Source organism: Macaca thibetana, chromosome 14 (genome assembly GCF_024542745.1).
Source record: "Macaca thibetana thibetana isolate TM-01 chromosome 14, ASM2454274v1, whole genome shotgun sequence".
In the NCBI taxonomy this organism is placed as follows: domain Eukaryota; kingdom Metazoa; phylum Chordata; class Mammalia; order Primates; family Cercopithecidae; genus Macaca; species Macaca thibetana.
In genome coordinates, this window is record NC_065591.1 from 57819362 (window position 1) to 57891450 (window position 72089).

The 72089-nt window shown below is 37.7% G+C and overlaps 2 protein-coding genes and 1 pseudogene across 2 annotated transcripts in view; 2 read left to right on the plus strand and 1 right to left on the minus strand.

Annotated features, from left to right (window-relative positions):
• The window catches only part of RPL27A (ribosomal protein L27a), a 1008958-nt gene extending 1000816 nt beyond the window's left edge, over positions 1–8142 (minus strand). Inside the window, exon 1 of the mRNA XM_050756501.1 lies at positions 8137–8142. The gene's annotated coding sequence lies outside the window, so the exon portion shown is untranslated. The remainder of the gene's footprint in view (positions 1–8136) is intronic.
• Positions 8143–31738: 23596 nt separating this feature from the next.
• On the plus strand, positions 31739–32673 carry LOC126935183 (olfactory receptor 502-like; annotated as a pseudogene).
• A 30856-nt stretch (positions 32674–63529) lies between these two features.
• Positions 63530–72089, plus strand: part of OVCH2 (ovochymase 2) — a 17021-nt gene continuing 8461 nt past the window's right edge. The window contains exons 1-8 of the mRNA XM_050756218.1: positions 63530–63617; positions 65247–65356; positions 66133–66224; positions 67907–68079; positions 68426–68521; positions 68762–68913; positions 69727–69916; positions 71376–71399. Of these exons, the coding sequence (XP_050612175.1) occupies positions 63530–63617; positions 65247–65356; positions 66133–66224; positions 67907–68079; positions 68426–68521; positions 68762–68913; positions 69727–69916; positions 71376–71399 (925 nt within the window). The remainder of the gene's footprint in view (positions 63618–65246; positions 65357–66132; positions 66225–67906; positions 68080–68425; positions 68522–68761; positions 68914–69726; positions 69917–71375; positions 71400–72089) is intronic.

Genomic DNA, 72089 nt, shown 5'->3' on the forward strand with positions numbered 1-72089 from the left:
ATGTATTTAAAATTGTTATATCTTCCTGATACATTGGACCTTTTATTATTATATAAGGACCTCCTTTGACTCTTGTAACAGTTTCTGACCCAAAGTCCGATATAAGTATGGTCAACCCTGCTCTCTTTTTAAAAAATTTTTCAATTTATTTTAGATTCATGGGGTACATGTGCAGGTTTATTACCTAGGTATATTGCGTAATGGTGAAGTTTGGGCTTCTAGGGAACCCATCACTCGACAGTGAACACTGTATCCAATAGATAATTTTTTTAGACCTAATACCTTTTGGAGTCCCCAGTATCTGTTATTTCCATGTTTATGCCTATATGTACCCATTGTTTAGCTCCTACTTATAAATAAGGATATGCATTATTTGATTTTCTATTTCTGAGGTATTTCACTTAAAATAATGTCCTCCAGCTTCATCCTTGTTGCTGCAAAAGACATGCTTTCATATATTTTATGGCTGGGTAGTATTCTATGCTGTGTGTGTATATATATATATAAATTATATATAATATATATATATATATATATATATATATATAAATTATATATATAATATATATAAATTATATATATATAATATATATAAATTATATATATAATATATATAAATTATATATATATATATATATATATATATATATATATATCACATTTTCTTTATCCAATCAACTGTTGATAGACACTTGGGTTAATTCCATGACTTTGCTATTGTGAATAGTGCTGCAATAAACAAACAAGCTCAGTGGTCTTTTGTTATAATGATTTCTTTTCCTTTAGGTAGATGCTCAGTCATGGGATTGCTGGGCCAAATGGTAATTCTGTTTTTATTTCTTTGAGAAATCTCCCTACTGTTTCCCTTAGCAGTTGTATAATTTACATTCTCATCAATGGTGTATAAGCATTCTCTTTTTCTCTGCATCCTCATCAACATCTGTTATGTTTTGACTTTTTAATTACAGCCATTCTAACTGGAGTGAGATGGTATCTCATTGTATTTTTGATTTGCATTTCTTTAATGATTAATGATGTCGAGCATTTTTTCATATGCTTGTTGGCCATGTGCGTGTCTTCTTTTTAGAAATGTCTGCTCATGTCCTTCACCCACTTTTCAATGAGGCTACCTCTTTTTTTGTTGTTGATTTGAGTTCCTTACAGATTCTGGATATTTGTCCTTTGTTAGATGCATAGTTCGCAAATATTTTCTCCCATCCCGAGGTTGTCTGTTTACCCTGTTGATTATTTATTTTGCTGTACAGAAGCCCTTTAATTAAGTCCCATTTGTCTATTTTTGTTTTTGTTGCATTTGCTTTTGTGGTCTTAGTTACAAATTATTTGCCAAGGCCAATATCCAGAAGAGTTTTTCCTAGGTTTTCTTCTAGAGTTTTTATAGCTTCATGTCTTACGTTTAAGTATTTAATCCATCTTGAGTTAATTTTTGTATATGGTGAGAAATAGGGGTCTAGTTTCATCTTTCTGCAGATGGCTGGCCATTTTTCCCAGCACCATTTATTAATTAAGGTATACTTTTCCCATTGTTAATTTTTGTTGACTTTGTCGAAGATCAGTTAGTTGTATGTGTGTGATTTTATTTCTGGATTCTCTATTTTGTTTCGTTGATCTATGGGTCTATTTTTGTACCATGATGATTTGGTTATTATAGCCTTGTAGTATACTTTGAAGTGAGGTAATGGGATACTTCCAGCTATATTACTACTTTGCTTAGGATTGCTTTGGCTATTTGGGCTTTTTTTTTTTTTTTTTTCTCATATGAATTTTAGCATTGTTTTTTTCTAATTCTGTGAAATACTACACTGACAATTTCATAAAAATTACATTGAACCTGAGGATTGCTTTGGGCAACATGGTCATTTTAATGATGTTGGGTCTTCCAATCCATGAGTATGGGATTTTTTTTTTTTATTTGTTTGTGTCACCTACAATTTCCTTCATCGGCGTTTTGTAGTTCTCCTCGTAGAGGTCTTTTGCCTCCTTGGTTAGGTGTATTGTTAGGTATTTTAATCTTTTGTGGCTGTTGTAAATGAGATTGAGTTCTTGATTTGGTTCTAAGCTTAAGTGTCATTGGTATATAGAAATTCAACTGATTTTTGTACATCAGTTTGTATTGAAACTTTACTGAAGTTGTTTATCAAGTCTAGGGTCTTTTGGAGGAATCTTTAGGGTTTTCTATGTATAAGATCATGTAATCAGTAAACAGAGATAGTTTAAACCTGACAAAATCCTGAACAGACCCATAGCTGATTTCATACTTAATGGCCAAAGACTAGATGCTTTTCCCAGGTATGAGGAACAAGACAAGAATGTCTGTTCTTGCCACTTCTAGTCAACATTGCAGTGGAGGAAGCAAGGCAATTAGCAATAACAAGAAATAAAAGGCATCCAGATTGAAAAAGTGGAAGTAAAACTGTATTTGCAGATGACATGATTTCATAGAAAACGTAAATATATAGAAAACATAAACATATATAAAAATATAGAAACCCATTAAAATTATAGGGATGAATAAATGAGTCCAGACAACTTGTAGGATATAGGATAAATACAACAAGTCAGTGGTATTTCCTTGCATTAGTAATGCAAAATATAAAAATGAAATTAAGAACACAATTCCATTTACAGTAATATCAATTTTTTAATGCTGATAGGAATGAAATAAAACCTAATGAGTGAAAAAGGCTTATGCTCATTAATTGGAAGTCTTAATATTATTAAGATGGAAATACTCCCCAAATTTATCTGCAGATTAGACAAAATCCCTATCAAAGTCCCAGATGGTTTCTTTATAGAAATTGACAAGATTATAAAATGTATATAGAAATGCAAGTGACCGAAAATAGCCAAAAGAATCTTGAAAAACAAGAACAAACTTGGAGAATTCACACTTCCCAATTAGTATAAAGCAATACTAATCAGGGCCAGGCATGGTGGCTCATGCCTGTAATCCCAGCCCTTTGGGAGGCCAAGGTGAGTGTTTCACTTGAGATCAGGAGTTCAAGACCAGCCTGGCCAACATAGTGAAACCCCATCTTGACTAAAAACACAAAAATTAGCCGGGCGTCGTAGCGGGTGCCTGTAATCCCAGCTACTCAGGAGGCTGTGGCAGGAGAATTGTTTGAACCCGAGAGGCAGATGTTGCAGTGACCCATTGTGCCACTGCACTCCAGTCTGGGCAATGGAGTGAGACCCTGTTTCAAAAACACACAGCAACAACAAACAACACCAATCAAGACAGTGTTTACTGGCAAAAGGAAAGACATATAGATCAATGGAATAGCATTGAGGTCAGAAATAAACCCATGTGTCTATGGTTAACAGATTGTCTATAAGGGTGCCAAGAATATTCAGTGGGGTAATGAATAATCCTTTCAATAAATGGTGCTGGGTCATTTGAATATCCACATGTAAAAGAATAAAGTTGGACCCTTATCTTAACCCACATACAAAAGTTAATTCAAACGGACTGAAGACCTAAATGTAAGATTTAATACTACAAAACTCTTAGAAGAAAGAGGAGAAAGTCTTCATGATCTTGGATTAAGCAATAGATTCTTAGCTATGACATCAAAAGCATGATCCAAAAAAAAAAAAAAGAAAGATAAATTCCACCACATTAGAGTTAAAAACTGTTTTGCTTCAAAGGAAACTATAAAGAAAGGGAAGAAACAACCTACAGAATGGAAGGAAATATTTGCACATAGTATGTCTGATCAAGGATGTTATCTAGAATCATTTAAACAATCTAAATTCAATACAAATACCCCAATTAAAAGTGGACAGAGAATTTGAATATTTCTCTGAATTAGACATATAAGTGATTAATAAGTATTTAAAAGATCCTTGATGTCATTTGTCATTAGGAAAATATAATTCAAATCAAGAATAATATTTTACTTCACACTCCCTATAACCATGTGAACAATGTAACCTCAAAATTCCTTCACCAGCATACATCATCTAATCTTCCACACTCCACTTCAGAACTTCCCTACCAGGGCCATGATCTGTCAGCAGTAATAACACTTCCCACCACTGAGGTTCATAAATTAGAAGCTGTGTATTTTTATGCTCTAAATCAATTTAAATAACATTTGAATTATTTGTTCCTTGAGAATTTAAACAAATTAATTATTAAACTATCTGCTCTAATGCTTTGTGGGAGAGAATAGGAAAACATCTCTTTGACAGATTTCTCAAAAATTTCCATGGAAATTGGTATGTCAAAAAATGTCTATTGCTTTTGGGGTCACTTTATAAGCTTATTTTTTCCATAAATGCATTCATGATTTTTTTTCTAATTTTCAAATTTGTTTGATTAAATTTGAACCAAGTATTCTCTTACATTGCTTTTAATTTTCTCTATTTTAATCACATCCTATTTTCAATTTCAACTTTTCGTGTTTGTACTTTCTCCCTCTTTTTGGGTTAATTATACTAGTCAACTCCATTTTTTTCTTTTTCTTCCTCCCTTCCTCCTTTCCTCCCTTCCTCCCCTCCTCCCTTCCTTCCTCCCTTCCTTCCTCCCTTCCTCCCTCCCTTCCTTACATTCTTTCTTTCTTCCTTGCTGTCCTTCTTTCTTTAGTATCATAATTTTTTTCTTCCCAAAAAGCAACTGCTATCATTAAAATACAGTGTTCCAAAGCAATACGTTCCCTGAATGAATATGTGTACATACACACACACTCACACACACACAAACACACACAACATTTAAAAATATTTTAAAACTGTACCCTCTCTGTAGTAGGAAAACGGTGAGACCAAGACATATTAGGCAGTTAGACAATACTTTAACCAGTTTGTGCACAAAGTGATATTAATTGGAAGTACTCCACTTTTCCCACCTTTATTTATCAAGGCTATGTAATTTTTTTAAATGGTCAGGGCTCATTTTTTGTCTTCTGAGGGAAAACCCCAATTACATTGCCTAGTGTTTTTCTTAGGGCTATCTGCATTTCTTTGTTTCTCAGACCATACACGATGGGGTTAAGCAGAGGCGTCAGTATTGTGTATGTCACGGCCGTCAGCATGTCTTCATGGAAGGAGTTGCTGTTCTTGGGCCTCAAATAGACAAAGCAAGCAAATCCATAGTGTATGGACACAACAGTGAGGTGGGAGGAGCAAGCTGAGAAGGCCTTAAACCTCCTCTTTGCAGAGGGCATCTTTGTGACTATGAACACAATGAAGACATAGGAAATCATAATTAAAATAAAGCTGCCCATCAACACACAGGCAGAGAGTACAAAAATAGCCATTTCATAATCGGAAGTGTAATTACAAGCAAGGGAGACCACTGGTGAGAAATAGTGCTGGATAGTGTTCAAGTCGCAAAAAGACAAGTTGAATACAGTGATGGTGATGCACAGAGAAAGCAGGAACCCAACCATCCAAGAAGCCATCATCTTCTGCAAGCAGATCTTTCTTGTCATAAGGGGGTGGTACTGCAGTGGGTTGTGGATGGCCGTGTAGTGGACATAGGACATAGCGGCCATGATGAAAGAGTTGTTGGATGCAAAGCCCAGAAAGAAAAACATCTGTGTGGCACACTCAGGAAGAGAAATGGTCTTGCTCTCTGACAGCAAGTCCACCAACATGCGAGGCATGACTACCACAGTGGTACAGGTTTCTGAAAAGGACAGGCCACAGAGGAAAAAGTACATGGGAGTGTGAAGGTTGTGGCTGAACTTGATGGCCCCCATTATGGACACATTTGCAGTTAGGATGGTCATATGGGAGAAGAGAATCACCACAAAAAGTAGACTCTGCAGGTCTGAAAAACTGGAAAATCCCCACAGAATGAATATGCTCACTGCAGTGTGATTGCCCATCCTCCTGGTGGGCACGACCACTGTCTATCAATGGTGCAGAGGGGCTGTTGGTCACAAGTCTGAGATCACTGTATAAAGCTCCTTATGCACTGATTTACCTTTATTTTATTCAGGGGACCTGAGCAAGTGTCAGGCAACTCTTAGAGAACCCAAGGAAAGGGAGTTAAATGCACCTGGAAAGAGGTCAAGGTCAGGAGCCTGAGTTAAGAGAAGAATGATTCTAATATGATAATCTGTGTAGATGAGTGGGCCCAAATACCTATACCTGGATTTTACCCCAAAAGCACTGTTTATCTCTCTTTTCTCCATTCTGGATCTGCAAGGAAGACACAAAATAATGAATGAAAGTTTTTTGATCTCACTTACTGGATTTTGAGATGTTATATTTGTCAAATGCTTTTTGTGATTTAGTGGTACCCCAGCACTCAGGGGTGCTTAAAATAAACTGTTGATTGAATGAATAAAATAATTCCATCATTTAAAATTACTAAAACACTTAGAAAATTCTGAGAGATCAGTGAATATTTCCAAAATAACATTCACATTTCTTTCAATGCAATCCTATCTTCATCAGTGCTCTCCACAGAGTAGTGGTTCTGAGGGTGACATTTGTGTCAACAACTAGAGCAGACAAATCAATTTAACATGTTGCATATTCTGGGTTTCTATATGTGGTAACAATTAAAGGTTGAGACATACAACATCAATTTTTCTTATTACAAAGTTCTTAAGACATATCATTAATTTTTAAGTTCTTAATGTCTCTTTGAAGTTCTTTGAACATCTTTTTGAAGTGTCTAATATAATAAAATGGACTAATTTAAATTTAATATAATTTTGAAGATACTGGCTCATTCCGGAATGGTGTATTCTGATCAATTTTTGTGTTTTTAGCAGAACCTCCAGAACACCTGCCAGCTAATGTACTTAGGTAGTTTGCTTTGCAACAAGCCTGAAAAGAATTAAATCAAGTTCCTCAGATAAATTTTGCCAGTAATATTTCTATTTTGATTGTTCAACATACAATCTGCTTAGGACATGAGGGCAGAAAAATGATATGAAGACTCTTCATAGAATTTTCATTTTAATTTCAGTCATGGTTAAAGGTGGAGGGAAAGAAATGAGGAAGCAGGTATGAGAATGAAGGGCTGGGAGAGAAAAAAGAAATACTGGCTGAAATTATTTTGAAAGATTCATCAAGACTAATGACAAAATAAGACAAAAGACAAAACAATTATATTGTTAGTGAGGAGTTACTGTCTTCTATGTGCATTGCATTTGTAGGTAAGGAATACAAGAAGAGTCAGAGCAGGTAACCAGCACCTACTCAATACCAATAATGTATTATACAATATGCTAGCATTAGACAGAACTGTCTCATGTAATTCTTACAAGGCTATGTGTAGAATTTTTATTTTCATTTTACAAAATGTGAAAGTAAGGTATGGAGTGGTAACACGACTATCAAAGTCCATGAATTTATTCCATATATACTGACTAGATGCCAATTATGTGTCCAGCAATTGTATGCATAGGAAGCACAACATGGAACCAGACATGTAGGATCTCTGTGATGTGAGAGTGCATAAGTACTGTCGTTTGTGGAATTAGAAAGCCCTCTCTGAGGAGGTGATGCACTTAAATGGAGAATAGAATGACAATATGTAAACTATGTGATGATCAGGGGGAGAATACTGCAGGTACAAGGCACAGATAACACAAAGACCCTTAGGTAGAAAACAAATATACCCAAGCATTCTTCAATCAAGACTCATATCGTTTATTTTTTAGTCTACTCCCCAACAGACTCTTTCCTCTGAAGGTTTCTCAGATGATTTACCTCTAAAGGAAAGTCTTCCCTATTTCTATTGTTTCAGAACCACCCACTTTGTATGAGTCTCCAATTTCAGCCTCTATCAAAAAAGGATCTCCAATTTCTTCTGGGACATCTCCAATTCCAGAATGTCCTTCAAGTATTGAATACAGATGTTTAGAGCAAAATTGGCCATATTCCCTTACATATTGGGTTTCCTTCCTGTATTTCCTCTCTGAGGTATTTACAGACATTGTAGAGTTACCATTAGGCTGCATTTCTTTTTCTTTTTTTTTTTTAATTATTTTTTATTATTATACTTTAAGTTCTAGGGTACATGTGCATAACGTGCAGGTTTGTTACATATGTATACTTGTGCCATGTTGCTGTGCTGCACCCATCAACTCGTCAGCACCCATCAACTCGTCCTTTACATCAGGTATAACTCCCAGTGCAATCCCTCCCCCCCTCCCCCCCCCCTCCCCATGATAGGCCCCGGTGTGTGATGTTCCCCTTCCCGAGTCCAAGTGATCTCATTGTTCAGTTCCGACCTATGTGTGAGAACATGCAGTGTTTGGTTTTCTGTTCTTGAGATAGTTTGCTGAGAATGATGGTTTCCAGCTGCATCCATTTCCCTACAAAGGACACAAACTCATCCTTTTTTGTGGCTGCATAGTATTCCATGGTGTATATGTGCCACATTTTCTTCATCCAGTCTGTCACTGATGGACATTTGGGTTGATTCCAAGTCTTTGCTATTGTGAATAGTGCCGCAATAAATATACGTGTGCAGGTGTCTTTAGAGCAGCATGATTTATAATCCTTTGGGTATATACCCAGTAATGGGATGGCTGGGTCATATGGTACATCTAGTTCTAGATCCTTGAGGAATCGCCATACTGTTTTCCATAATGGTTGCACTAGTTTACAATCCCACCAACAGTGTAAAAGTGTTCCTATTTCTCCGCATCCTCTCCAGCACCTGTTGTTTCCTGACTTTTTAATGATTGCCATTCTAACTGGTGTGAGATGGTATCTCATTGTGGTTTTGATGTGCATTTCTCTGATGGCCAGTGATGATGAGCATTTTTTCATGTGTCTGTTGGCTGTACGAATGTCTTCTTTTGAGAAATGTCTGTTCATATCCTTTGCCCACTTTTTGATGGGGTTGTTTGTTTTTTTCTTGTAAATTTGTTTGAGTTCTTTGTAGGTTCTGGATATTAGCCCTTTGTCAGATGAGTAGATTGCAAAAATTTTCTCCCATTCTGTAGGTTACCTGTTCGTATAAGGAGTAAGGAAAGGATCCAGTTTCAGCTTTCTACTTATGGCTAGCCAATTTTCCCAGCACCATTTATTAAATAGGGAATCCTTTCCCCATTTCTGGTTTCTCTCAGGTTTGTCAAAGATCAGATGGCTGTAGATGTGTGGTATTATTTCTGAGGACTCTGTTCTGTTCCATTGGTCTATATCTCTGTTTTGGTACCAGTACCATGCTGTTTTGGTTACTGTAGCCTTGTAGTATAGTTTGAAGTCAGGTAGCGTGATGCCTCCAGCTTTGTTCTTTTGACTTAGGATTGTCTTGAGATGCGGGCTCTTTTTTGGTTCCATATGAACTCTAAAGCAGTTTTTTCCAATTCTGTGAAGAAACTCGTTGGTAGCTTGATGGGGATGGCACTGAATCTATAAATAATCTTGGGCAGTATGGCCATTTTCACGATATTGAGTCTTCCTATCCATGAGCATGGAATGTTCTTCCATTTGTTTGTGTCCTCTTTTATTTCACTGAGCAGTGGTTTGTAGTTCTCCTTGAAGAGGTCCTTTACATCCCTTGTAAGTTGAATTCCTAGGTATTTTATTCTCTTTGAAGCAATTGTGAATGGAAGTTCATTCATGATTTGGCTCTCTGTTTGTCTGTTACTGGTGTGTAAGAATGCTTGTGATTTTTGCACATTAATTTTGTATCCTGAGACTTTGCTGAAGTTGCTCATCAGCTTAAGGAGATTTTGGGCTGAGACAACGGGATTTTCTAAATATACAATCATGTCATCTGCAAACAGGGACAATTTGACTTCTTCTTTTCCTAACTGAATACCCTTGATTTCTTTCTCTTGCCTGATTGCCCTAGCCAGAACTTCCAACACTATGTTGAATAGGAGTGGTGAAAGAGGGCATCCCTGTCTTGTGCCAGTTTTCAAAGGGAATTTTTCCAGTTTTTGCCCATTCAGTATGATATTGGCTATGGGTTTGTCATAAATAGCTCTTATTACTTTGAGGTACATTCCATCAATACCGAATTTATTGAGCGTTTTTAGCATGAAGGGCTGTTTAATTTTGTCAAAAGCCTTTTCTGCATCTATTGAGATAATCATGTGGTTCTTGTCTTTGGTGCTGTTTATATGCTGGATTATGTTTATTGATTTGCGAATGTTGAACCAGCCTTGCATCCCAGGGATGAAGCCCACTTGATCGTGGTGGATAAGCTTTTTGATGTGCTGCTGGATCCGGTTTGCCAGTATTTTATTGAGGATTTTTGCATCGATGTTCATCAGGGATATTGGTCTAAAATTCTCTTTTTTTGTTGTGTCTCTGCCAGGCTTTGGTATCAGGATGATGTTGGCCTCATAAAATGAGTTAGGGAGGATTCCCTCTTTTTCTATTGATTGGAATAGTTTCAGAAGGAATGGTACCAGCTCCTCCTTGTACCTCTGGTAGAATTCAGCTGTGAATCCATCTGGTCCTGGACTTTTTTTGGTTGGTAGGCTATTAATTATTGCCTCAATTTCAGAGCCTGATATTGGTCTATTCAGGGATGCAGCTTCTTCCTGGTTTAGTGTTGGAAGAGTGTACGTGTCCAGGAAATTATCCATTTCTTCTAGATTTTCTAGTTTATTTGCATAGAGGTGTTTATAGTATTCTCTGATGGTAGTTTGTATTTCTGTGGGGTCGGTAGTGATATCCCGTTTACCATTTTTTATTGCGTCTATTTGATTCTTCTCTCTTTTCTTCTTTATTAGTCTTGCTAGCAGTCTATCAATTTTGTTGATCTTTTCAAAAAACCAACTCCTGGATTCATTGATTTTTTGGAGGGTTTTTTGTGTCTCTATCTCCTTCAGTTCTGCTCTGATCTTAGTTATTTCTTGCCTTCTGCTAGCTTTTGAATGCGTTTGCTCTTGCTTTTCTAGTTCTTTTAATTGTGATGGTAGAGTGTCAATTTTAGATCTTTCCAGCTTTCTCTTGTGGGCATTTAGTGCTATAAATTTCCCTCTACACACTGCTTTAAATGTGTCCCAGAGATTCTGGTATGTTGTATCTTTGTTCTCATTGGTTTCAAAGAACATCTTTATTTCTGCCTTCATTTCGTTATGTACCCAGTAGTCATTCAGGAGCAGGTTGTTCAGTTTCCATGTAGTTAAGCGGTTTTGATTGATTTTCTTAGTCTTGAGTTCTGGTTTGATTTCACTGTGGTCTGAGAGACAGTTTGTTATAATTTCTGTTCTTGTACATTTGCTGAGGAGTGCTTTACTTCCAATTATGTGGTCAATTTTGGAATAAGTGCGATGTGGTGCTGAGAAGAATGTATATTCTGTTGATTTGGGGTGGAGAGTTCTATAGATGTCTATTAGGTCTGCTTGCTGCAGAGATGAGTTCAATTCCTGGATATCCTTGTTAACTTTCTGTCTCGTTGATCTGTCTAAGGTTGACAGTGGAGTGTTGAAGTCTCCCATTATTATTGTATGGGAGTCTAAGTCTCTTTGTAAGTCTCTAAGGACTTGCTTTATGAATCTGGGTGCTCCCGTATTGGGTGCATATATATTTAGGATAGTTAGCTCTTCCTGTTGAATTGATCCTTTTACCATTATGTAATGGCCTTCTTTATCTCTTTTGATCTTTGATGGTTTAAAGTCTGTTTTATCAGAGACTAGTATTACAACCCCTGCTTTTTTTTGTTCTCCATTTGCTTGGTAAATCTTCCTCCATCCCTTTATTTTGAGCCTATGTATGTCTCTGTGTATGAGATGGGTCTCCTGAATACAGCAGACTGATGGGTCTTGACTCGTTATCCAGTTTGCCAGTCTGTGTCTTTTAATTGGAGCATTTAGTCCATTTACATTTAAGGTTAATATTGTTATGTGTGAACTTGATCCTGCCATTATGATATTAACTGGTTATTTTGCTCGTTAGTTGATGCAGTTTCTTCCTAGCATCGATGGTCTTTACATTTTGGCATGTTTTTGCAATGGCTGGTACCTGTTGTTCCTTTCCATGTTTAGTGCTTCCTTCAGGGTCTCTTGTTTTATTTATTTATTTATTTATTTTTTATTTTTATTTTTATTTTTTTTTTTGAGACTGAGTCTGGCTCTGTCGCCCAGGCTGGAGTGCAGTGGCCGGATCTCAGCTCACTGCAAGCTCCGCCTCCCGGGTTTATGCCATTCTCCTGCCTCAGCCTCCAGAGTAGCTGGGACCACAGGCGCCCGCCACCTCGCCCGGCTAGTTTTTTTGTATTTTTTAGTAGAGACGGGGTTTCACCATGTTAGCCAGGATGGTCTCAATCGCCTGACCTTGTGATCCGCCCGTCTCAGCCTCCCAAAGTGCTGGGATTACAGGCTTGAGCCACCGCGCCCGGCTACCCTTCAGGGTCTCTTGTAAGGCAGGCCTAGTGGTGACAAAATCTCTAAGCATTTGCTTATCTGTAAAGGATTTTATTTCTCCTTCACTGATGAAACTTAGTTTGGCTGGATATGAAATTCTGGGTTGAAAATTCTTTTCTTTAAGAATGTTGAATATTGGCCCCCACTCTCTTCTGGCTTGTAGAGTTTCTACCAAGAGATCTGCTGTTAGTCTGATGGGCTTCCCTTTGTGGGTAACCTCACCTTTCTCTCTGGCTGCCCTTAAGATTTTTTCCTTCATTTCAACTTTGGTGAATCTGGCAATTATGTGTCTTGGAGTTGCTCTTCTCGAGGAGTATCTTTGTGGCGTTCTCTGTATTTCCTGGATTTGAATGTTGGCCTGCCCTACTAGGTTGGGGAAGTTCCCCTGGATGATATCCTGAAGAGTGTTTTCCAACTTGGTTCCATTTTCCCCCTCACTTTCAGGCACCCCAATCAGACATAGATTTGGTCTTTTTACATAATCCCATACTTTTTGCAGGCTTTGTTCATTTCTTTTTCTTCTTTTTTCTTTTGGTTTCTCTTCTTGCTTCATTTCGTTCATTTGATCCTCAATCGCTGATACTCTTTCTTCCAGTTGATCGAGTTGGTTACTGAAGCTTGTGCATTTGTCACGTTTTTCTCATGTCATGGTTTTCATCTCTTTCATTTCGTTTATGACCTTCTCTGTAATAATTACTCTAGCCATCAATTCTTCCACTTGTTTTTTTCAAGATTTTTAGTTTCTTTGCGCTGGGTATTTAATTCCTCCTTTAGCTCTGAGAAGTTTGATGGACTGAAGCCTTCTTCTCTCATCTCGTCAAAGTCATTCTCCGTCCAGCTTTGATCCGTTGCTGGCGATGAGCTGCGCTCCTTTGCTGGGGGAGATGCGCTCTTATTTTTTGAATTTCCAGCTTTTCTGCCCTGCTTTTTCCCCACCTTTGTGGTTTTATCTGCCTCTGGTCTTTGATGATGATGGTGATGTACTGATGGGGTTTTGGTGTAGGTGTCCTTCCTGTTTGATAGTTTTCCTTCTAACAGTCAGGACCCTCAGCTGTAGGTCTGTTGGAGATTGCTTGAGGTCCACTCCAGACCCTGTTTGCTTGGGTGTCAGCAGCAGAGGCTGCAGAAGATAGAATATTGCTGAACAGCGAGTGTACCTGTCTGATTCTTGCTTTGGAGGCTTCCTCTGAGGGGTGTACTCCACCCTGTGAGGTGTGGGGTTTCAGACTGCCCCTAGTGGGGGATGTCTCCCAGTTAGGCTACTCAGGGGTCAGGGACCCACTTGAGCAGGCAGTCTGTCCCTTCTCAGATCTCAACCTCCGTGTTGGGAGATCCACTGCTCTCTTCAAAGCTGTCAGACAGAGTCGTTTGGGTCTGCAGAGGTTTCTGCTGCTTTTGGCTTTTGTTGTTGTTTACTGTGCCCTGTCCCCAGAGGTGGCGTCTACAGAGACAGGCAGGTTTCCTTGAGCTGCTGTGAGCTCCACCCAGTTCGAGCTTCCCAGCGGCTTTGTTTACCTACTTAAGCCTCAGCAATGGTGGGCGCCCCTACCCCAGCCTCGCTGCTGCCTTGCCGGTAGATCAGACTGCTGTGCTAGCAATGAGGGAGGCTCCGTGGGCGTGGGACCCTCCCAGCCAGGTGTGGTATATAATCTCCTGGTGTGCCTGTTTGCTTAAAGCGCAGTATTGTGGTGGGAGTTACCCGATTTTCCAGGTGTTGTGTGTCTCAGTTTCCCTGGCTAGGAAAAGGGATTCCCTTTCCCCTTGCACTTCCCAGGTGAGGTGATGCCTCGCCCTGCTTCAGCTCTCGCTGGTCAGGCTGCAGCATCTGACCAGCACCGATTGTCCGGCACTCCCTAGTGAGATTAACCCAGTACCTCAGTTGAAAATGCAGAAATCACCGGTCTTCTGTGTCACTCGCGCTGGGAGTTGGAGACTGGAGCTGTTCCTATTCGGCCATCTTGCTCCGCCCACCTAGGCTGCGTTTCTTATTCCTTCCACATCTTTCACCCCAATGAGTTACTTCCAAAATTCTAGATATCTGTTTTCCAACATCTTAACCTTCTTTTTTAGTCCCTCTGCAGTTGCCCTGTATCTGTCCCATAGGGTGAATATGGTATCTCCTTCTCCCAGTTCTATCCTTCACCTACTGCCAGCTTATTTATGTCACACCTGTGACCACGCTATGTCTCCTCATTATAGATGTCTTTTGGACTCCTTTTGCTTACAAGCTAGATAATACTAATAACTTATACTCTTTATTATATGTTTTGGTTTCATAGTCTTGTATATACTCATAGCTACCCTAAGATATAAGCACTATTACAATGATCTTATTTGCAATTAGGAAATTGTGGCTTAGAGAGGTACCTGATTTGCCAAAAGTGAGATAGGTGGTAAATGTATGTGCATGGCGTATTTACAGCAAGGCAGTGAGAGTCTAGAGGACTACATGTTTAGCTAGCTGATTCTGAGGGGAATTCCACCTAGCATGGCTTCAAGATCTTACCTGTCCATCCTCATTTCTTACAGCCAAGTTCTCCTACAAAAGAAACATCCCACTATTTCTCAAATACAGTATGTCCTTTTGGGGCTCTTCTACTATATCCATGTTATTTTCTCTAAGTTGCAATGTATTTCCTGCCCTTCTCTGCCTCCTAAAAACATAGCTTTCTCAAAATGACAATTTATCACTTCTCAGAAGACTCTCTAAATTTGCCTAGCTATGTTATTCACCTTTTAGATTTAGATACCATTTTATTGTAATAAGACATTTTTTACAAGCTTGGCTTCTGTACTAGACAGGACAAAGACCAGTGTAAAATTTTGTCTCCCCCAACTTTTAGCCTAAGCTGAGCAAAATGTCGGCTTTGATTAAGGTCAGTTCGATGGCTATAGGATAAAACAGGATCTCATATTCTCCAGAAAGCCTTCCATGATTATTCAGTGATTATTACTTCAATTCATTTATTAATTCCTCCAATACATTGCTTGAGCTCTTTTGCATTTATTTTATTTAGACATGCACTAAAGAGAGTTGGCTGCTTTCTTTTTTTTAATTTTATTTATTTTTTATTATTATTATACTTTAAGTTCTAGGGTACGTGTGCATAATGTGCAGGTTTGTTACACATGTATACTTGTGCCATGTTGCTGTGCTGAAGAGTTGGCTGCTTTCTAAGTGAATTTTAAGTATCTTGTTGCCTAGCAATGTGAATGCAATAGGTGCTTTCTAAATGCTTGCTTAATTGCACTTATGAATGTTGAATAACATCAAAAACAAACAAACAAGTTCTGAAAACTTCAACCATAGTTTCTTAGAGCCTAGGAGAAAGAAACTATTATTTTTACATTCTAGACACTCCCCTTATTTACTATAGTATTAAATCACGCTTGACTTATAAATGGTCATATTAGAGTCACTAGGAGAGCTTTTTCAAAGAATATATTTCCACATACATATACCCCACAAGTTCTTGGCAAATATCTTCAAGGAGAAAATCTCCAGGATATCAGGATATGTATAGTTTGCACAATCTTTCTCAGTGATGGTGGTTGGGAGCATTTGACTTTTGTGATACTTTTCATATATGTTGATGGTAAAGTCTGCTTTCCTCATTATTTAAGTATAGTAATGACAAAAGGTATGTCCATATGACATTACCTGCTTCCTTCCCAATGACCCTGGCAGCTTCTGGTGAACAAGATGCCCCTAACATTGTGTCAGCCTTTCTGTTTGGGTTGCCCAAGTCTTACCCTCTTTCTATACCTGGCTTTTGCCTTGAGTTTGCCATCCTGGTCTCTGTTTTTTGTTCTTCAAAGCCCTCCTCATGCAGTTTTCTGGGTTCTCTCTTTACCAGGAATAAGAAACAGACAACATTCTTAATTTTCATCTGTCTGTGCTCATAGTTTCTTCAATACTACTGAAGAATAGTAGTAGAATATTCAAAATACTTCAATTTCTAACAGGCTATAAACACCCACAGATACTTGATTATTAGTAAAAAGTAAAACAAAACAAAAAAAACCCCAAAGTCTAAAATTCCTACCTTCTAAAGAAGGAGAATTACCTTCCAGTTTCTTAAAATCATGAAGTACTTAAGCTGGAATAATGTACAGTCTCACAACACAGGTGCAGCTTTCTGCAGTTCTTCCTGTCAGTTCACTGATCTCTTCATTCAAGGGTAAGTGTTAAAGCAACTTTTCCCCTTGAAGGCCTGTGATCAGTCCCCTCTGAATTTAGAGTCACCTATACATAAAAGGTAGTGTCATCTTCATTTCTTGGAGATGGAGCTCAGAACCATGAAGATTTTAATGAGAGTCCTGGGACCACTGAGACCACTATCTTGCAACTACTGATTTAGATACCGGAAGTCTTGACCTCTATATCACTCTATGTGATGCTCACAAATATGTTTTCTTAAATCCTCACACACCATAAGGGCTTTTCAATGAAGTTTGCTCCTGTTACTCTGAATAATAGTAGAAATGATTGAAATTCAACTTGTTAAAAATATACTTTAGAATGTAGAGGATGCATTTGGGCATATTTTACTTCCTGCACAATACCATTTATTTTATGATTCTGAAAATTTGCGAAGTCTCTCAGGTCTCTTCAACCTTATTCACAGGGCAAGGGAATAGGTCATCATTAGAAGCTATTGCCTGGGGAAACAAAAGAAGGAAGGTAAGAAGAAAACAAACACACAGTATGATCACTGTGATTTTTTTTCTCATGGGGCAACTTTGCTGTAGAAGACCTTGATGAAAAGGAATATCCATTATTACTCAAACCTCCAGTCACTGCGCTGCTATCTGTAATATCCACAGGTGGCTTTGAATTTCCCCTGTCATCAGATTGTCCCTCAGTGTCTTTGCCATTTATAACAATCTTCTACCTAATGTATTATCAAGTCTTGTCTCCAATATCTGTTCTCATCATCTCAATACTTCAGGCAAACCAATGCACTATATTCAAATTAAATTCTGCGTTTTCCTCATTCTGTTTTCTGTTCCTTCTGTCTGAAAAATCTCTATTCTTGATTTCACCCATCCAAAATCTTGCTCATTCTTCAAGGTTCAGAACAAATGCCACATCATCCAAGAAACTCCTAGCTTGCATAATGTATAAAAATCGAGACAGAAATTGTTGTCATTAAGAAGGAATTCTATAAGGGAAGGCATTTACTTTGCATAACTTGCATTGGGTACCAGAACATCAATGCTAACAGAGTCAGTGTAGATAGCTGTACATAATAAATAAGACTTGTTGAAACTAAGCAGACATTTTAGTGCCTTTCCTGGATCTCCCTTACCAGAGCAGTGAATACATCCCCCAGCTTCTTCGAGAGCCAGCTTCTAACATATATAAACCTCTTTTTTGAGAATTGCTCTTAGCAAAAAGGAAGATAAGTGACTGAAAATAGCTGGGAGTGCATACCCTCATACCCAGGGTGCCCCATAGCCAACAACGGAATGATATGATGGCTTTAAAACAATGGCAGAAATGTCCTATTGTTGCAAGCTAGAACCACTCCAAAGTGCCATTCATGCTCCAGTACTTCCTGGGAAATCAGACTGAAGCTACTTTCAACTGACTCCACACCTTTCTCTGGAATATTCCCATGCCTTGTCCTGTTTCTCTCTCATTCTTTGTTTTCTCCTGAGATCACTCTTTTACTAAATCACACGCATTTGAATTGGTAAGGTTCTGCTTTTGCAGAACTTGTGATAAGACAGAGTCTTAATAAATACACGAGAATAAAGACTGCTTATACTTTTTTATACACTCAAAATTTAAAAATCATAGAGTATATCTAGTGACTGAAGATAGTGAAAAACAAAACAAAACAACAACAAAAGCAAAATAATGAACTATCAACAGTACTTACCCTTTCCCATCTTGAACCACTGTCTGTTTTGTATTCTGCAATCTCACACTCCTACTTTGGGCCTTTTTCTACCACTTTTGTCTTTTTCATGTTTGGTAGAGAGTGAAACTTCACCAACTTGAAGGAACACCTCACAGTGACCATGGCCCTTCTTCAGTTCTCATCACCAAGGACCACACAGTTACCGAGGTTGCCAACCACAGCTATCTGAGTCAGTCAGACACCATACACACTGAGACCCACAGTCACCATATGCCCCTTCATTTGGTACCTCATGCATTCCAGTATGTCTAGCCTCCTGCAGGTGAAGGTCTTTACTTTTAAAAGTCAGCTCATGAATTTTGAAGGGGAGGACTGCTTCTTCAAATGCATAGACACCTACACAAAGTTACAAGAATCACAGAGAATCAGGAAAACATGAGGCCACCAAAAGAACACAATACACTTCCAGTAATTGTCCTAAAAAAAATGGAGATCCACAAGTTGACTGAAAAAGAATTTGAAATAATTGTTCTAATGAAATTCAGGGACTAGAAAAGAATGCAGGTAAACGATTTAACAAAATAAGGACAAAAATAAAAAAATAAGAATTCAAGAGATAGGAAAACACTAAAAGAAACAACTTTTGAGCTAAAAATACAATGACTGAGTTAAAAAATGCAGTAGAGTTCTTCAACAGCAGACTCAATCAAGAAGAAGAAAAAATCAGTAAAATCAGACAGGTCATTTGAAATTATCAGAGGAGAAAAAAGGAAAGTAATAAAAAAATGAAGAAAGTTTATGGGCTATGTGGAACACTATCAAGAGAGCTAACTTTGCATTAGGGGAGTTCCAAAAGGAAAAGAGAGAGAGAATGGGGCAAAAAGCTTTCTGTAAGAAATTATGGTTGAAAACTTCCCAAATCTGGGGAGAGACCCTCATCTCACACTGTATACAAAAATTACCTCAAATGGATTAAAGACTTAAACATAAGACCTAAAACTCTAAAACTACTAGATTAAAACATAGGATAAAAGCTCCATGACATTGGTCTGGTCAATGAGTTTTTGGATATGGCTCCCAAAGCACAAACAACAAAAGCAAAAATAGACAAATGAAATTACATAAAACTAAAAAGTTTCAGCATGGCAAAGGGAAAAATCAACGGAATAAGGAGACAACTAATGAAATGGGAGAAAAGGCTGGGCACAGTGGCTCATTCCTGTAGTCCCAGCACCTTGGGAGGCTGAGGTGGGCAGAGCACTTGAGATCAGGAGTTTGAAACCAGCCTGGCCAACATGGTGAAACTGTCTCTACTAAAAATACAAAAATTAGTTGGGTGTGGTGGCACAAGCCTGTAATCCCAGCTACTTGGAAGGCTAAGGCAGGAGAATCGCTTGAACTTGGGAGACGGAGGTTGCAGTGAGCTAAGATCACACCACAGCACTCCAGCCTGGGCATCTAAAAAAAAAAAAAAGACAGAAAGAAATGAGATAAAATAAAACAGTCATTTCTCATACAAATGGGTAGTGGGTGTATTAAAAAATGTTCAACATCACTAATCTTCAGGGAAATGTAAATTAAATTAAAACCACAATTAGTTATCACCTCACACCTATTAGGATAACTATTATGAAAAAAATCAACAGGTATTGGCAAGGATGTGGGGGATAGGCAAACTTTATACATTGTTAGTGGGGTTGTAAATTGGTGTGGCCAATATGGAAAACAGCGTAAAAATTCCTCAAAAAACTAAAAGTAGAACTACCATAGAATCTAGCAATCCTACTTGTAAGTATATAGCCAAAAGAATTGCAATCAGTTTCTCAAACGATTTATCCACTCCCATGTTCATTGCAATATTATTCACTGTAAGTAAGATATGGCAATAACTAGGTATTTATTGATGGATGAGTGGATAAAGAAAATGAGATGTGTGTGTATAACATATATGTATATATGTACATATACATATATGTGTATGATATATGTGTATGTGTGTATATATGCAGTATATATGTATACATATATACTCTATAAGAGTCCATAGTATGTTTTATATAATATATATAACATATATTATTATATATGATACATGTACTCACATACACATACTATGGAATATTATTCAGCCATAAAAAGGAGAAATTCTGCCATTTTTGAAAACGTGAATGGAACTCAAGAACATTATTCTAAGTTAAATAAGCCAGACACATAAATGGAAATATTGCATGATCTCACTTATGAAATTTAAGTGGTCAAACTCATAAAGAGAGTGGAAAGATGGTTGCCAGGGATTGAAGGTGTTTGAGAAAAGACAGGATTTGGGTCAAAGAGTACAAACTTTTGGTTATAAGATGAGTAAGTTCTTGGCAAATAATGTATGGCATAGTAACTATAGGTAATAATGATGTATACTTGAAATTTGATAAGACAAGAGATATTAAGTGTTCTCACCACACATACACACACAATAACTATGAGGTGATGGGTATGTTAGCTTGATTCTATTGTTATTGCATGTCAATAAATTTTTTAAAAATCATGTTGTACATCTTAGATACAATTTTTGATTATCAATCATGCCTCAATAAAGCTGGAAATAAAATAATATTGCTTTTGTATATTATCTTTGTATATAGAGATCTTATTAAATTAGTAGTAGTTTGTTTTATAGATATCTGAGAATTTCCTGCTTGAATTGGAAACAAAGGAGAGTTTAAATTCTTCCTGTTTAATCTTTATATTTTTTGTTACTTTTTATTGCCTTATTTCAATACCTGGTACTTCTAATATAATGTTGAATAGAAGGAGTGAGGTTGGACCTTCTTGCCTTTTACCCAAATGTGGATGGAAGTCATTTAATATTTTACCACTAAGAATGATGTTAGTTGAAAGATTTTGTAGATACTCTTCCTCATTTTTTGTCACTATAGTTGTTACTGCTCTCTCTTCCCCTTTCCTGCATTTTTGGATTATTTGAACTTTTAAAAAAGTCCATTTGCACTTTTCCATTGGCATTTTTGGCATACCTCTTTGCATTACTTTTTAAATGATTGCTTTCAGAATTATAACATATGCTTCTAAATTTTTGGAGTTTACCTAGAGTTAATTAACTCACATAAAATATACAGACTTTGAGACCTTATATGCTTATTTTCTTCGTGCCACCTTTATGTTATAGTTGTCATATGTCTTACATCTCTGTACATAAATACCCCACAAGGCAATATTACAATTTTTATTTGCTGATTTATATGAATTTGAAAGGAATTAAGAGAAATACAGTGTTTTTTCTTAGCTTTATTGAGCTATAATTAACACATAAAAATTGTATCTATTTATGGTGTACAATGTAATATTTTGACATATGCATACATTATGAAATGATTAAATCAAGCAAATTAACATATCCATCACTTCACAAACTTATAAAATTTTTGTGATCAAAACATTTGAGATTTATTCTCTTAATTTGTAAGTATATTTTATTAAATATAGTCACCATGCTGTACAATAGATAGCCAGAAAAATATAATACATCTTTATATTAAACCAGCTTTTTACCATTTTAGATTATTTTCATACATTCCTACAAACAAGAGATTCCCTTTCTCCCCTTGACATTCTGCTTCTTGGTTGTATGATCAAGGTCACTTCTGTAACAACAGTGTCTTAATTCTACAGGAACAAATGAGAGGCCCAGAGATTGCCTTCCAGAACTGTCCATCTGAAAGATCAAGGCAGAGTGTGTTTGCATCGAATTCCAGCCATTATTGGTTGGGGTTGCCCTTAGGAGAATTTACGGCTACCACATCTAGGATGTGCTTGCATGAGGACTAAGCAGGCTTCTAATGGTTTCCTAAAGGTCTTAGGCTTCAGATAAGATGTGGAGCATTCAAGTGGAGTGTTTTAGTGGTTAGCACTGGAAGCAGGAAACTGACAATGTGGATTGGAATCACCCAGCACAAGATGCTTGAACTCCTCAGTCTCAGTTCTCTCATCTGAAAAAATAAGGGCAATAAAAATACCTCATAAAATTGTTGTAAGGATTAAATGAGTGTAAACTGTTAAGCATAGTTGTTGGTATAAAGCAACCTCTGAATGAATGCTGGTTCTAATTATCTTGGTAGGGTAAACCTGCTTTCTCAAAAGAAGGGCTTCAGGGGTTAAGATAGGAGATTCTAAAATTAGGATTAGCAAGAGAATTAGGGAAAAATTGAGTATTTGGGTTGAAAATACCTGTATTCTACTACTGTCTCCCTATATCATAAGGAACCACTCAAGAGACAACTCTTTGAGATATCAATGGTGAGAGATTATCTCTTATCTGGGAATCATCCAAACATCTATTTTTTGAGACAGAGTTTCACTCTTGTTGCCCAGGCTGGAATGCAGTGGCACAACCTCGGCTCGCTGCAGCCTCCACCTCCTGGATTCAAGCTATTCTCCTGCCTCAGCCTCCCAAGTAGCTGGGATTACAGGCGCCTGCCACCGTGCCGAGCTAATTTTTGTATTTTTAGTAGAGACAGGGCTTCACCACGTTGGCAAGTCTGGTCTCAAACTCCTGACCACGGGTGATCTGCCTGCTTTGGCCTCTCAAAGTACTGGGATTACAGGCATAAGCCACTGCGCCCAGCCTACATCTTTTTAATTTGTACATCTTTATAAAATTTTCGAGGCATTTATTTTCTTAGTTTTGCTCTGATAATTAGTGTATATGTGTTAAAATGTTTTATTATTTAACATTCAACTTTACATCAAGTTCTACCTCATATTCCCCTAAGTTACTTAATGGTACATCTTATAGATAGATATCAATACAACATTCTTTTCAATAAACACATACTGAATAGGTAAAGCTAAGGCTAGTATTTTACATCTGAAGTTTAGTATTGAATATTTCTTAATCATAAATATCATAGTAAACTTGTAACCAGCATTTATTTAAAAAGCAATTTGTTATATTATACCATCTAATAATTATTAAAGGTTATAGAACTGTAAATGAACACTTAGAGACAACAGAATAAATTGACCACTTGAGAACTGACAGAATCTTGAAAGATAAGTTGTTTATGTGTGTGAATTGAACTGCTCAATATCCGCTACAGAAAATGATCATGTTCCATGAGGCTTTTGAATTCACATTTGAATCTCTAGAGTCTTTTCCTCAAGGGAAAACAAAAATGAAATATAGCTGTATAGCCACCATGGCTTTTATTTGTTACTCAAAGATAAATGAGTTCTCATTTCAAGAGGTAAGACTTTAGCTTTTGTTAATGAATCTGATGTATTGATATTCATTTGCCATTTGAGAACACTTTATTCTCTAAAGTTATATCTGTACTCACAAGCCATAGTGCAGAAACAGGACAGATATAATCAAGCAATAAGCTAGTAAACAACTTTGACAAAATTTCTCTGTTTCCACCATCACTTTCATGTGAATAAACAGGAATAATCCAGTTATCAGAATTCATTGTTTATCTGCCCACGAGACAGAAACCCTTACAGTCTTTCAATACTATTCAAACTTTGCACTATGCCATATGCTAATAAACTCAGTACTTTCAAGATGCTTTCAGCACTTACTGGTATTTAAAGTTATAAAGATTTTAATTAAGTGTTTCAAAATGTAAAGATATTAGCAATATGTGTAGAAAGACTTACTTTGTTTATAGGTCTGAATGCTGTTAGCTTCAAGGCAATAACATATTAGACAAAACTTGGGATATAAAGTTAGAAAATTTGGAGATGAGTGTCAACCTGGCCACCAGTTGGGTGATCCTTCTTCAATTTTTAGGTTATACTTTATTCGACTATATATTATGTTGAAAATAATATTATTTTATTCTACACAACTCCAATTAGAAAACATTGTTACAGTGAAAGATATTTGATTTGTTCAAATAAATGTGTTTTATATACTGAATAGCAATCATACTTTTTGCATAGTGATTATATTGATAATTCAAACTACTTGAAAAGTAAAACAATAATATAACATATTCAATTATTAATATTTTTAAAGTATTTAACACATTTGTGTGACCTAATTCATAATCGTAATTAGAAATTCCTTTCTGATAAGAGTTAAAAACAAATTGACTTTTCCTTTTCTAAAAAAAATGGCTTATTTCACTGATACATGTTGTGAAACATGTAATTAACCAAGTGTCTCCCTTACATATTAGCTGTAAGAAGACATAAACGATAAAATGTTATCCACTCATTGCCAGGAGTATTGAATGATTTATGTTTATTTATTGTATAGTTACTAAAAGAATGGGCAGTCGTACTTCCTAGAGTTCATGTTCTAACTCCACCATTTGGTGTGTAACCTTGTACAAGTTACAGAATCTCTTTCAAATTCAGTTTATGCATCCATAAAATAATAATGAAATGAATATTATTTTATGGAAAGTGAACCAAAATTCCTAGCCCTCTGCTTGTCATTTAGTAAACATATAATAAATGTTAGCTATTACTCAAGTCTTTATTACACAACTCTATATGTATACATATTTTTAAATACGAGTCCCTTTTGTTATTCTCAACTATCTTAATTTTTTTAACCTTTGGGTTTAAAGCCACTTTAAGTGCATTTTTGGAAACAATATGACATAGTAAGAAAAAGACATTATTTGGAGGATCTTTTCTGGTGTTTGTGCTAAAAAAAAACTTCTTGAGGAGAGCAAGATGGCCGAATAGGAACAGCTCCAGCCTCCAGCTCCCAGTGGGAGCAACACAGAAGACCAGTGATTTCTGCATTTTCAATTGAGGTACTGGGTTCATCTCACTGGGGAGTGCCGGACAATCGGTGCTGGTCAGCTAGTGCAGCCCGACCAGTGAGAGCTGAAGCAGGGCGAGGCATCGCCTCACCTGGGAAGTGCAAGGGGGAAGGGAATCCCTTTTCCTAGCCAAGGGAAACTGAGACACACAACACCTGGAAAATTGGGTAACTCCCACCCTAATATTGTGCTTTACCAAGGGTCTTAGCAAACGGCACACCAGGAGATTATATCCCACACCTGGCCGGGAGAGTCCCACACCCAGGGAACCACCCTCATTGCTAGCACAGCAGTCTGAGATCTAACTGCAAGGCCACAGCAAGGCTGGGGGAGGGGTGCCCGCCATTGCTGAGGCTTAAGTAGGTAAACAAAGCCTCTGGGAAGCTCCAACTGGGTGGAGCCCATGGTAGCTCAAGGAGGCCTGCCTGTTTCTGTAGACTCCACCTCTTGGTGGAGTCTGACAGCTGTCTGACAGCTTTGAAGAGAGCCATGGATCTCCCAGCACAGAGGCTGAGATCTGAGAATGGACAGACTGCCTGCTCAAGTGGGTCCCTGACCCCTGAGTAGCCTAACTGGGAGACATCCCCCACTAGGTTCAGACTGACACCTCACACCTCACACAGCAGGGTACACCCCTGAGACGAAGCTTCCAGAGCAAGAATCAGACAGCAGCACTCGCTGTTTAGCAATATTCTATATTCTGCAGCCTCTGCTGCTGATACCCAGGCAAACAGGGTCTGAAGTGGACCTCAAGCAATCTCCAACAGACTTACAGCTGAGGGTCCTGACTGTTAGAAGGAAAACTAACAAACAGAAAGGACACCCACACCAAAACCCCATCAGTACGTCACCAGCATCAAAGACCAAAGGCAGATAAAAACCACAAAGATGGGGAAAAAGCAGGGCAGAAAAGCTGGAAATTCAAAAAATCAGAGTGCATCTCCCCCTCCAAAGGAACGCAGCTCATCACCAGCTATGGATCAAAGTTGGATGGAGAATGACTTTGATGAGTTGAGAGGAGAAGGCTTCAGTCAATCAAACTTCTCAGAGCTAAAGGAGGAACTATGTACCCAGTGCAAAGAAACTAAAAATCTTGAAAAAAGAATGGAAGAATGGATAACTAGAATAATCAATGCAGAGAGGGCCATAAACGAACTGACAGAGACAAAAACCATGACACGAGAAATACGTGACAAACGCATAAACTTCAGTAACTGACTTGATCAACTGGAAGAAAGAGTATCAATGATTGAAGATCAAATGAATGAAATGAAGCGAGAAGAGAAGTCTAGAGAAAAAAAAGGAAAAAGAATTGAACAAAGCCTCCAAGAAATATGGGATTATGTGAAAAGACCAAATCTACGTCTGATTGGTGTGCCTGAAAGTGAGGGGGAAAATGGAACCAAGTTGGAAAACACTGTGCAGGATATCATCCAGGGAAACTTCCCCAACCTAGTAAGGCAGGCCAACATTCAAATTCAGGAAATACTAAGAACGCCACAAAGATACTCCTCGAGAAGAGCAACTCCAAGACACATAATTGTCAGATTCACTGAAGCTGAAATGAAGGAAAAAATGTTAAGAGAGCAGCCAGAGAGAAAGGTCGGGTTACACACAAAGGGAAGCCCATCAGACTAACAGCAGATCTCTCGGCAGAAACTCTATAAGCCAGAAGTGGCCAATATTCAGCATTCTTAAAGAAAAGAATTTTCAACCCAGAATTTCATATCCAGCCAAACTAAGTTTCATCAGTGAAGGAGAAATAAAATCCTTTACAGACAAGCAAATGCTTAGAGATTTTGTCACCACCAGGCCTGCCCTACGAGAGATCCTGAAGGAAGCACTAAATATGGAAAGGAACAACCGGTACCAGTCATTGCAAAAACATGCCAAAATGTAAAGACCATCGATGCTAGGAAGAAACTGCATCAACTAACGAGCAAAATAACCAGCTAATATCACAATGACAGGATCAAGTTCACACATAACAATATTAACCTTAAATGTAAATGGACTAAACGGTCCAATTAAAAGACACAGACTGGCAAATTGGATAAAGAGTCATGACCCATCAATTTGCTGTATTCAGGAGACCCATCTCACGTGCAGAGACACACATAGGCTCAAAATAAAGGGATGGAGGAAGACCTACCAAGCAAATGGAGAACAAAAAAAAGCAGGGGTTGTAATCCTAGTCTCTGATAAAACAGACTTTAAACCATGAAAGATCAAAAGAGACAAAGAAGGCCATTACATAATGGTAAAGGGTTCAATTCAACAGGAAGAGCTAACTACCCTAAATATATATGCACCCAATACAGGAGCACCCAGATTCATAAAGCAAGTCCTTAGAGACTTACAAAGTGACTTAGACTCCCATACAATAATAATGGGAGACTTCAACACTCCACTGTCAACATTAGACAGATCAATGAGACAGAAAGTTAACAAGGATATCCAGGAATTGAACTCAACTCTGCACCAAGCGGACCTGATAGACATCTACAGAACTCTCCACCCCAAATCAACAGACTATACATTCTTCTCAGCACCACATCGCACCTATTCCAAAATTGACCACATAGTTGGAAGTAAAGTACTCCTCAGCAAATGTAAAAGAACAGAAATTATAACAAACTGTCTCTCAGACCACAGTGAAATCAAACCAGAACTCAGGACTAAGAAAATCAATCAAAACCGCTCAACTACATGGAAACTGAACAACCTGCTCCTGAATGACTACTGGGTACATAACAAAATGAAGGCAGAAATAAAGATGTTCTTTGAAACCAATGAGAACAAAGATACAACATACCAGAATCTCTGGGACACATTTAAAGCAGTGTGTAGAGGGAAATTTATAGCACGAAATGCCCATAAGAGAAAGCTGGAAAGATCTAAACTTGATGCCCTAACATCACAATTAAAAGAACTAGAAAAGCAAGAGCAAACACATTCAAAAGCTAGCAGAAGGCAAGAAATAACTAAGATCAGAGCAGAACTGAAGGAGATAGAGACACAAACCCCCCCCCCCAAAAAAATCAATGAATCCAGGAGCTGATTTTTTGAAAAGATCAACAAAATTGATAGACCGCTAGCAAGACTAATAAAGAAGAAAAGAGAGAAGAATCAAATAGATGCAATAAAAAATGGTAAAGGGGTATCACCACCGACCCCACAGAAATACAAACTACCATCAGAGAATACCATAAACACCTCTATGCAAATAAACTAGAAAACCTAGAAGAAATGGATAATTTCCTGGATACATACACTCTCCCAAGACTAAACAAGGAAGAAGTTGCATCCCTGAATAGACCAATAGCAGGCTCTGAAATTGAGGCAATAATTAATAGCCTACCAACCAAAAAATGTCCAGGACCAGATGGATTCACAGCCAAATTCTACCGGAGGTACAAAGAGGAGCTGGTACCATTCCTTCTGAAACTATTCCAATCAATAGAAAAAGAAGGAATCCTCCCTAACGCATTTTATGAGGCCAACATCATCCTGATACCAAAGCCTGGCAGAGACACAACAAAAAAAGAGAATTTTAGACCAATATCCCTGATGAACATCGATGCAAAAATCTTCAATAAAATACTGGCAAACTGAATCCAGCAGCACATCAAAAAGCTTATCCACCATGATCTAGTGGGCTTCATCCCTGGGATGCAAGGCTGGTTCAACATACGCAAATCAATAAATGTAATCCAGCATATAAACAGCACCAAAGACAAAAACCACATGATTATCTCAATAGATGCAGAAAAGGCCTTTGACAACATTCAATAGCCCTTCATGCTAAAAACTCTCAATAAACTAGGTATTGATGGAACGTATCTCAAAATAATCAAAACTATTTATGACAAACCCACAGCCAATATCATACTGAATGGGCAAAAACTGGAAGCATTTCCTTTGAAAACTGGCACAAGACAGGGATGCCCTCTCTCACCACTCCCATTCAACATAGTGTTGGAAGTTCTGGCTAGGGCAATCAGGCAAGAGAAAGAAATAAAGTGTATTCAGTTAGGAAAAGAAGAAGTCAAATTATCCCTGTTTGCAGATGACATGATTGTATGTTTAGAAAACCCCATCATGTCAGCCTAAAATCTCCTTAAGCTGATAAGCAACTTCAGCAAAGTCTCAGGATACAAAATGAACGTGCAAAAATCACAAGCATTCTTATACACCAGTAACAGACAAACAGAGAGCCAAATCAGGAATGAACTTCCATTCACAATTACTTCAAAGAGAATAAAATACCTAGGAATCCAACTGACAAGGGATGTAAAGGACCTCTTCAAGGAGAACTACAAACCACTGCTCAGTGAAATAAAAGAGGACGCAAACAAATGGAAGAATATACCATGCTCATGGATAGGAAGAATCAACATCATGAAAATGGCCATACTGCCCAAGGTAATTTATAGATTCAATGCCATCCCCATCAAGCTACCAATGAGTTTCTTCACAGAATTGGAAAAAACTGCTTTAAAGTTCATATGGAACCAAAAAAGAGCCCGCATTGCCAAGACAATCCTAAGTCAAAAGAACAAAGCTGGAGGCATCACGCTACCTGACTTCAAACTATACTACAAGGCTACAGTAACCAAAACAGCATGGTACTGGTACCAAAACAGAGATATAGACCAATGGAACAGATCAGAGCCCTCAGAAATAATACCACACATCTACAGCCATCTGATCTTTGATAAACCTGAGAAAAACAAGAAATAGGGAAAGGATTCCCTATTTAATAAATGGTGCTGGGAAAATTGGCTAGCCATAAGTAGAAAGTTGAAACTGGATCTTTTCCTTACTCCTTATATGAAAATTAATTCAAGATGGATTAGAGACTTAAATGTTAGACCTAAAACCATAAAAACCCTAGAAGAAAACCTAGGTAATACCATTCAGGACATAGGCATGGGCAAGGACTTCATGTCTAAAACACCAAAAGCAATGGCAACAAAAGCCAAAATTGACAAATGGGATCTAATTAAACTAAAGAGCTTCTGTACAGCAAAAGAAACTACCATCAGAGTGAACAGGCAACCTACAGAATGGGAGAAAATTTTTGCAATCTACTCATCTGACAAAGGGCTAATATCCAGAACCTACAAAGAACTCAAATAAATTTACCAGAAAAAAACAAATAACCCCATCAAAAAGTGGGCAAAGGATATGAACAGACATTTCTCAAAAGAAGACATGCATACAGCCAACAGACACATGAAAAAATGCTCATCATCACTGGCCGTCAGAGAAATGCAAATCAAAACCACAATGAGATACCATCTCACACCAGTTAGAATGGCAATCATTAAAAAGTCAGGAAACAACAGGTGCTGGAGAGGATGTGGAGAAATAGGAACACTTTTACACTGTTGGTGGGATTGTAAACTGGTTCAACCATTGTGGAAAACAGTATGGCAATTCCTCAAGGATCTAGAACTAGAAATACCATATGACCCAGCCATCCCATTACTGGGTATATACCCAAAGGATTATAAATTATGCTGCTATAAAGACACATGCACACGTATGTTTATTACGGCACTATTCACAATAACAAAGACTTGGAATCAACCCAAATGTCCATCAGTGACAGACTGGATGAAGAAAATGTGGCACATATACACCATGGAATACTATGCAGCCACAAAAAAGGATGAGTTTGTGTCCTTTGTAGGGACATGGATACAGCTGGAAACCATCATTCTCAGCAAACTATCGCAAGAACAGAAAACCAAACACCGCACGTTCTCACTCATAGGTGGGAATTGAACAATGAGATCACTTGGACTCTGGAAGGGGAACATCACACACCAGGGCCTATTATGGCGAGGGGAGAGCGGGGAGGGATGGCATTGGGAGTTATACCTGATGTAAATGATGAGTTGATGGGTGCTGACGAGTTGGTGGGTGCAGCACACCAACATGGCACAAGTATACATATGTAACAAACCTGCACATTGTGCACATGTACCCTAGAACTTAAAGTATAATAAAAAAAATTTTTTTAAAATAATAAATGCTTATCAAGTATGGTTAACCTCAACATGACTCTTCATCTTAAGACATTTTATTTCACAATAACCTTGTTGCTATATAAATGTCTATATCAAATATTAAACAAGTAATTTGGGGCTTTTCAAAAAGAAATACAAATTGTTAATTTCTGATTTAAATTATAATTAGTATATATCCTTTATTGAATTACATTCAATAAAATATTTGGAAAAAAAAAAAAAACTTTTTTAGAAACATAGACTTGGCCGGGTGTGGTGGCTCACACCTGTAATCCCGGCACTTTGGGAGGCCGAGGCAGGCCGATCACAAGGTTGGGAGATCGAGACCATCCTGGCTAACATGGTAAAACCCCATCTCTACTAAAAATACAAAAAGATTAGTCGGGCATGGTGGTGGGTGCCTGTAGTTCCAGCTACTCGGGAGGCTGAGGCAGGAGAATGGTGTGAACCTGGAAGGCGGAGTTTGCAGTGAGTGGATATCTTGCCACTGCACTCCAGCCTGGGCGACAGAGCAAGACTCCCTCTCAAAAAAAAAAAAAAAAAAAAAAAAAAAAAAAAAAAAAAAAAAAAAAAAGAGAAACATAAACTCATCATTTGATGTGAAAAATGTACTGATGTTGAATGTCTTCAAAATGACTTCTAGTGAAAATGAAACCAACAAGTTTTTACTGCTTTAATGTGCTGTTCTCATCATGGGTTCATTTAGTCAGCAGCCACTTCGTCTCATGGATTCCCTGGAAGATGGGAATCACACTGCTGTGATGGGGTGCATCTTACTGGGCTTAACAGATAGTCCAATCCTTGGAGTCATCCTCTTCATGATTATCCTATGCATCTACCTGGTGACCATATCTGGCAATCTCAGCACAATCATTCTTATCAGAATCTCTTCTCAGCTTCATCATCTTATGTACATTTTTCTGAGTCACTTGGCTTTTGTTGACACGGGCTATTCATCTTCTGTCACACCCAACATGCTTATGAACTTCCTCATGGAGAGAAATACAATCTCTTACCTCTGATGTGCCATCCAGCTTAGTTCAGTGTTTTTCTTTGGCACAGTCGAATGCTTCCTTCTGGCTGCCATGGCCTATGATCGCTTTGTGGCAATTTGCAGCCCACTGCTTTATTCAACTAAAATGTCCACACAAGTCTGTGTTCAGCTACTCCTAGTGGCTTATATAGGTGGTTTTACTCTTCCTCCTCTACCTTTTCCTTCCTGTCTTTATTCTTCTGTGGACCAAATCAAGTCAATCATTTTTTCTGTGATTTTACTCCTTTACTTGAACTCTCCTGTTCTGATACGAGTATCCCTGCAGTCATTCCCTCATTTTCTACTGGCTCCATCATTGTGGTCACTGTGTGTGTCATAGCCCTCTCCTACATCTACATCCTCATCACCATCCTGAAGATGCACTTCACTGAGGGGCGCCACAAGGCCTTCTCCACCTGCACCTCCCACCTCACTGCAGTCACTCTGTTCTATGGGACCATTACATTCATTTATGTGATGCCCAAGTCCAGCTACTCAACTGACCAGAACAAGGTGGTGTCTGTGTTCTACGTGGTGGTGATTCCCATGTTGAACCCCCTGATCTACAGCCTCAGGAACAAGGAGATTATAGGGGCTCTGAAGAGAGAGCTTAAAAATATTTTCTAGTGATATCTGTTCTTTTTTATAATGATTGACAAAGTAATATTCCATAAATAAAGTAATGAAAAGAAATTGAACGTCTGAAACATAGCTGGCCATACATCATTACCAGCATTGAGCTTTTGTTAGTAGTGGGTGGATTTTCAGCTATCAAATAGTAAATCAGAGGCACATAGTAAATTACCTCTACAAAATTAAGTTAAATTTATAATTTAAAAAAGTCAAATGTGTTTATATTTTAAAAATACACAATCTACTGAAAATTCTTTTTAAGATAGAATTTTTGAAAGAAGTTATCTGCTGTAATTAGACTTGAAGACATACGAACTAAAGAGACAAGTCATCTGCTTGCTACACACCTAACAGATACTGTTGATACAGGGGTAGGATAACTTTAGTAACACTTTTGTTTATAAATGGGGAATACAGGAGTCACATAGCAATCACTGTCCCATAACATTTACAAAAATCAGCTGGATACAAATTGCCATTTTCTTGATCAGGGGCCAGTCATTGGTACCTGTTAAATAGGTTCTTTCTCTCTTGGTTCTGCCCTCTGGGCTTTTGGTTCTATCCTCTGAATCATCCTTCCCTTTCCAGAAAAAAAACCGAAAACAAAAAACAAAAACATGTTATAGCTGAATAGTCTGGATAATCAAAGGGAATGTAATAAGAGACTATAAAATTGTGAGCAGAACTTAGGAAAAGCTTCAAAGGTAATGCCATATTCCAGGGATAGTGATCTGCTGAAAACCTGGAGGGGCAAAAGATGTGGGCAGTTACTAGAACCTGGAGAGCTGTGATGAGAGGACCACCTGTCAGGAGATATGGCATTTGGTGGAGGGTCACGGCCAACTCAGGTGACCCAAAAGGGGAAGAGCCAGAGAAGTACCCAAGCCTCAGTCTCCTCTGCCAGTGTCTCCCAGAAGCCACAGGCAAGGGAGTCTGTTGATGTAGTCCACATAGGTCAGCCTCTTGGTGCTATGTCAAGGTGGAAATGGGTAGACCACTGTGGTCAGAGAAGACTTATTCCACTGGAATAAAACTAGAAATTAATTGCAAGAGGAATTTTGGAAATGATCCAAATACGTAGAAATTAAGCAATATGCTCCTGAATGACCAGTGGGTCAATGAAGAAATTAAGAAAGAAATTCCGAAATTTCTTGAAACAAATGATAATGGAAACACAACCCACCAAAATTTATGAGATATAGCAAAAGCACTACTAAGAGGGAAGTTTATAGCTATAACTGCCTACATCAAAAAAGAGAAAAAGCTTCAAATAAACAATGTAGTGATGAATCTTAAAGAACTACAAAAGCAAAAGCAAGCCTAATGGCAAAGTAGAAGAAAAGAAATAATAATAATTAAGCAGAAATAAATGAAATTGAAATGAAGAAAACAATACAAAAGATCAATGAAACGAAAAATTTGTTTTCTGAAAAGTTAACTACAGCCTCTACCTCCTGACTTCCAGTGATCCTCCTATGTCAGTCTCCTGAGTAGGTGGGACTACAGGTATGCACTACCAGACTGGGATGATTTTTAAATTTTTTGTAGAGATGAGGTTTTACCATGTTGCCCAGACAGGTCTCAAACTCCTGGTCTCGAGCAATCTGCCTGCCGTGGACTCCCAATGTTTGCTTTAATAGGTGCAAAGTCTCACTCTGTCACCCAGGCTGGAGTGCAGTGGTATGGTCATAGCTCACTGCAGCTTTGACCTCCTGGGTCCAAGTGATCTTCCTGCTTCAGCTTCGCAAGTAGCTGGGACCACAGGTGTGCACCACCATACCTGACTAACAAAATGTGTATTCCATACAATGGAATATTATTCAACATTTAAAAGAATGAAATTCTGATGCATGCTACAACATGGATGAACCTTAAAAACATTATGTTAAGTGAAAGAAGCCAGTCACAAAAGACCACATGTTATAAGATCCCATTCATATAAAATGCTAGAATAGGAAAATTCATAGGCATGGGAAGATTTGTGTTTGCTAGGGGGCTGGCAGGAGGTTGGAGTTGAAAGATGGGAAGTGACTGTTAATAGATACAGGGCTTTTTGGAGTGATACAAATGTTCTTAAATTACATAGTGGCAATGAATGATTGAACAAGTGTGAATAAACTAAGTACCACTGAATTACATAAAAGGCAAAAAAAGAAAATGAGGTACACATACACAATGGAGTACTATTCAGCCATAAAAAAGAATGAGATCTTGTCATTTGCAACAACACGAATGGGGCTGGAGATCATCATGTTAAGTGAAATTATCCAGGCACAGAAAGAGAAACATTTCATGTTCTCACTTATACGTGGGAGTTAAAAATCAAAACAATTGAACTCATGGACATAGAGAGTAGAAGGACAGTTACCAGAGGCTGGGGGAGTGGTGGAGGCCTGGTGGTGAGGTGGTGATGGTTAACGTATGCAAAAAAGAAATTGAAAGAATGAATAAGACATACTATTTGACAGCACAAAAGGATGACTATAGTCAGTGATAACTCAGAGTGTAACTGGATTATTTGTAACACAAAAGATAAATGCTTGAGGGAATGGATACCCCATTCTCCATGATATGATTACTTCACATTGCATGCCTGAATCAAAACATCTCATGTAGCCTATAAATATATATGCACCTACTATATACCCCCAAAATTAAATAATTAAAAATAAACTATTCTCCAATGTACTCAAGGAGATAAGTACAAGGATGTTTATAATGGCATTGAAAGATATCTCATCAGAAGACATCTCTTGATTTTTACTCTCTCTTGTCCAACTGTGTTACATCTACTTCTGCCCCTTTGTTTCCATTCTTAGTAAATGAGATCTCTATTCACTCACTCAGGCCATAAAATGCAGAATAATCCTTGATACCTTTTTTTCACACTTGCTCCTTTTCCTGGGGTAAAGGATCCCATCCTATTTAAAATAATTGAAATGGAGGGTTCCAGGGTGACTAAATATATAATGGGAGTAGACAACTGGAAAAGTGGCTATCTTTGTGGAATAAATATCTTGCATATTTTGCAGATCCCTCCAATACACATATTCTACACACACACACACACACACACACACACACACACACACACACATTTCAATACTAAAGGACTGCTCGAAACGATAAGAAACCAGGTATTATTTTTAGGGAGTAGGTATTAATTAGATATGAACCGAAGAGTTAGGGATACAAATTTTAGTGACTAACATGTAGAGTGAATTAGGAAATTAGATTTAAATAATGGATCAGCATTATAAAAAATGTTCCCTGGCTACGAATGAAATACATGATACAAGGATAGGGGAAGATATTCTAGACATATCAGCATTTGCAGTTACTTTAATTTGAGGATAAAGTAATTTCTCAGAATAATTTATTTTTTCTTCTTCAAGATAGTCAATCTGTAAGGAGTTGAACATACAATAATCAAAACCATATTCTTAGTCAACCACACTATTACATTTTAGCCTTAGATACATCATTGATGCCACATGTGAATTATCTCAATGGACTGTCATATGAAATTTTACTAGAATTGAGTATGAATTCTCAAGTTCTGACATCTTAACTAGGCATAGGACATGAATAAGATTATTGCTTAGACATAGACCCAAATCAGAAATGAACTTTCTATTTCAAAAAACATAGATGTATGAAAGATAGAAATAAAATTAGAGTAGGTATGTAAGTGCTCATATAGCATGTCAAGAAAAGTGATATGTGGAAATATGGACTTTTGTCAGTTTCCAGCTCTGTCCCTTGTGGTGCAGAACCTTAAGCAATTTAAATACAATCTTGGATCTTTAGTTCCATTACTTTACAAAGAGAATATTACTATACACTTCACAATTGTCTTGTTTTAAATTTTGTCGTGTATATAAAAACACCAAACTCTGTTTTTGCTTAGCAATTGAAAATTTCTTTGATGTAACTGACTTAAATCCCAGTTGCTTAACTACTGAAAATTTCCTTGGTGAAGCTGACAAGTATTTCTGTATCTGTGACCCAGGACAAATATTGTCCATTGATGCATACTTCAACAGTAGGTATGGAATCTAGGCAATTTTCACTGTGCAATAAAATTATGCTTATGCAAAGTTTGATACACTTGGGATATATCACCTTAAGTATATTATCTGTCTGGGGAAATTACACTGACAATTCATAGCAACTGAAAATTGCATGTATACATAATTATGTAAAAGTGTGTGTCTAAAGTATTTTCTAAATTATCAGGGGTTCCATTTATCCTTTCATTTCATTATTCCAAAAAGGAATCATTGCTTTTGGCTGTCATTTCAGTTCTTAAAAAATTATTTTAGATCTATATATACCTTGTTGAGAACCTCACTGTGACTAATGAATGATCCAAGAGAAAGACTTTAATGAGTAAAAATTGCCCAAATTCCATCAGGGAGAATAAATTGCTCCTAACACTTCCCACAGTAGCATTTTATTCATATTACTTGAACAAGACCTATAATATTTTAAAATCTTCCTTAAATTATTTGTTTTCAAGGAAGCTTTTATCTTTAAGATTTTATAGAAGAAATAATATGTCTGAAGTTCGCTCAAAGCAATCAAATGCTAAGTAAAGGAACTTGTGGAGGTATAGATTTTATATATTTTTGTATATATTTTTAAATGACAAAAAATTATTTTAAAATATCTATGTATGTAAAAAAGTTATGCAAGAATGTTCTTTACATATCTTACTACTGTGAACATTTGAAAGTGCCTGAATGTCCATTAAATTTAATATGTTACCTTCGAAGTATGTAATGCTATGAAACTATTAAAAAAAAAAGAAATTGATTTGCATGTATTCCACAAAATATTAAGACAAAAATCAAGTTACAGAAAGTATAAGTGATGTGTTTAATAAATATTTTTGTTAAGGGACAACGTGGCTGCTGTTTTTAACGGCAAAATATGTATTTTTGTTTTAAACAATAGTAAAATATGTGAATTGCTATAATTTCAAAATTTTTATTTTAACTTCCATAATCATTAACTATTTCCCTTTAATGCCTGCCTTGTCTTATGAAATTTGTTTTTATGAACATAATAATCTCCATTATCTCTTTAAAAATTTAATTATAATTTACATTATGAATAAATTTTTCTTTGAGTATAAGTTCTATTTTGTTTCCCTTTTATGAATTGCTATTTTTCAACTGTTGTGTAACTATCAATTTTGAGCTCATCTTTGCTGCTTGATATTTTCTACTTTATTGCCCACAACCTCTGCTTATAGGGGAAAATGTAGAAGCATCAATTTTCTTATAGATTTTAGCTAAAGTTGGAAAAAAGCAGGACGTACAGTCAGGAAGTGTGCTATTGTCTGGTCTTCTGTGCTTGACTCCTTTTCTCCAGAGTGCTGATGAGGCTTGGGTAACATAATCCTGTCACTGATGCTTGGTGATTAGGAGGAGATGTGATATAAGAGCTTGGTAAGCACTTTGGGAGGACAAACAGGAAGGATAGCTTGAAGCCAGCAGTTCAAGATCAGCCTGGGCAACATAGCAAGACCACATTTCTACAATAAAAATTATAATAATAAATAAAGGCAGAGCTTGGTAAAGCAGTCTAGCTGCTCCCACTGAAGCACCACAGCTAAACCATTTGTTGGTTGCCCTGATGTCCTTTCAGCTTCTGAAGGGTTAGTGAACTTTCCTGGTGTTAGGCCCACTGGTTTTTTTTTGTTTTTGTTTTTTTTGTTTTTGTTTTTTTGAGACGGAGTCTCACTCTGTCCCCCTTGCTGGAGTGCAGTGGCCGGATCTCAGCTCACTGCAAGCTCCGCCTCCCGGGTTCAGGCCATTCTCCTGCCTCAGCCTCCCGAGTAGCTGGGACTACAGGCGCCTGCCACCTCGCCCGGCTAGTTTTTTTGTATTTTTTAGTAGAGACGGGGTTTCACTGTGTTAGCCAGGATGGTCTCGATCTCCTGACCTCGTGATCCACCCGTCTCAGCCTCCCAAAGTGCTGGGATTACAGGCTTGAGCCACCGCGCCCGGCCTCGGCCCACTGGTTTTTGACATTATTCTTTTATAGACACACATACACATTCTGAATATATTTTTCTTTCTTCTGATTGTACTTCTCTGAGTTTTATTTCTCATTGATCTGGGAACATAACTCACTTATTTATCATTTAAAACATATCTATTTTAAAAATATATATGCATAGTATATGTACATATATGTGTTTCTATAATTAAGTTTGCTCTAAGTTTGTGTATGTTGATACACAAAATAAGAAGATTATATAATGTTCCAACACTATATATAGATTCTTAGGTTTGTTGTAGTGTTGAAGGTTATTGCATGTGCTCTTTCCTCTTAAACCTGAAGTCTTTCAAAAACTGATGTATATTTTAAAATATTTACATAATTATAAAGGAAAAACATTGAAAGAGAAATAAATTTATAATACTATTTTCCTTCCACAAGATTTACAATTGGTTAGTTAGACATGCTGAGACAATATATTTCTACTTTATAAATCTCTGTGTAGAATAAACATGCACATCCAAAAATTTCTCAAGGTCTTCTCAGATTTTTAATTTATTTTAAAATAAAGTTTGTTAATTTACATTACAGTAAAACATAAAACATTTCCTATAGTTTTAAAAATGTACTGTTGTAAAGTTGTGCATAAGATTAAATAAAAATTAATCTACATCTATGTCATGTAAGTCACTTGCATAGTTTGTTTTCTCTCATTCTTTTTAATCATGTTGGCCAAGCGTTTTCTATTTGTCAAAACATGCTATAATGGAGTAGCTTTTATCAGAATGATACTCCTGCCAAGAATACATATGTGCTTGCTAAAACTAAAGATAAAAAACTGTTTTAAGGCATTAGAAAGCAACCAATGCAACAAGGCTTTGGAGAAGCCAAAGTCTTAGAAAAAGAGAAAAACAGATTGCAGTGAACTTGAGATTCTCTGTCACATTTCCTCACAACCTGATACTGAGAGACAAAGCAGAAAGTAGTGATTCTGAGTTGGCAGGCTCATGGGAGAAAGTAGATAAAAATTAGTTTAATAATACTGTGGCTAGAAGAAGAGGAGAAACTAATACCCTAGAGAAATGAATATCAAAGCGAGGTAAGCCTTTATGTTCTGAAGGCAGTTGCAGATTCTGAAGCTACACAAAGGGAAAGCTTAAGAAAATTTTAAAAAGCATGTATGAAACTAAATAGATAATTAGAGATTTAAGCAATCTTATGAAGCTGAGAATACAAAAGTTAAATTTCAGAGCCTGTCAAAGAGACACCCTTGTAAAAACATCAAGCATTCCATTGGGATTCCTCAAAGAATCTCAGTTCAGCAGAGAAGCTAAATCTATAAAAAAAAAATATGAAATAAGCAATAACTGAAATTGAGGACTCAGTAAATGAATTGAACAGCAGATGACACACAATAAAGGGAGGATAGGTGAACTGTAATAAAGGTCAGTGGAAAATATATAGTTAGAAACGTGAAGAGAAAACAGAATGTGAGGGAAAGAGCATAAGACATGTTTTTAAAAATTAATTAATTAATTTACTTGTTTTTTGAGACGGAGTCTCACTCTGTCACCCAGGCTGGAGTGCAGTGGTACAATCTCAGTTCACTGCAAGCTCTGCCTCCCAGGTTCACGCCATTCTCCTGCCTCAGCCTCCCGAGTAGCTGGGACTACAGGCACCTGCCACCACACCCAGCTAATTTTTGTTTTTGCATTTTTAGTAGAGACCAGGTTTCACCGTGTTAGCCAGGATGGTCTTGATCTCCTGACCTTGTGATCCACCAGCGTTGGCCTCCTAAAGTGCTGGGATTACAGGCATGAGTCACCGCATCTGGCCAGTATGTTAAAATTTGTACAAAACTCTAATATACATAGAGTTAGAGTTCCAAAAGGAAAGGAAAGGAAATAATGGGAAAAATATATAAATTTAGAATTTTGAAATAAACAAATTTGGGGACATTAAAATAAATCAACTCATAGAGTCACAAAACACCACTAAAACCAGTTAAGATGAACACAAAGAAAACCAAATTTACATTTCAGTCAAACTATTAAAAATGAAAGATAAAGAATAACTTAATCTTTAAAGCAAAGGAGAAAAAACATATCACTTTCAAGAGTAATAATAAAATAAATGATTTCTGAATAGAATCCATAGAAACCAGAAAACAATATAATTACATAGTTAGGTTGCTAAAAGTAAAAAGCCTTCCAACTTAGAATTCTATACCCAGCAAAAATATCCTTTAAAATTATGCCAAAATAAAACATTGTGAGACAGACAAACCTTGGAGAATTTGTGGCCAGCATAACTGTACTAAAAGAAAATACTCAAGAAAGTTATTCAGGCAGAAGGAAATTATTTCTATAGAAAACATGTAAAAACAATAATGAATGAAGACTAGTTGAAAAAATAAATCTAAATGTATAAGTATATAAAAGTTCTTGTGGAATTATATATATGTATGCCATTTCTAGGTAATTATTTGTAAGAAACATTAAAGTCATCTGGCTTATAAATATTTACAAAATATATGAAAATTAAAAATAAAAATGATAGAAAATATATGCAATGTAAATTGTAACCCCCCAAAAGCTGGAGTAGTTATACCAATGGCCTATAAGGCAATATATAGTTATAGAGATGAAGGGGAGCATTTATATTGATAAAATATTTAATCATCCAGAGAAACATATGTAGATTTATTTGTACAAAGCAACAAAGCTTCAAAATATAGAAATCATAAAAACTGATGGAATTAAAGGAAAATTTTGTTTAAAAACATAATTGTAGGCTTTTCACAAAGCTCATGACTGACAGAAACTGACAAAACTCAGTAAGAATGTAGAAGATTTGAAATCTTCAGTTAAATTTAATCCCGTTGGAATGTATGTAATACTACATCAAATACCAGCGTAATAATTTGTTATAATTACACATGAAACATTTTTTTAAAAACTGATTGTATATGGAGCCACAAATCGAGTTTCAGGGTTTTTTTAGGTCTTTAAATCTTTTCGAACACGTTCTCTGGCAAAAGTGTAACTTAAACAGTCCCAACATTTTGGGAAATAAGCAATACATTTGTTAATGATACAAAAGTTAAAGAAGAAATCATGATAAAAATCAGATACGTTCAATTAAATAACTAAAATATAGCACATTAAATCAGCTAAGGTAATGATGAGAAGGAAATTTATAGCCATCTTTTACATGATATATTGCAAAATAGAGGCTGAAAACAATGATCTAAGTCTTTTTCTCAAGAGTTTAGATAACAAACACTAAATTAAACCCAAAGAAATAAAGATGAAGATAATAAAGACATATAAAAATGTATGAAATAGAAAATTCATGTACAATGCAGAAAAACACAAGTAAAAAACTTCATTACTTGAAAATGCTAATAGTATTGATAAACATCTAATAAGACATTAATAAAAATATAGGAATTACAAACATTGGGAATGAAAAGGTGACATTGCTGATCTTAAAGAACATAAGAAGTAAAAAGATATAAGTTTAAAGCATAAATGAACAGGTAAACTATTATGAAGAACATCTTATCAAAAATGACATTAGAAAGCAATTGAAAAACTAAGTATTTATTAAAGAAAATGAGCCTTGTGGGGAAAAACTTTTCCACAAAAGTGGAAGGCCCAGATGGCTGCAATGTTGATTCCCTTCAAATATTTAGGACATAAATAGCATCAATCCTGTAAAAAATTCTTCTGAGAAAAGGCATCAAAGAAACTTTTTCCAAATCATGCTTATATTTTGATACCCCAACCTGAAAATTTCATTTCAAGAGTGAAAAACCACAGGCAAAACTCTCTCATGAACATAGGTGAAAATATGCTAAATAAAATATCAAATCAACTCCAGTAATAACAAAATGGATAAAAAAGTGACTCAAGTTGGATTTTTTTTTCCAGGAAATCTAGATTGATTTAACATTTATAAAATAATCAAAGTGGAACTTGCATCTCTGAATTAGGATGTAGAAGGATGTGAAAAACCTTTGATCACGTGGTAACAAGAAAAACCTAGACAACATGGAAATCACATGTGTATATGCAATGAACCAAGAATAAAGGATTCTTGAAAGCCTAATGGACACATTTCCACACAGGTGAGAAGAGAACTGTAGCAGGTTGCATACCTGAGGCAGGTGCATAGTCTGGCCCGCCACACACTGAGACTAAAGGGATGAGAAGGAATCAGTCAGTCCTCGGGTGACAGTGTGGACTTCCTGGACAGAGAGAAATTTAGAAGAAATCCAAATGCAAAAATAAATCATTTCACCCACTAATACCCTTAAATTTACCTAGAAAGCAGCAGTGGAGGAGGAGCTGGTAACAAGAGAGCAATCCCATAGTTCCATACATTTTCACAGTGAATGAATCTGTGGGCCTTGCCTGTGTTGAATTTATAGATGAAATAAAAAAGAACCATAAAATTATAGCCCAACTCTGAATTTCAAAGGTATAAAGCATCTAGAAGATAACATGAGAGAATATCTTTGTGACCTTAGATTAGGGAAAGATTTCTCAAACTTGTCACCAAAGCATTAAACATTAAAGAAAAGATCATTAAATTAGACTTCATTAAAATTAAAAACTTTTTTCATCAAAAGATATAAATAAGAGCAACATGGCAAACTTCACAATGGGAATATACCTTGAAAATATACAAATCTGACAAAGGATTCATGATAGAGTGTAAGAACAAATCAAAAAGAAAAGTGAGAATAAAATTGGCAAAAGACCTGAAAAGACACTACACAAAAGAGGATATAAAAATGGCTGATAAATGTATTTATTTAGATGTCCAACATAAGAGGTCCAAAGTGATTAATGTCAACACTGCCTGATTATTTCATTGTAAAAACTGGTGTCAGTTCCTGGATTCAATGGTGTTACCCTTTTCAAAAACCATAGGTAAATAATTTCATCGTCCAGAGTGCTGAGTGACCAGGACTTCTTTAAACTTGTTCCTTCCATAGGTTGTCTTCAGATCCCCGACTGTTTGCAAAGCATTATGCTTCCACCAACTTACATGCCATAAACGTTGAATTGAGGGTAAATTATCATCCATTCTTGCTCTAGGACTCATGTGACACACATCACTTTTGTAATAATTGGAAAACCACATTTTAATTTTTAAGAATGATTAATCAGAAATTATTACAGAGGAGGTGCTGGAGGTGGGGAGGCCATTCAGGAGGCTAAAAACTGGTATCCAGACTCAATCATAAACAGCTAAAGTAAACCAGTGACAGAAGTAGTGACCATGAACACCTTCTTAACACATACTACGAAGAAGAATGACAGTTGTATTCCAGGCCTGCATCAACCTGGGTGCTTCAGTCAATAATGTTATACCCTGGAAACACCAACTGGCTTGCTGAAGGAAAGTTCCACTGTGCCCTAGGCCCCTCTTCACCACAGTTACCCAGTAATTTTTCCTACAGCTCAAAGGCTTGCCTGGTAAGCCTTTAGAGTTCCTTCTGTGTTATCTGGAATGAGTCTCATGGTGGCAAAACTGAAACAAATTATTTTTGTCTCAATTAGATTAGATGGGAATAAAACATTCCCAAGATTTCAGCATCTCTATTTCCAAAGATTATGATAATAACATAAAACAGAAGCCAAGTCTTTCAGAGAAAGTGACCTGGGATGCCAACACTAATATCAATTGCATTTCCACTGAGTGCATGATGCTTTCCAGAATGCTAATTTATAAGATGACATTAAAAATATATATTACTTAATTGAAGAAAAACACACACCCTTTAATCATAGACTCTTCAAATAATGGAAAAAAAAAGAGAAGTAAAAAAAGAGAAGTAAAAAGAGAAGTAAAACTATATTCTCGAGGTATCCTAACTCTGAAATAGACACATTTGATTTGAACCCATTATACTTTCATGGAAATGATATACTGTTTTTGTGACTCTAGAAAATTATAACTTAAAGTGGACATTAATAGCATACTGGCCTTGTGTATTTAAGATAGTTCTTCACATAAAATAAAGCTAACGGACAATATAAATATCTATCACATATGTTCCCCAAACTATTATTTATGCAATTTCTGGATTCACATTGGATTTCTTTCAAAATTAGAAATTTATTCTCATGGCCTCTTTCACCATCTTGTTCTTCAGACTGTAGATGAGGGGGTTCAGCATGGGATTTACTACTGTGTAGAACACAGGCATTACTTTAATATGGTCAGCTGAGTGGTTTGACTGCAGTAAAACATAATAGAATGTAACTGCTCCATAAAAAAAGCGACTGCAGTGAGATGGGAGGTGCAAGTTAGAGAAAGCCTTGTGCCTCCCTTCAGTGGAGTACATCTTCATGATCAAATGCAGGATGTATAGATATGAGACAACCATAATGAACAGTGGGATTATAATGATTGACCCAGATGAGATGGCAGGAAATATTTCAGCAATGTAAATGTGGGGACAAGAAAGCTTCACAGCTGGTCAGAGGTCACAGAAGAAATGGTTGATTTGATTTGGTCTGCAGAAAGTCATGCTCAATAAACAACTGGTAAATGATAAAGCATTCACACACACACCCGGATAGGAAGCAACCACTAAGATGATGCAGACCCTGGGAAATATGTATGTGGAATAGAGAAGTGGGAGCAGATGGCCACATAGCGATCATAGGCCATGGGAGACAGCAGGAAGCACTTGACTATCCCAAAGGTAACATCAGAGATAAGCTGACTGTGCGGCCAGCAACAGGGATAGTAGTTCTCTCTCTTAAGGAACTCACAATCATGATATGCATGACTGACGTGGAAAACCTGATTGAACATCGGCAAGGCAAATCAACTGGACTGAACGAGGGCAAAATGACTGAGGAAGAGGTACATTGGGGTGTGAAGCTGAAGGCTTCTTTGAATTAACATGATTATGTTGATATTGCCCGCTATGGTAACTGTCATGCATGTCCGTGTGAAGAAACCACCAAACAGGTTTTGTGCGAGCAATAAAGCTTTTTAATCACCTGGGTGCACACGGGCTGAGTCCGAAAAGAGAGTCATCGAAGGGAGATAGGGGTGGGGCCATTTTATAGGATTTAGGTAGGTAAAAGAAAATTACAGTCAAAGGGGGTTGTTCTCTGGTAAGCAGGGGTGGGGGGTCACAAGGTGCTCAGTGGGGGAGCTTTTGAGCCAGGATGAGCCAGGAAAAGGAATTTCACAAGGTAATGTCATCAGTTAAGGCAGGAACAGGCCATTTTCACTTCTTTTGTGGTGGAATGTCATCAGTTAAGGTAGGAACCAGCCATCTGGATGTGTATGTGCAGGTCACAGGGGATATGATGGCTTAGCTTTGACTCAGAGGCCTGACATTTGTCTTCTTATATTAATAAGAAAAATACAACAAGATAGTGTCGAAGTGTTGGGCTGGCGAAAATTTTTGGGGGTGGTATGGAGAAATAATGGGTGATGTTTCTCAGGGCTGCTTCAAGCAAGATTAGGGGCGGCGTAGGAACCTAGAGTGGGAGAGATTACGCTGAAGGAAGATTTTGTGGTAAGAGGTGATAATATAGGGTTGTTAGAAGGAGCATGTGTCATATAGAATGATTGGTGATGACCTGGATGCGGTTTTGTAAGAATTGAAAAATTGAATGGAAGACGCGAGGTCTGAATAAGAGAAGAAGAAAAAACAGGTATTAAAGGAATAAGAATTGGGAGGACCTAGGACATCCAATTAGAGAGAGCCTGAGGGGGTTCAGCATAATTACTTGTTTGGTTGGTGAGTTTTTAGGCTCTATCCAAGTTTTTGGGGTGCAGTTCAAGTTGGGCTGGTGTCTGGAATGAGACTGGGACCTAATAAAAAGGAGTGTCCACACAGGAGCTCAAATAGGCTTTCCGAGGACAAAGGATTCCGAGGACAGGCCTGAATTCTGAGAAGGGAAAGTAGTAAAAGTATTGTCTAGTCCTTTTTAAGTTGGTGACTGAACTTGGTGAGGTGTATTTTTAAAAGACTATTAGTCCGTTCTACTTTTCCTGAAGACTGAGGACGGTAAAGGATATAAAGGTTTCACTGAATACCAAGAGTCTGAAAAACTGCTTGGGTGATTTGACTAATAAAGGCTGGTCTGCTTTTGGACTATATAGAGGTGGGAAGGCCAAACCAAGGAATTATGTCTGACAGAAGGGAAGAAATGACTGCAGTATCCTTCTCAGACCCTGTAGGAAAGGCCTCTACCTATCCAGTGAAGGCGTCTACCTAGACCAAGAGGCATTTTAGTTTCCTGACTGGAGGCATGTGAGTAAAGTCAATTTGCCAGTCCTGGGCAGGGGCAAAACCTTGAGCTTAATGTGTAGGGAAGGGAGGGGGCTTGAGAAATTCTTGAGGAGTAGTAGAATAGCAGATGGAACACTGAGAAGTGATTTCCTTGAGGATAGATTTCCACTATGGAAAGGAAATGAGAGGTTCTAAGAGACAGGCTAGCAGCTTGTGACCTATATGCAAGAGGTTATGAAATGATGACAGAATAGAATGGGCCTGTGAGGCTGGAAGGAGATATTTTCCTTGGTCTAAGAACCATTTGCCTTGCAGGAAGAGATTGATAGATGGAAGTTTCAGTGGGGGAGTAAGTGGGAGTGACCAATGTGAAGGAGAAAAACTGACCATGAGGGACCGAAGTTAGAACTCTAGCTGCTTTTTGGCTAACTTATCAGCATAAACATTGTCCTGAGTGATGGGATCGGATGTCTTTTGATGGCCCTTGCAGTGAATGACTCTAGCTTCCTTTGGAAGTAAAGCGGCTTTGAGAAGCGTTTTTATTAAAGAGGCATTAATTATGGAAGACCTTTGCATAGTGAGGAAACCTCTTTCAGCCTATATAACAGCATGGTGGTGCAGAATATGGAAGGCATATTTAGAGTCAGTATAAATATTGACGCATAGTCCTTTTGCGAGAGTGAGGTCCTGACTTAAGGCAACCAGTTCGGCTTGCTGAGAGGTAGTGGAGGGTGGCAGAGCAGTAGCCTCAATAATAGATGTGGAAGATACTATTGCATAGCCTGCCTTTGCTCGTGAGTGGCGATTAGGCCTGGTGGAACTGCCATCAATAAACTAAATGTGACCAGGGTAAGCAACAGGGAAGAAGGAAATATGGGGAAATGGGGTGAATGTCAGGTGGATCAGAGAGATGCAGTCATGAGGGTCAGGTGTGGTATCTGGAATAATGTGGGAGGCCGGATTGAAGTCTGGGCCAGGAACAATGGTAATTGTGGGAGATTCAACAGAGTGAGTACTGCTGAAGGAGCCAGGGAGCAGAAACTATATGCATGAGGTTGGAGGAAGAAAATAGATTTTGGAAGTTATGAGAACTGTAGAGAGTGAGTTGAGCATAGTTTGTGATTTTGAGGGCCTCTAAAAGTATTAGGGTGGCAGCAGCCGCTGCACGCACACATGAGGTATAATAGGCTAAAACAGTAAGGTCAAGTTGTTTGGACAAAAAGGCTACAGGGTGCGGTCCTGGCTCTTGTGTAAGAATTCTGACTGCACTAACCATGCCTAGGAAGGAAAGGAGTTGTTGTTTTGTAGAAGGGATTGGGGTTTGGGAGATTAGCCGGACACCATCAGCAGGGAGAGCATGTGTGTCTTTATGAGAATTATGCTGAGATAGGTAACAGATGAGGAATAAATTTGGGCTTGACGGAAGTAATGGGGGCTGTCTGTGAAGCTTTGTGGCAGTACAGCCTAGGTAATTTGCTGAGCCTGATGGGTGTCAGGGTCAGTCCAAGTGAAAGCGAACAGAGGCTGGCATGAAGGGTGCAAAGGAATAGTAAAGAAAGTATGTTTGAGATCCAGAACAGAATAATGGATTGTGGAGGGAGATATTGAGGATAGGAGAGTATATGGGTTTGGCACCATGGGTGGATAAGCAAAACAATTTGGTTGATAAGGCGCAGATCCTGAACTAACCTGTAAGCCTTGTCCGGTTTTAGGACAGGTAAAATGGGGGATTGTAAGGGGAGTTTACAGGCTTTAAAAGGCCATGCTCTAACAGGTGAGTGATAACAGGCTTTAATTCTTTCAAAGCATGCTGTGGGATGGAATATTGGCATTGAGTGGGGTAAAGGTGATTAAGTTTTAATGAGATGGTAAGGGGTGCATGATCAGTCGCCAAGGAGGGAGTAGAGGTATCCTATACTTGTGAGTTAAGGTGGGGAGATACAAGGGGAGCATGTGAAGGAGGCTTTGAACTGGGGGAAAAGGCGGCAATGAGGTGTGGCTGTAGCCTAGGAATAGTCAGGGAAGCAGCTAATTTAGTTAAAATGTCTGGGCCTAATAAGGGAAATGGGCAGGTGGGGATAACTAAAAAGGAGTACATTAAAGAATGTCTAAATTGGCACCAGAGTTGGGGAGTTTTAAGAGGTTTAGAAACTTGGCCATCAATACCTACAACAGTTATGGAGGCAAGGGAAACAGGCCTTTGAAAAGAAGGTAATGTGGAGTGGGTAGCCTTCGTATTGATTAAGAAGGGGACGGACTTACCCTCCACTGTGAAAGTTACCCAGAGCACCTGTGATGGTCCTGTAGGCTTCTGAGGTGATTGGGCAGTGTCAGTCTTCAGTTGCTAAGCCGAGAAGATCTGGGAAGGAGTCAGTCAGAGAGCCTTGGGCCAGAGTTCCAGGGGCTCTGGAAGTGGCTGACAGGTGAGTTGAACAGTCTGATTTTCAGTGGGGTCTCACACAGATGGGACAGGGCTTAGGAGGAATCCTGGGCTGCAGGCATTCCTTGGCCTAGTGGCCAGATTTCCAGCACCTGTAGCAAGCTCCTGGGGGAGGAGGTTCTGGAGGAACCTCTGGCAGCTGTGGTTCAGGTGTTTGGAGTTCTTGTGTGCTGGAGATGTGGCTGGGGTTTCTCAGTGGAGGCAAGGAATTGCAACTCAGAAATACATTGCTACTTGGCTGCCTCTACTTTATTATTGTACACTTGAAGGTGAGGTTAATTAAGTCCTGTTGAGGGGTTTGAGGGCTGGAATTTAATTTTTGGGGTTTTATTTAATGTCGGGAGCAGATTGGGTAATAAAACGTATATTGAGAATAAGACGGCCTTTTGACCTTTTAGGGTCTAGGGCTGTAAAGCGTCTCAGGGTTGCTGCTAAATGAGCCATGAACTGGGCTGGGTTTTTCATATTTGATGAAAAAGAGCGTAAACACTAACTGATTTGGGAGAGCTCGGATAAAGAAAAAGGAGCATTAACCTTGACTATGTCTTTAGCCCTAGTCACCTTTTTAAGAAGAAATTGCTGTGCGGGTGGGGGAGGGCTAGTCATGGAAGGAAACTGTAAGCCAGACCGGGTGTGAGGAGGAGAGGTGATAAAAGGATTATAGGGTAGGGGAGCAGAGGCTGAGGAAAAATTGGGACTTAGCTCAGCCTGGAGAGGAGGGGAGAGGTCAGATGGGTCTGTAGAAAAGGAATATTAGAAAGACTCAGCGACACTAGGGGTTGGGACTGAGCGGACAGGTTGGGGGGAAAGAAGGAAGATTTGGGATAAGTTGCATTTGGAACAGAGACTAGGGAGGGACTGATGTGTAAAAGAATGCCTGGATGCCAGGCATCTCAGACCATTTGCCCATTTAACGACAAGAATTATTTAGATCTTGTAGGATGGAAAAATCGAAAGTGCCATTTTCTGGCCATTTGGAACTGCTGTCGAGTTTGTATTGGGGTCAAGCGGCATTGTAGAAGAAAATAAGGCATTTAGGTTTCAGGTCAGGTGTAAGTTGAAGAGGTTTTAAGTTCTTGAGAACACAGGCTAAGGGAGAAGAAGGAGGAATGGAGGGTGGAAGGTTGCCCATAGTGAAGGAGATAAGCCTAGAGAAAAGAGAGAGTAGAGACACGGAGAGAAGGGGTTGGGGGGTTCCTGCCCTCCAGAAAAGCGGGAAAGGGGTGGAGACGTGGAGATAAGGGACATAGATTCCTAAAAAATCCACAAAGAAGATTGAACAAATCGTAGGATCTTCTGTTAACCCCAAAATAATGAACTCCATCACCATTGTGCTATTTCTGGTCTCCATCCTTTTTGGAATTGTGCCTATTGAAATAAAAACCAGTAAATATTAGAATAATTTAAATAATCTCATTATGTATATCTTTATTTCAACATTCATTCTATTAAAAATTAAATTTTAGACTTCACTTTCATCTAATGCTTATATTTCATGAAGTATTTCCAAACATATTACGTTAAGCATTGAGAATATTAATGGCTATTATCTTAAAATCCCAGATACTCATAAAGAAAACAGTGACTCAGTTTAGAATATGGTTAACACTCACATTTACATCATTTGGTCAATTCAGGTTGTTGAATGAACACTTACAGCAATGATGTTTTTGAGACTCTGATGAGAATCAGAATGGCCAAAGTAATTGACTTTATGTTACTGTTTAGCACTGTCCAATTTGCCTCTATTTCTCATCACTTTGCATAGTTTGCAAATATTTTCTCACATTCTATAGGTTGTCTATATACTCTGTTAAGAGTTTCTTTTGCTGTGCAGAAGCTTTTTAGTTTAATTAGATCTCACTTGTTCATTTTTGTTTTTGTTACAATTGCTTTTGAGGACTAAGCCTTTGCCAACAGCAGTATTGAATTCTTTGCCAACGGCAATATTGAGACGTTATTTCTTAGGTTTTCTTCTAGGATGTTTATAGTTTGAGGTCTTACATGTAAGTCTTTAATCCATCTTGAGTTAGTTCTTGAATATGGTAAAAGGAAAGGATCCAGGTTCATTCTCCTGCAGATGGCTAGCCAGTTATCCCAGCATTATTTACTGCGTAGGAAGTCCTTTTCCCATTGCTTCTTTTTGTTGGCTTTGTCAAAAGTCAGATGGTTTTAGGTTTGTGACTTTATTTCTGGGTTATCTCTTCTGTTCCAGTGGTCTATCTGTCTGTTTTTATATCAGTACAATGCTGTTTTGGTTACTGTAGCCTTGTAGTATAGTTTAAATTCAGGCAGTGTGATACCTCTGGGTTTGGTTTTATTTTATTTTATTTTATTCTTTTTTTTTTTTTTTTTGCTTAGTATTGCTTTTGCTATTTGGGCTCTTTTTTGGTTCCATATGAATTTTGGCATAGCTTTCTCTAATTCTGTGAAAAAATGACTTTGGTAGTTTCATAGGAATAGCTATGTGTCAATAACGTTGGGCAGAATGTCAATTTTAATAATATTGATTCTTCCAATCTGAGAACATGGATTTTTTTTTCCATTTTGTGTCTCTAATTTCTTTCAGCAGTGTTTTGTAGTTCTGCTTGTAGATATCTTTCATCTCCTTGGTTAGCTGTATTTGCTAAATGTCTTCATCAGGAAATTAAAAAGATCTCAAGTTAAAAATCTAACATTGCACCTAGAGGAACGAGAATTTTTTAAAAAGCCAGCCCAAAGCAGAGAGAAGAAGCAAAATAACTAAAATTAAAGAAGAACTAAATAGGACTAAGATGGAAAAATCCATACAAAAGTCAATGAAACCAAAAAATGATTTTTGAAAGAATAAACAAGATTGATAGACCACTAGTTAGACTAACAAAAAAAAAACACAGAAGATCCAAATAAGTACAATCAGAAAAGACAAAGATGACATTACAATAAATCCCACAGAAATACAAAAGATCCTCAGAGACTATTATGAACAACTCTATGCACACAAACTAGAAAATCTAGAGGAAATGGATAAATTCCTAGAAATATATAACCTCCCAAGACTGAGCCATGAAGAAAGTGAAAACTTGAACAAACAATAACAAGTTCCAAAATTGAGTCAGTAATTAAAAAAAAAAAAAAAAAAAAAAAAAAAAGAAGGCCTGAACCAAATAGATTCACAGCCAAATTCGACCAGACATACAAAGAACTGATATCAATCCTACTGAAACTATTCCAAAAAATCGAAGAGAAGGGTCTCTTCCCTAACTCATTCTATGAAGCCAACATCAGTGTGATACCAAAATTTGGCAGAGACATGGCAAAAAGAGAAAACTTCAGGCCAATAACCCTAATGAACCTAGATGCAAAAATCTAGCAAACTAAATCCAGCATTACATCAAAAAGTTAATACTCCACAATCAAGTAGGGTTTATTACTGGGATGCAAGCCTGGTTCAACATATGCAAATTAATAAATGTGATTCACCACATAAACTAAATGCAAAAACCATATGATTATTTCTATAGCTGCAGAAAAAGCTTTCAGTAAAATCCAACATCGCCTCATGATAAAAACTCTCAATATACCAGGCATCAAAAAAACATACCTCAAAATAACTTTCTATAACAAATCCATATTCAACAGCGTACTGAATGGCAAAAGCTGGAAGCATTCCCCTTGAGAACTGGAATAAGACAAGGATACCCATTCTCACCACTCCTATTCAACATAATGAAGGTCTAGCCTGAGCAGTCAGGCAAGAGAAAGAAATAAAGGCATCCAAAAAGGAAAAGAAGTCAAACTATACCTTAACAGATGACATGATTCTACACCTAGACAACATTAAAGATCCTGCTCAGAGGCTCCTAGAACTGATAGCAACTTCAGTAAAGTTTCAGAATATAAAATCAATGTACAAGAATTAGCATGTTTACACACCAATAACGTTCAAGCTGACAGTCAAATCAAGCCAGGCACAGTGGCTTATGCCTGTAATCCCAGAACTTTGGGAGGCTAAGGTAGGAGGATCACTTGAGCTCAGGAGTTCAAGAACAATCTGGGCAACATAAGGAGACCTCAGCTCAGGAAAACAATTTTAAAATTAGCCATGCATGGTGTCATGTGCCTGTGGTCCCAGCTACTTGGAAGGCTGAGGTGGGAGAGTTGCTTGAGCCCAGGAGATCGAGGCTACAGTAAGCTGTGATCACACCACTACACTCCAGCCTAGGTAACAGAACAAGATGCTCTGTCAAATAATAATAATAATAGTAATAATAATAATAATAAATACCGAATTCCTAGGTATTTTAGGTTTACAGCCAATTTTCTAATTTGAATGAATGTTATCCTAGGAGGTTAGTATCTTTAGCATGTTATAAATGCAAATGTAAATACTTTCTAGATAAATAACATTATCACAGTCCTAAAATTATTTCTACAGTTTTAGTTTTAATAGTCAATGTGCAGCACATAATCAAAATAGCCAGACACACAAGGGGATAAGGCTATATTAATAAAACCAGTTCCTCCCCCTACACACAGAAAATAAAAATTTAAGAGACTCTGTACATTGGAGTTATCAGACACAGACTTTTAAAACACTGTGCTTATTACACTCAAGGAGATGAAAGATGCAAATAAGAATTCCAGCAGAGAATGAGAAAAAAATTTTAAATAGTTAAATAAAAATTATAGTACTGAAAAATATGCCAGCCCCCCATCTCCTTAGGCCACATAGCCAGTGGAAACCCTGTGGGGGACCTGGAATTCAATCTCTATCTGATAGTAATAAGGCAGCGCTCACCACCGACTCACCCCTGCTTTCTCGCCAGAGGAGTGTCATAGGAGGCCAGCTAAAACAAAAGATTTAAGGCAGATCTAGAATCTCATAACATAATACTCCAGAAGTCAATGATTCAATAAAAAAATTACTCATCATACTCAAGATTACTTCAAGATGAGGAAAATATCAACTTGAATGAGAAATAACAACCAGTGGGCAAAAACACCAAGATGACAGCGATGCTGGGATTATCTGACCAGGATTTTAAAGCAGGCAACCTGAAAATGCTTCAACAAGCAATCACAAATATGACTGAAATAATTTTTAATAGGAAGTCTCAGCGAAGAGTCAAAACATATAAAAAAGAAGCAAATGGAAATTTAGAACTGAAAAATATATATTCAAAAATTTAAAAATACTCAGTGAATGGGCACAACTGTAGAATAGAGGAGACATAAGAAAGAATCGTTAATCTTGTAGATATAACAAACAAAATAAACCATTCTAAGAGTGAGAGAAAACAAATTTAAAAAAGATGAACAGAGTCTCAGGGAACTATGGAACTGCAGATTGAGTATTCCGTATTCAAAATGCTTGGGACCACAAGTGTTTCAGCATTTGGATTTTTTCAGATTTTTAAATATTTGCATCATACTTACCAATGGAGCATCCCTCATCTGAAAATCTGAAATCCAAAATGCTCCAGCGAGCATTTCTTCTGAGTATCATGTCAGCACTGAAAAAGTTTCAGATTTTGTAGTATTTTGGATTTTAGGTTTTTGGATTAGGGATACTCAACCTGTATAATACAGGATCTAACATTTATGTCATCAAAGCAGCAGAAAAACAGGAGAAAAATGATGAAAGCTGAAGGAATAATGACTTGCAATTTTTCAAATTTGGCAAAGACCCATACATTTAATAAATTTTCAGCAAATTTCCTAAGGAAATCCATGCTTAAATACATCATAATCAAATTTCTAAAAATTAGAAACAAAGAAAAACAATTGAAAGCAGTGAAAAAAAAATGGCACCTTACCTACAGCAGAAAACCAATTCAAATTACAGCAGATTCCTCACTAGGAACCACGGAGGTCAATATAAAAGTTTTTTATTTGTAAAGGAAAGAAACAGTCAAGTGTGAATTCTCTATCTAGCTAGTATCTTTCAGGAATTACAGGGAAATAAGACATTCTCAGATGAAAGAAAACTAACAATTTATCACCAGCTGACCTACCCTAAAAGAATAGCTAAAGAAAGTTCTCAAAACAGAAAACAACTAATCAAAGAAGGAATCTTTACACAGCAGGAAGGAAGAAAATAAAACAAGAGATGTAAGCATATAGATAAATACATTTCTCTGCTCCTCTTAAGTTTTCTAAATTGTTTTTTATTGTCATAACAAAAATTATAACACTGTCTGATGTGGTTCTCGATATATGTAGAGATAATTTTTTAAGACAATTCTATTATAAATGGGAAAGGGTAAAGAGACAAAGAAAACATAAAGAGAGAAAAGGCTTCTACTCTTCACACACATTCATATGGTCATGGAACAGATTTTGTCATTGTCAGTAAGTTTAGCAACTTCATCACATCAATTTCAAACACCTCACTCTGAGTATCACCTCCAGGTCCATTCAAAATTTACTTGGTCTCACTGGAAGCACTAATCATTGAAGTAACTACGTTTTCACAGTCCAGTCTCCACCCTCTATTGTGTCTCAACATCCCTTTGAACTTTTTAAAAGAGAGGGAGCTCATCTGCAACTACCTATAGTTTTGAGGTATTTCCAGTATCAAGAGAAGGAGCTCAGTTAATCTGCAACTACTTATAGTGTTTAAGTATATATTTGGATATATACCCAGTAATGAGAACATAAATCATTGCATTATAAAGATACATGCACACATATGTTCATTGCAACACTATTCACAACTGCAAAGACATGGAATCAATATAAATGCCCATCAATGATAGACTGGATAAATAAAATGTGGTATATATACACCATGGAATACTATGCAGCCATAAAAAAGAATGCAGTCTTGTTCTTTGCAGGGACATGGATGGAGCTGGAGGCCATTATTCTTAGTAAACTAACACAGGGACAGAAAACCAAATACTGCATGTTCTCATTTATAAGTGGGAGCTAAATGATAAGAACACATGGACACATGAACACATGACAGAAAACCTAATACTGCATGTTCTCATTTATAAGTGGAGCTAAATGATAAGAACACATGGACACATAGAGGGGAACAACACACACTGGAGCCTATTGGAGGGTGGAGGATGGATGGTGAGAGGAGGGAGAGGAGCAGGAAAAATAACTAATGGATACCAGGCTTAATACCTGGGTGATGAAATAATCTGTATAACAAACTCCCATAACACAGGTTTACCTACACAACAAACCTGCACATATAGCCCTGAACTTAAAGTAAAAGTTAAAAAAAAAAAAAAACTTTAAAAAAAGAAAATATTAAAAAAGAAAAGAAAGATTTCAGCCAAAATTTATATAAATAAATTTCAGTTCTGTCACTTACTAAGTGATCTTGGGAAAGTTACATAACCCTCTGAGTCTCATTTTTTCTTATTTTTAAAATTGAGATGCAGTAATAATAATATTTATCCCACATGACCACTATTTTAAATAAAACGATTTATGTTGAAACACCTAGCAATGGATAGCAATGAATGAGTAATCCATAAATAAGAATCTACTTAAAACTGCAACTATTAGCTTCTACTAGTAATGCAAAGGACGTTTATATATCAATAATAATGAATGTTATCTGCCAAAGATAATGACAAACTCCAGGAATCATCTCTGTGCAGGAGGGCTTATCTATGCAGGATTTGGGACCATTTGGAATAAAAGACCAAAAGTACCTCAACACCAGACCTGCACAGATTTGTTAACATCTTATTGAAAATCCAATGGGAGAAAATCCAATAAGATTGAGACAATTAGGTGTGTTTATGTATTCATACAAAATTATGCTGGCCAAGATAATTCATTAAGATTCCAGGGGTTTCATTAATTCTCTTCATTATTTGTATACAGTTATTTTAACTGCATAGATCTAATTAGTTTTGAAACTTGATTTGGGTCAACATAATTATTGTAGGCTATGCTGTACTCATCTGTGCCATCTCTGAGAAGCAGCTATGACTAGGTTCCAGGAACTATTTTTGTTTTTTAGCATTTTCATGGTTTTTTTTTTATAATTAGTTGCATCTTAGAGAGCTGCATGAAGAGCCTTAATGCTTTTCTCCACATGAAGGTGACCTATGTTTCAATTTAACTTTGGCATACCCCACTTATGTAGATTTTTTTTTCCCGAAATCTTGGACTCTCGAGGTAGAGATCTGGTTATTAAAGATACTTCATCCTTTTTCCACCTTATATTTATCTCTAATCCAGTGCTTTCTTTCCAGATAACCCAAGACTCTCTTCCTTGTTCCTAACTTCCATGTGTTTTTTAATAAGTGATTTTTACCATTTATATTGTTCTAAAATTGCTTTTATAATTCAAGAATATTTTTTAGATAATTCCATGTATGTATTAATATCTTTCAGGCTTTTAATGAAAGCATTTCATTAGTATTTACTTAACTGTACTCCTACCAATGCTTCATTGTACCAGCATTTCTCTCGGATGTATTCCTGGGTCAAAAGGTTCGCACAATTTAAGTTCTAATAGATTCTGCCAAATTGTCCTCAAAGAAAATTAGCACAACTTAACTCATAGTGCTTTATGTTAACAATCTATTAGATCAAACGTTTTTCGTTACTTATTTGATCTATCAATTTCTGAAACTCTTGCACTATGATTGTACATTTTTCAGTTTCACATACTCCTATCAGATTTTTCTTTAAATATTTCAACACTGTGTTATTAGGTATTTAAATGTTTAAGACTGCTATGACTTCCTTGTGAATGACACTTTTTATTTTAATAAAACCTTTAAAAGTAACGTTGCCAATTTACTTCCCACCAGCAATAATCTGAAAGCAATTTATTTATTCCTTAAACTGTTAATAGTATTGAACTTTTTTACAATGAATAACATGATCTATTATAATGTAACCAATTTTGTTTTTTTAAAAAAAGTTTAATGGTTGTCATTATGCATAATTTAGTTTTCTATTTACCATGCTTTCTTTGTCACTGTTATTTTTGTTGTTTGTTTTCCTATCATTATTTCCTTTAAATTGAATCAATCTTCTTTTTACTACTTTAACCATATGGAATTTATGCATCATATTTCTATTCTTCCAGTAGTCATAATTCTTAAGGTTCTAACACTTTGTTTACATTTTCTACTAGTGTCTATAATTAATTTGTTTATAAATCCTGACTTTAAATTAGTTAAGAATCTTAGCATATCTTTACCTCTCATCCTGTTCTTACCATTGCCCATCTTGCTTGTGAAATCCTCAGGAAATTACTGGCCGGGCGCAGTGGCTCATTCCTGTAATCCCAGCACTTTGGGAGGCCCAGGTGGGTGGATCACCTGAGGTCAGGAGCTTGAGACCAGCCTGGCCAACATGGCAAAACCCCATCTCTAGTGAAAATACAAAAATTAGCCAGGTGTGGTGGTGCATGCCTGTAATCCCAGCTACTCGGGAGGCTGAGGCAGGAGAATCACTTGAACCTGGGAGGTGGAGGTTGCGGTGAGCCAAGATCGCATCATTAAACTCTAGCCTGGGCAACAACAGTGAAACACTGTCTCAAAAAAAAAAAGAAAGAAAGAAAGAAAGAGAAAAAGAAAAGTAAAAGAAAAGTTGTGATAAATGCTGGATTCATTTTCTTTTTTCTTTTCTTCTATTTATTTGTTTGTTTGTTTATTTATTTACTTATTTGAGACAGGATCTCTGTCACCCAGGCTGGAGTGCAATGGTGGCAGTCTTGAACTCTTGGGCTGAAGTATTCCTCCTGCCTCGGCCTCCTAAAGTGCTGGGATTATAGGCATGAGCCACCATACCCAGTGATTGTTTTTCTTTATTAATCGTTTCAAAGACTGCTGAATAGTCATTAGTGTTGGTCCCATGCATCTTCCGAAGATTATTAATTTTTCTAGTGTTATTGTGAAATCATGTAACACATCACAGTCTAAACAGTCCCCATGGGTATCATTTCACTAACTACCAAAGAATTACCCCATATGCTGTTATCTATATTTTACATATGAGGAATACAAAGATCTAATGGCTTGACGGACTTGCCCAAGGCTACACTATTAGTAAGTGTTGCAGTCTTGATTTCAATTTATGGTTTTTTAAAAAATTATTGATGCCCTACCCTTTCTATGATGCTATCATGTCATCTAAGCCCTTGTCACTTTTTCTGCGTGCTTTTTATTTTTCTCTGGCAGGTCGGAGGATTTGGTTCAATTTTGTCTTTTTCTTTTTGGCTTCCACCAATCACTAGCTTCAAAATTGACACAAAAGAAAGAAAGAAAGATGCATTTGCTAAATTTATCTTCTCAACTGGCCTCCTTCACCACTTCATAATTGTAAGAGTTACCTTTTTTATTGTCCTAAACTACCTCTTTTTTTCTGGCTGTTCTCACTCATCTACATCTCCTGTTAACTTCCTTTCTCCATCATACCATGAAAATTTTGTCTTCATAAAAACTGGTATCTTGGAGACAAGCTACAGAGGCTGAAGCATAACACATCAAGTTCTCACCAAGAATTTGGGAGCTAATTATAACTCTTCCAAACAGACTCCTATACAGCTTCCTTTCCCCTATTTTTTACATGCCTGTGTGTGAATGTTTTTGCTTTTGCAGACACTGACTCAGACAAATCCCTACACGATTTTCCTTCTATTCCCTCTCATTCCTGGCCAGCTCACTTTTGCTTAAGTTTGTTTCTTTGCTATCTATCTCCTGTGCTTAGTATGTATAGGAACTTCCCCACTCTTCCTTACCCCAGTATTCCTGAAATTCCTGGGTATAACTAAACTTCTTTCTGGAGTACTCTCATTTCTATTCTAAGACTCAAATGGTGAGAAGGGGCAAGGTGCTCCTTCCTTTGCACAATTCACAGCATCCCTCAGTTCCAAATCATCTCTTCCCTTTTAAAATTTATTTTTAAAAAATACCCTTATTGTGTTTGATTATCCTTGAGGCATTCTCATATTGTTCTTAATTATTTTACACTTCAACTTACCTTGCATTTGCCTTTAGTGTCATCTATTAGTTGCAACAGGGAATATGCAGGTTTTTATAAAGGAGGATTCAGTGATTCCCACTTAGGGATTGGATTAAGTGGGCAGCCTGAGAACATACGGTGTGTCCTGCTTCTGCTCCAAATTTATGATAAGAAGAATGTATTAAATAAATGAACTCATAGCAGTGCTGGAAAACCTGAAAAAGGAAAGCACTTTTAGTGGTCCCAAATTATGAATATTCCTAGAAAGATTAAAAAGTAGATGGAATTCAATTAAGGAAAGAACCACAACCTCACATCCCCGTTAGGAGAAAACTGCTGAAAAAGTTCTGGAGTAGACCCACTCCAATTTATTCCAAGTAAGAACCAATTGGTGTTTTCCCCTGGGAGGGAGATGTGAGGGGACATTTGGGCCCATGGAGCAGGGCAATTCCAGGTGGCTGGAAACTTCAGGGAGAATGAGAAGCAGACAGGTCGAGAAACCCAGTTCCTGGGACTGTCTACCAGACAGTACATTCTGTTACTTTCTCTGAGCCCCTGGGGGTGGCTGAGAATATTCCTGGTGGTGAGTGTTTATGGCACTGTTGATCAAAATTGAGGCTGTCAACACAGAAAAAAAACTATGAAGGTTTTTTGAACCTCAAATGTGAGGATTGATCCAGGAAGACACAGCAACAAAGTTGGAGGTGTTCTGAGGTCTGTCAGAAGGTGAAAGGTTTTGATGGAAAAATCTGAAAAAAGAGAGAGGGAATTCCTCATACTGTAGTCATTCTCTTTTCATTGGAAGGTACAATACAGAAGTTATAATCATTAGCTATGGATTATATCACAGGATTATAGGAACACATTAAAGTCACAGCTCTGCAATCAGTAAAATACAGAATGTAGAAAATGCTAAAGGACTAAATAACCAATTCTTTCAACAAAAATAATTGCACAAATAAAAAGAGAGAAGAAAGTTATGGTTTTAAGAAAAACAGAAGATATAACAACTAAATGAAACAGGTAGACCTGGGATTTTCTAGGTATAGAATCATATCATCTGTGAAGACAGAGAGTTTTGCTTTCAGGATAAATTTTGATACTAATTTCTCAACTTGGGGATATACGGACAGAGAAAACAATATATTTGAATCCCAAATCCGTGTTTGGTGCAGACTTTGGTCCAAAATTCCCAAGAGAGATTTTTTTCCCCTGTAAAAGATTTAATAGTTTCATGTATAAAAAAGTGATTTTATGCTACCATGCCAAGCAACACTTTAATATAGTCCTCTCTGTAAGTAAGTACAATGTACAGTTATTATAGTTCCTATCCAAACTCTGGGAGGGTTGAATAGCTGGCCTTACAAAAACGTAGTGTCTTAGAACCTGCTGCACCACCTATGAAGAGCAAATATTTTAACAGCAAGGGGGCCACATTTTAGCCCCTTAAGAGATGAAAGTAACAAACTCTTAATGACCAGCTTCATGTGGTGAAGAGTGTGTTGATGTGTATTGACAGTTGTGGTGATGCAAGAGCTTGAAGCAAATATCCTCTCCTGAAATTAAGGAGTAAGCAAGAGCTCATCATATTTCTGTGTGCCAATCAATAAAAATGCTCCACTCCCACATTACAGAGGAAAACTCATCATTTTTTCAGTATAGAGTCAAATTTTATTGTCCTATGCTATGTGCCTACTTTAGGCTTGTCAAGTTTGGTGCATCCTAGGCCCACGCTAGGTCTTTCTGCACTTTTGACATTAGCAGTACCAACTTTTAGACAGAATATAGTGAATTTGGGATCAGAAAGGTCATATTCCTAGTCAAGTTGCTCTTAAAAGTGATTGATAAAACACAATAGCAATCTAAAGAGAGCTTGCTGTCAAAGGAAGATTGAGACTTTGTTTAGGGCTTAGACATTGATTGATTACCTCTTGGGGCTATCACCCCATACTAATAGCCAAAAATGCTTGGCATCAGGATTACAGTAGTTGTAGACAAAGCCTCAATAGAGGTTTGAGTTTCGTTTCTTTCCATAAGGCTACAGTCTAGATTAGTGTACCTAAACATGTAGTGCTTACAAATGTTAGGTTTTACAACTTCTCTGTTTTGCATTTATATTATCTGTATGTGTTGTATTTTCATACTTTTTTTTTGTACAAAGACAAAAGTTGCCAAAAGGAAATTAAGAGTTTTTGGGTTGACATTTGTTATTTTTAGTGGGTAACTTATAAAAGTTGACAGAAAAATGTTATATTTCTATGTGGTCATAGATGGCATTGACAATCCTACAAATATTTCTCACACACTGACCATGTGCCCAAAACTCATTGAGGAAAGAGGAGGATGTACAGGTCATCATAGCCACTTTACTTCCTCAAACATCTACCAAGCATAGAAGTAAAGGAGATTTAGTGTTTTCCTTCTATAAATACAAAAATGATAGGGGAATGCAGAGTCACAAATGCCCCAATGGACAGTATCCTAGATGACTTTCTAATAGCAGGGCTTCCTCATTGTGACACCCAAGTATCTTTCCACTTCTCTCCTTCACCAACATATGTTTATAATAATCGCATAGTTACATTTGCAAAATAAGATAAATAAAAATATTTTAGAATATTGGCAGGGCGTGGTGGCTTACACTTGTAATCCCAGACCTTTGGGAGGATGAGGCAGGCAGATCCCTTGAGCCCAGGAATTTGAGATCAGCCTGGGCAACATGATGAAACTCCGACTCTAACCAAAAAAAATTATATACATTTGGATGGGTCGTTTGCAAAAGAGTAGGGACGTGTACCCTTGTAAACAAGGACAACTTTGATAGTCAATCCTTTTATAGAAAGTAGTAAGCTCTACAAAGGAGCAAGTAATGTTCGCAAATGCAAACCTTACATGCTAACCACTTTGCTAGCCAGATACACTCTGGAGGAATCAACTAATTGATGTAGGTGTAACAGGATATGTAATATTGTTTGATCAAGATTTTGCTTCTGTGGTTGTTTCTCCACATCTTGCAAAAGATCTTAGCGAAACACTACATTCAGAAACATCAGATGGACATGCTTGATATACCAAGTCTTGGTTAATGAATAAACTTGTTTTAAATTGGCTTATTGCTGGTCTCCCAAGGCTTCCTATTTTTCTTTGCTGTCGTCTCTCTAAAATTTCAGGGGAAAACTGTGAGTCTCAAAATGCTTATAAGCAGGAACAAGCTGATTTTACTACTAGGAATAGTCTTTTTCAAACAAGGTAAATCTGCAACTCTTTTGCTCCCCAAAGGTAAGTTTCAAATGAACTCTATAATTACCTTTGTCTGAAACTTTGATGACAATGGACATCACAACTCCACTCCATGTTTCTTTGGGAAAATAGGAGAAGCAAATATATTTTGGTTATCTAATTGTTTTTAAACAATTATTTCGGACTTATCTCCTGCAATCAGCATAGGACACAGGGTGAAACATTTATAGAATGCAACTAATGTATCCAATTAAGTGAACAATCCCTGTTTTCTTCACTTAGTTTCCCTAAGTGAACTGAGATTGTTCACTTACTTGGACCCATTACATAATCCCATCTTCATTCATAGAGCAAAGTCTGGAAATCAGCATGGATTTGGAAGCATTTTTAATCTTTTGCAAAATCATCTTGCTGAGAAATATGAAGTATGTTCACTGTAGTATATTGTAAATGGTCTTTTTTTCCCTTTCAACTAACTTAAACTGAAAACAGTTCTTGGCAGACTTCTCCTTGGTCAGACTTGTGCCAGCCCTGAGAATCAACATGTTTTCTGACTTTAGTGAATTCCGGAAATTGTAAATTTTGTATTTAAAGTATTTATGACTCATTTGACTGAAACAGTTAGAAAATAAGCTTTTGATCCAATGTCATCCTGGCATTGGGTTCAGGATCAAAACACTTATTGTTACATTCATGCTCTGCCATTATTCAGCTGTGCATCTCCTTGATTCTTAGTTTTCTCATCTGCAATGTGGGGATAACAGTGTTTCATTTATAGGCATAGAGTGGCATTAAACGAGAAGCTGTATGAAAGAGCTTTGAATACTTTAACATGTTGATCAAAATAGCTATGCTCTTAAGGATGTGTTCTCAAGAAAAATCATTTGTTCGTCCACCCAGTGTTTCTAAGTGCTTACTTATGCCAAGAATTAAGCTAAACCTTAGAAATGCAGAGGTGAATAAGGCAATGTTTTTTTCCCTCGAGTAGTTCATCGTCCAATGATGGAGGCAAATAATTCATTATCACAATTCTGCATGACAAGAACTATAAAAGGGGTGAAGAAAGCATGCTACAGAACACAGGGGAGAGGCAACCCCACTTTGAGGAAATCAAGGAAGACTTCCTAGTTGAGGTGATCTGCAAGCTTAGGAATAAGAATTACAGAACTTAGGTAGGCAGTGAAGCATGGTGATTATGAGGCAAGGCTAGTTCTAATCCTCCTTCGAAATATGGAAAAGGATGACCTCCAGGAGGGACAGAAGATGTGCCATCCTTGAGTTACCAGGTGGTGGTAAACATCCTTAATCTAGCCTATCCCTTGGCTGAGGAGTCAGAAAACCCATTGAGGGCAAAGAAATAAAAACAACTTTTTCAGGGATAAAATATTTTACATAAAGAGAAAAGAGGTTTTTCTTCTATTACCTAGCAAACCTCTATCCAAGTACCGACTTGTGAATCAGGACACTTCACTCCACTCTCCTTAAATAACCTGTCACTTTCCATTCCTCAAAAGAATTAAATCCAATAAAGATTTATTGATATCTGACTGTGTGCTGGGCACCATACACTATAGTCTCAGACTCAGTTTCATGGGTGAAATAGTGAAGATATTACCTCAATCCTAGAAGCTATCTAATCATTTAATGTTTGTTTCATTTTTTTCTCAGCTCCCAGTTGTGGGCGGAGTCTGGTTAAGGTACAGCCTCGGAATTATTTTAACATTTTCAGTCGCATTCTTGGAGGAAGCCAAGTGGAGAAGGGTTCCTATCCCTGGCAAGTGAGTCTCAAGGACTTCTATGCATCAGGAACTGTGCTAGATTTTATGGTTATAGATATTTCTAAGGTTAAGTTTATATCTTTGAGGAGCCTACAGCCTAGTTGGGTTGAAAGACACAGAATAGTCATCATGGCATGTGATGAATGTCATAAGAAAAAGTATTTACTTGTATATAGTAAATCATTTTAGAATCAAGTCAAATATTGCAAATAGGATAAGCAAAAATTAGAATGTATATTGGAGCGGTAGGATAAAGAAGAGGCTTGAAGAAGCTATAGGAGTCAAAGAGTTAGGAGTATGAGAAAAGTGGTAGATCCAAACAATTTTCCTAAGAGGCTTAGAGAAATTGGAGCATGTGTTGAAAGGCTCCCCAGCCCTCACCTTGCCTTTCTTCCAAACCTCTTCAGCTAGACTCTGCTATATCTTATACTCTTTTGTCTTCATTCACAGACACTGTTCATATTGTTAGAGCAACAGGTCTGCGTCAACAGTGTTATAAAAATAAGTAAATACATCCCAACACTTCTAACTACTACCTCTGTTGACACATACTTACAGCCAATCATCTCAAATTAACTACCTCTCATCTAGACCAGGGTTGCCAGCACCACTCTTCTTTCTGAGCGGTAGTGTGTGAACTTACATTCTCACAGTTCATGATTCTTGATATTTACGAGTGAGATATCTGAGTCTGGTTTTGAGAATAGGCTTCATCACCATGTTTAGGGGGATCCCAGAGCATGAACTTGCTTTCATTTAAGGTATTTGCATTTTAGGTGTCTCTGAAACAAAGACAGAAGCATATTTGTGGAGGAAGCATAGTCTCGCCACAGTGGGTGATCACGGCGGCTCACTGCGTTGCAAACAGGTAAGAAAGGCCTAGCCCATGGGTGAAGATCAGACCACCATTTCCTCTCCTTTGGAATTATCAGCAATAGCTCTATTAAGACATGGACCTGTGTGATGGGTGAGTACTGCTTTAATAGAGGAACATCCTAATTGCATGACACAAATGGGGCTGGGTGACATTGTCAGGTGGCACTTGGTCAATGACACATATTCTTTTCTTTTTTTTTTTTTTTTTTTTTTGAGACGGAGTCTCGCTCTGTCGCCCAGGCTGGAGTGCAGTGGCCTGATCTCAGCTCACTGCAAGCTCCGCCTCCCGGGCTCACGCCATTCTCCTGCCTCAGCCTCCTGAGTAGCTGGGACTACAGGCGCCCGCCACCTCGCCCGGCTAGTTTTTTGTAGTTTTAGTAGAGACGGGGTTTCACTGTGTTCACCAGGATGGTCTCGATCTCCTGACCTTGTGATCCACCCGTCTCGGCCTCCCAAAGTGCTGGGATTACAGGCTTGAGCCACCGCGCCCGGCCACATATTCTTTTCAGAGGCAAAATTCGTTTTTACTTAAAATAACTGGAAGTTAATAATAGTATCCAAATCAGAAAAAAGAGCATTATAAAGAAGGATTTGTGAGAGTTCTCTTCCAGTTTTCTTAAATTTCAGTGAAAAAATATCTAGTTCATTATGCATCTGAAGAAATGGATAAAAGAAAACAAAGGGGGTCCAGTAAAATAGAAAGTAGGCTCCCTGTCTTCTTTCCCATTGATCCTGCCTCTCTGGGATTCAACCCAACAACTTCCCTTTACCCACTTTCTTGTGTTATCCAAATATCCTATTATTGGCTATGTTCTGGGCATGTACTAGGCTGTAATCAAGATCATGTTCCCATATAGTCATTCTTTCATTTCAAGTCTGCAAACATTTCCTGGATGTTTACTTTGTGCTAGATACCAAAGATACCAAAATGACTAAGACATGATTTCTGCCCCCAGAGACTTGACTTTTCTTTTAAAAAGAGTCAACCAATCATCTCACAGCAATGTGGCAAGTGGTAGGTAAGAGAGACATTATGTGTTAAGTTAGGTACCTAATTTGGCCAAGAGTCAGGGAAGTATACCCAGAGAAAACATGCCTTTTTCGATTTTGTATAGAAGCATCACTTCTGGGAATGAAGGGTCTCAAACGATGGCAGGCTGAAGTCTCTATCTATCTTAATGCATCCCACCAAGTTCCTTTCAGATAACATTAGTTAGTTATAACACAGTCTGTGCTTTATAATATACACTAAGCATAGGATCTCTGACATTGAAGTAGCATACTTACTGGGAATCACAAATCATTCCAAAAGGATCTCACTGATATTAGGTCAGGTCAACCTCCCAGGGTAGCTGAATAAACTCCCCTATAGCTGTAGAGACCTGAACTACAATGTATGTGCCTCTCTAGATATTTTCAAATAGCATTGCAAAGTATTAAATTCATCATATCCTTGGCTCTATATGAACCCACTCTTCACTAGTCCTCTACTGGAAGTTGGAATCTCTGAATTTTTTTCTAACAGTGCTGGAATTATTCTCACTTTCTCTGCTCAGCAGCCTTACACCCCATATTATTTATCCATATCATTTTAAAGAAGCCAGTGTGTCAACCATTGCAACTGTATTCAGAAGCACAATGAAATTCATTCATTTTACTGTTTGCTTTCCATAGAAACATTGTGTCAACTTTGAATGTTACTGCTGGAGAATATGACTTAAGCCAGATAGAGCCGGGAGAGCAAACTCTCACTATTGAAACTGTCATCATACATCCACATTTCTCCACCAAGAAACCAATGGACTATGATATTGCCCTTTTAAAGATGGCTGGAGCCTTCCAATTTGGTAAACATTTGAGGATCGTGTTGAATTGTCTACCCCAAATTCTCTATAACCTCTGTGCCATAGCACATTTTCTGCAGTATATGTTCTGGGTCATGCACTTTGAGACAGGGATTTGGGCTTGGGGGTCCTACCTGAAACTCTTTTTGCTTGTGGTTCTGGAGATAGCATTACATGGAGTTAGGAGAGGGTTTTCTTGATCTGACAAGTAACCCCTGGAGGTGCCAGGCAAAGCTATCACAACTCTTATGAGGTCTTTAGGGGACCACCTGGATACCAACTGGTAAGTGGCTTTATAGTGTCCTCTCCTCCGTGAATAAGACAAGCCCTACCTTGCTCTTTTCTTCAGACCATTTTGTGGGACCCATATGTCTTCCAGAGCTGCGGGAGCAATTTGAGGCTGGTTTTACTTGTACAACTGCAGGCTGGGGCCGCTTAACTGAAGGTAAGAACTTGTGTGCCATTCCTCTTAGGCAGAGGTCAGAACTTTCTGATGGGTAATCAGAAAATGGAATTTTTAATCAATTTTTTAAAGACAATTGTGCATACATTTTTAAGGATAGAGAATGCCACATTGTACTTAGAAATTCAAGTCTTTCCAAGTGACACAAACACAAATGATGCATCTTCAACTCAGAAAGGGTGAAAGAGTTCCTGCTGGGGCTTCCATCTCTATGTTTTTCAGATGGCATCCTCTCACAAGTCTTGCAGGAAGTGAATCTGCCTATTTTGACCTGGGAAGAGTGTGTGGCAGCTCTGTTAACACTAAAGAGGCCCATCAGTGGGAAGACCTTTCTTTGCACAGGCTTTCCTGATGGAGGGAGAGACGCATGTCAGGTGGGTGGGGAGCTGTGGGGCTGTCAGGCCCCAGGCAAGGCTTCCCTTGGTTTTGTTTTCTTCTAGTTTTCTTAAATTTCAGTGAAATTTAATTTAATTAGAAAGTATATTGGAGAGGTAGAATAAAGAATAGTCTTGAAGAAGCTATAGGGGTCAAATAGTTAAGAGTACGAGAAAAATGGTAGATCCAAACCATTTCCCTAATCAGGCTGCAGGAAGACTGATCCCAGGTAAGGCAGGAATCTGGAAAGAAGGGTTAGGAGTACCAAGGGAGGTTAGGTCAAAATAAAGGGACAGTGGAAACAATCTGTTTTTAGCAGGAAGTGTGATTTAAAAGAAGTCTTCTGCTTTTTCCAAAAGACCAAATAACAGAGATAATGCCAAGAATGAACTCGGGGTTCTCCCATTCCTGAAGGATGGCTGACTCTTTTCTATTTAGAAGTTTCCAGTTTGTGGACGTTGGAAACTTTACACTTTGCCTCCATTCTTCCTACTAACCAAGGCCTGAAGTCAGTCTCACTGCTGGCCAAGACTTCTCTGAGTCTGCAGCGTGAGATAAGAGAAAGAAGAAAGTCTGCTACTTTGATGAAAGCCATCCATGAGGAAAAGGGAGGTGGGATTGTTGGGTTCCAGTGATATTTGAGGATCATATGGGAATTGTGCTGGGATCTTCAGACACAGGACCCTGAGTCTAAATTATTAGAAGTGAAGACATGACATTGATCCTCCTCCAGCATCGTTGTGAGGAAAAAGTGAGCACTTTGGGGCATAGACACTGACAGTGGTGCTAACAGAGGCTTTTTCCCTCCGCAGGGAGATTCAGGAGGTTCACTCATGTGCCGGAATAAAAAGGGGGCCTGGACTCTGGCTGGTGTGACTTCCTGGGGTTTGGGCTGTGGTCGAGGCTGGAGAAACAATGTGAGGAAGAATGATCAAGGATCCCCTGGGATCTTCACGGACCTTAGTAAAGTGCTTCCCTGGATCCACAAACACATCCAAGCTGGTAACTAAGCCATCACACAAGGTTAAGAAGCTGCCATTCTGCTAGGGTCAGAGAGAGCATCATCTGAGTCTTGGCAAATCAGAACACCTGAACAGACAGGCTCTACCTCTGTTCTCAGTGTAGCACACAAGGATTGTGAGATTTACCAAGTCTGAATAAAACAAGAGTAAAATATGGTATGTGGAGCAGCATGCAAATTTTCAATGAAAAATGAATCCATCTATCCTAGACTTTCTCAAACTGGCCTTTAATTGAAACTACCTCAGTTGATCATATGCTTTCACCACTTACTTCTCAACAAAATCCAGCAAACTATAACAGATCAGTAGTTATCAACCAGGGGCAATTTTGCCCCCAGGGACAGTATCAGGAGACATTTTTATTGTCACAACTGGCAGGGCTGAGGAGTGGCTCTGGTGTCCAGTGGATAGGGGCCTTGGATGCTGCTAAACATCCTACAAAGTACAGGACAGCCTCCCACAACAAAGAATGATCCCACCCAAAAGGTTAATAGTACCCACATTGAGAATCCCTGGCATAGATCCAGGTATAGTAAGTCTGAGAAAGCCAGGATGTACATGCAGCCAGGCCTCCATATCTGCAGGTTCCACATCAGCAGATTCAACCAACTGTGGATCAAAAATATTTAGAGAAAAATAAAATGATAAAAATAACAATACAATAATAATGACAATACAAATTTTTAAAAGTACAGTATAACAACTACTTACATAGCATTTTCATTGTCTTAGGTATCGCAAGTACTCCAGAGACAATTTAGAGTGCTGCATAGGGGAAGACATGCCTAGGTTATCTGCAAATACTATGCCGTTTAAGGATTTGGGCATCCTCAGATTTTTGGTATCTGCAAGGGTTCTGAAACCAACCCCCCACAAACATTGAGGGACAAGTGTATACCCTTATGATAGACTGACTAGTGAGCTCATTGCAACTTCTTTGCTACCTCCAAATCCAACTTAATTGTTTTCTTATCTGGTGGCTTCCAACCTCAAAAAGGCCTTTATCCTTTTCTAAAGAAGTTAATTTAAATTAAGTTTAGTAAGAATTTGAGTTTGTTTTCAAGTGTATTGTACAGTGGCAGGTATCTGAGCCCTCAAAGTTTTACCTATTTAACCCAGCAACTCTTTTATAGTTATGGACAAATTATTTCCATCTCTAGCCTCTGTTCTTATGTAAAATGACCCCCTTGCTCTGTGAAATCTCCAGTTAATTACTGTTTCTTATTAGCCCACTCAATAAAGAGAATTAAATCATTTTAAAACACCAGAGCCCCTTTCCTACTTTATCCATTTATCCCTTCCCTTCTTTCCACAGATTAGATTTTTGTTAGTTGCATATTGACTTAAAAATCTCTTCTGCGCCAAGGAGATGCTAACTTCTTGAAGTATTGTTCAGGATACCACAGGCTTTCAATTGCATCTTTCTTTTTCTTTCCCAGGTAATCAGAGAAAGAGCTCCAGAGGTGGGTATTCCTTGCAGGCTGCTCCATCGGGAGCACAAATTAACATGTAGCACTTCTGAATGTCAGTTCCTAAAGTCTTCCTCTCCAAGAGCGCTCCATGCTCAGTAGGTCTAAGACTACCACCTGGAGCACCTACAGCCATTCCCAGCCAGTCCAGGCAAGCCCATGCCCGGCAGAAGCCCCAGTTGCCCTCCCATTTCATTTCTTAGCAATCCAGAGCTCTGTCCCAATTCAGTCAACCTTTGCCAAACACTAGCTTGGAATCAGAGACTCAGGGAAACAGGGCAAGGCAGTGCAGATGTGGTCAGTAAGCTACATGCCTTGCCCTGAAAGTGTCCCTACTTATATAGGGTCTCATCCCCTTTGTTCCGTTGCGATCCTGCAATGAATTCACTCTGTGACTTTGGGTGAGTCTTTTCCTAACTCTGGCCCTCATCCATAAAGAAAATGGTATGGGCCAGATGGTCTCTAAGACATTTTAGTTCAAATCATCAGTGATTCTTTGAACCTGTGGAAAGATCTACAAAGAGCAATATAGAAAAATAGTACCCTGAGCCGGGCGCGGTGGCTCACGCCTGTAATCCCAGCACTTTGGGAGGCCGAGGCGGGCGGATTACAAGGTCAGGAGATCGAGACCACGGTGAAACCCCATCTCTACTAAAAATACAAAAAATTAGCCAGGCGCGGTGG